The 72,089-nt window shown below is 38.3% G+C and overlaps 1 long non-coding RNA gene and 1 pseudogene across 1 annotated transcript; both read left to right on the forward strand.

Annotated features, from left to right (window-relative positions):
- The first annotated feature begins 9,682 nt into the window (after window positions 1–9,682).
- LOC148117657 (uncharacterized) lies at window positions 9,683–39,159 on the forward strand. Its single transcript, XR_015736800.1, has 3 exons — window positions 9,683–9,779; window positions 38,776–38,902; window positions 39,097–39,159. It is a non-coding gene; the product is annotated as an uncharacterized LOC148117657 (long non-coding RNA).
- A 1,774-nt stretch (window positions 39,160–40,933) lies between these two features.
- LOC148117658 (uncharacterized) lies at window positions 40,934–41,944 on the forward strand (annotated as a pseudogene).
- The last annotated feature ends 30,145 nt before the right edge of the window (window positions 41,945–72,089 follow it).

Below are 72,089 nucleotides of genomic sequence, written 5' to 3' on the forward strand. Positions count from 1 at the left end.
TTATCTCATCAATTTTCTAATCATGGCGTTTACTAGTCCCTCAGCATCCAGTCAAACCACTGGATAAAGTTCATCAATCAGTGCATTGCTAGTTGTAGATTAGGCCATTTCTCCTTCCAAATAAACCACATTAAAATGTTTATTGTTTGAATTTCAGCCCACTGTGAGCACTTCCTTTCACAAGCATTTTTCATGGTTGTCCCAGACAGGGATTGTAATCCTGCAGCTGCCTAATTCTGGGTGGTTCATGCATGATGTATTGAACCAACAGCCAGGGCCTACTCATCTCTTTTTCATTCAACCAATCACAGGGAATAGACTATAAGTGTATGCTTGACAGCAGAAGGCATTGTAACAGGAGCAGAAACTATTGGAAGTTGGCCATTTCTTCATGTAGCTTCCTTTTGTCTTCAGGACCTACATGGTCCTGATCTCTAATATACCACTTCCATTTGATAACAGGTTGCAGCTGTAAATGTTCTACTTTATAACTTGATAAATCCAGTAATACCCAGTTCATAATGGACATTTCACATCACTTGGTAAGGTGGTGACTGTAATGATTTAAGGCACATATGGTTGATACTCCTAGGTTCTAGGGGTCATGCAGGGGCAGACAAACACTCAGGCACCCGGGGATGTTAAAAGCACACTCCTGAATGATCTGTATATGTCTCAGCTAAGGCCTTTTCTGCTTGCATGAGCCCCATCTGCATGTGATGTAGCCATGTCAACCCCTGTGTGCATGCACTAGGCAGCTTTTAAAAGCTTGGTGAACCATCTTCCTCCTTTTCTCTGCACACTGACCTTCCAGGCCTGTGCACACCCCCTCTAATAAACTCCTAAGAGTGTTTGTTGTGTATTCTGTGTTTCTTTCTTGTTAAGAAAAAAAATCCCAAGAATGCGCAGCTCTGTCAGAAAAGAGTCCAATTAGGTGAAATCAAACCAAATCAAAAAAAAAAAAACAAAATTCCCATCATTTTATTAAGTAGAACACTATCTGGTTTCAGATCCCATGTGGGAAGGCTAGAGGACAGCAGAGAGTCCATGCAAATCCAGAACAACCTGTTTCTCCTCTAGGATCCCACCTAAATAAGCTGTGGAGGGGGGTCAGGACCTGGCATGCTAGTATTTGGAGTCCAGGCTAATGCAACTCCCAGGCCCAGGGGACTGGGATGGATGCCAAGGGCTGTAGGCTAAGCTCCAGACTTAACACTTGTCTCTTGTACCAAGTAATTTCAGTGACCCACTGTCAAATCTTCAGTTTTCCCAGTGAATTGAATTAATAGCATGTGCTTGCATTTTTTAATTGATATTTATTGAGCTCTACATTTTTCTCTGCTCCTCTTCCTGCCTCTCCCCACCACCTCCAAGCCTCCACTCAAGGTCCCCATGCTCCCAATTTACACAAAAGATTTTTTCTTTCTATACTTTCTGCTTCCCATGTAGATTATATCTATGTAAGTCTCTTTTAGCATCCATGTTTTTGTCTAAGTTCTCTGGGATTGTGGTTTGTAGGCTGGTTTTCTTTGCTTTATTTTTAAAACCACCTATGAGTGAGTACATGTGAAACTCTTCCTGTGTCTTCCTATGTCTGGGTATGTTATTCAGATTTCTTATTTTCCTGAGTTGTGTGATTTTGTTTTGTTTGTGGACTATGTGGCAGCTGTGGTCTTCTGCCTAGTCAGCCTGCTCAGAGCAAATGCAGCTTGGTCTGAGATTAATAGAGATCATCATAACTGTTCCTCCAGAAGCACTGTATAGAGGGCTGTTGGGTGACTTTTCCTTGAAGTTTTCTGGTTTTGTGTTCTCTATCTTTTGTGTTTGTGAAAATTATGGTGCTGGTAAAGTTATCTTTTAGAATAAGCATCAAGTTTGATAATTGACTTTTCATAGTGTCATCTACTTGATTTTCAAGCAAGACCTATGGTACAATATGAACATGCCAGGGGCATTTCTTTCCAACATTTGTCTAATTTACATTTGTTCCTACATAATTTTGAGGTGAGAATGTCCCTAAATGTCTCTGCTTTTACATTGTCATTATGGTTAGAAGTGAATTTGTTAATTGAGCATGCTTATGGAAAGAGAGAACATGGCATGAGCATGTTCAGACTCCCTATGTAAAATCTCCATGCTTCCATTGTTGAGGTAAAACACTGTTTTGAAAACAACTCCCATGTTTTTTGTATCTCCTGCAGGAAAGAAATTTTTTTCTCATTCTTCTGCCTTGACTGTTGAAATGGCTATTTTTGGTAGTCAAAACTGACTACCTCTGGGATCATCTAGTACACAAAGAATTGTTTATACCTGAGAGAGATTTTACTTAAAGGTTTTGAAATGGGAAAATCCACCATTAATCTCTATAATTTGAGATGATCGGACCCATCTTATACTGCTTGGTGTCTGTGCACACTTATAACACCATCACTAATAAGCAGATGTGAGATTTTTTGAGGTTGAGACCAGTCTGGCCTACAAAATGTGTTCCACAACTACACAGAAAAATTCTGTCTTGAAATCTCCAAAAAAATCTAAATCAAACAATGACTATGAACCAACTTTAATCAGCATCTTGCATTCTGGTAGCAGCAGTCACATATAAAGTATTTTGAAGAAGAAAAGTCTCTTTTTGCTCTAGCTCTGGCTGCCAAGCTCATTCCTTTACCAGCATTAGAGCCTAGTTCTTTGTAATTTTGGTGAATACTTAAAACCAGCCTAGACGTCAAGCCTTGTGGACTGAACAACTACTGGATTCTTCACTTGATTCTTCACTGAGTGATTCTTCACTCAGACAAAAGGCTGAGTAGCAATCTATTGGATTCTTCAATTGCCATTGGTAGGCAGCTGTTCTTAATTTACCTGGACCACAGCTATTCTAATAAATCCCCATATAAACACAGATAGATAAAAAGATCGATAGATAGATAGACAGATAGATAGATAGATAGATAGATAGATAGATAGATAGATAGATAGATAGATAGAGGGATAGAGGGATAGATGCATGGACAAATGGATAGGGATTTAATCCATAATTTCTGTGGACTCTAGAGGACCCTGACTAATATTGTGTGATTTTTCATTCAATCAAAATTTTAAACTTTTAGTTCCTAATTTTTCTATTTATACTGTAACTACACATCTGAATCACTTTTAGCAAATACTTTGATATCACATTATAAACATTTGAAGACAATAATCTTTCATCCTGTAATAAAAAATAATATGGGAAACAGTGAAGCATAGTGTTGAGTGCTATTTCTGATGAAATATTAATAAAGTCTTTAGATTTTATAATAACAGTAAGATTTGGTTATTTGTTTTGTTCAAGTTGATAGGTATTTATTAGTGGAAAGCAATTTTTCTACTAGTTTTATCTTGTAGTCATGTGTTCTTTAGGTGTATTAGAATTCAAAAATTAAGTAAATTGATACTTAAAAGAGAAATACCACCATCAAAGCTCCAACCACCAAGAATGAGAAACTAAACTCTGTTTCCAGTTCTAAAGTCATGTTTTGAATTGTAGTTGAATGATGGGACTGGAGAGATGGTACTGTGGTTTAGAGTACTCACTGCTCTTCTAGGGGACCTTGGTTCAATTCTCAGCACCCGCATGGAAGCTCACAACTGTCTGTAGCTCTAGTTCTAAAGGATATGACACTATCATACAGATATACATGAATGAAAAGCATAAACGCACATAAAAGAAAAATAAATAAATTTAACATACTGAATTAAATTCAACATCACCTTCACAATGGAGGTATCTTGTGCTATTATCATCCTAACTTAATGGATTTTCAGAGGTATTTTTGCATGCTTCAGTTGCTAAACCTAAATGTATAAAATTGGAATTTAAAAGCTCTAAAAGTAAGTGTTAATTATGATGTTAGACTCTAAGAAACAATATACATGAGACTGGAGAGATGGCCCAGTAGTTAAGAGCACTGAGTGCACTTCCAGTGGTCCTGAGTTCAATTCCCAGCAACCACATGATGGCTCACAGCCATCTGTAAAAAGATGCGGTGCCCTCTTTTGGCTTGCAGTCATAACATGCAGGCAGAACACAGTATAAATAATAAATAAATCTCTTAAAAATATAAAATAAAAAATAAAAAGCAATATATGCAAATTTTTGAGATTTTTGTAAGTAAATGAATTAATGAAATTTATTTTACGTATCACTGTACCACAAAGTCTAATTGTTCTTAATTATCAAAAGACAGAGTCAGATATTGGGATAAATGCTGAAAGATCAGAGAAATAAAGGAGTCAAACACTACAAAGATCTTTTATGTCTATCAAATCCTTGGAATAAAATGGGCAAGTTCCTGTCTCCATGAATACTCAGATTAAATGCCATGGGCTTCTGTCCTCTCCCACAATATATTCCTCGCTCTACCAAGTCATATCCCTTCTTGTATCCATGTTCCTTGTGCTGGAATTAAGTGTGTGTGATTGCCAAATCCTGGGATTAAAGGTATGAGAATGTGAGGCATCACCACCTGACTATGTTCTGCTTTTAGACTGGATCAATAACATGTAGCCCAGGGTAGCCTGGAACACACAGAGATCCACCTGCCTCTAACACCCCCATTTCTGGGATTAAAGGTGTGTGCCACCAGTGTCTGGATTCTATGGACAACTAGTAGTTTAGGACCATACTCTGATCTTCAGGCAAGCTTTGCTTGTTAGATCACAAAAAAAAATCCCGAAATTTCCCTTTTTTCCTAAAATAGCAAAAAGGAGTTTATAACTAATATTAAAAAGCTATATAAGTAAAATAACAATGTGTAATATATACAGACAATAAGTAAATCAACAATGTCTGGTCCATTTTTGTTTGACAGATTCAGAGAAAACATTGCACTATCTGTCTTATCTTTGGTGAATCCAAAGTCTTATACCTAATTCACTTTATATCTTAACTAACATTACTATCAAAAACAATCTGTGATGTCTTTAAACCTTATACAATTTATACCACTGTAGTAATTTTCTTTTCTGAGTCTGGTTTTAAAAAAATAGTAAACTATGATAATAACTGTGTAGTCTTCAACTCCCTCAGAGTTCCAGGAAAGAAATAATGTTAATTAAGCAAACAGGATGTGTAAGAATGCAACTTCCAAAACATGTAAGAAATGACGGAAATTGCTGGGTGCATGGACCGTCACCCAAGGTTCCTCAGCACTGTTGGGATGTCCACTTTTGCCTATAGGCCTAGAATATTTGGCAGACATTTTCATGAAGCAAAATTAATGAAGGACTGTCTCATCTTGTCTTGGTAAGCTTTGGCAGTCACTATCTTTTGTGTCCTCCTTGTCCAATTTAGACACTGTCAGCAGTAGAGACAAGAGTACTTTCTTGTCCACTGGCTTACTTTTGTCACAAAGAAAGTAAATTCCCCACGATGTTCTTTCAATAACTATCATCTTCTCCAAAGTAAATTGGAGCTAACATAAACAAACATGTCTCATTGTCATAAAAGAAGAAACTATTATATTAAAACATCTGTCATATTCTCCAGATCTCAGAAGTGTTTGAAGATAACATGTGTATCTAAAATATATCTCAGCTTGACCTTGAAAATATATCTAATATAACTACAAGATGAATTGTAATTGATGACTACTGATTTATATTTCATGATATTCTAATTCGTTGATAATAATAACTTTCAAGGCCTAGAAATTTGCATTAAGTTGTTAAAAAAGCTGTATAGGTACAATGCTTTGATCAAGATTAGAAACATATTTATATGTATTTATATATAATTTTCTAACAAAATAACTAAATTTGTATCAATATACAAAAATTCATATCAATATAAACTGAGATTACCCGAGCACCACCCAAAAATAGACCATCCAAAGGAAATGCTTAACATTCCAACAGTTGTAGATAGGATCACCAGCCAGCACACACTCACCAGCACACCCCTAGGCAAATGTCAGCCAATCAGGGGTCCTGAACCTCAGAAAGCCTTCATCCCCATCTCCGGTTATTCAGGTTATGCTGGACATGCGGAGAGACTCAGGTTACAAACTTGCATAAAATAAAGGCTCTTTGCTTTTATATATAGGACTCGATCTTCTTGTTAGCTTTTTGGAGACTTCGCAGATTTGGGCATGTATTTCAGCATATTTATTTACCCAGACTTAACAAGGATAAAGTTGGAAGGGATTTGTGATAGGGATGGAATAAAGAGATAAAAAAGTGATGTATTGTCTTTTGATTAACAATTTTAAAAGATTAACTATAAATTAAAAAGAGGGGCTAGATAGATGACTCAGCAATTAGAGCACTGGTTGCTTTTACAGAGGATGCTGACTGCATTCCTGGACCCTGCATGCTAACTCACCATCTGTTCTAATTCCAGTCCCAGGTTTCTCATCCCTTCTTCTGCCCTCTGTAGGTACTGTGCGTAGGCACATGAAAGCAAAACACCACATAACTAAAGATTTTTTAAGGTTAGAAAAAGAAAAGAATGAAATTCTCTTCAGTGATGTCCCGAACCTGAGACAGACAGCAAGCCAGGTCTAGTTAAAATGGACTCCTACTTGTCTTTCATGGAAGCAACTGTGGCCTTTTGCCTTGTCACCCTGCTCAGAGCAAAACCAGCTTTGCTCTGAGAGTAATAGAGATCATCATAACTGTTCATCCAGCAGCACTGTATAGAGGGCTGTTAGGTGACTTTTTCTTGAAGTTTTCTGGTTTTGTGTTCTCTATCTTTTGTGTCTGTGAGATATATGGTGTTGGTGCAGTTATCTTTTAGATCAAACATCAAGACTGACAATCAGTTTTTCAGTGTCCTCTACTTGATTTTCAACTAAGACCTTATGGTACAATGTGGACTTGCCAGAGGCATTTCTTTCCATCATTTGTGTAATTTGCATATATTCCTACATGACTTTGAGGTAACTTTGTCCCTAAATATCTTTGTTTTTATATTGTGATCATGATCAGAAGTGGATTTGTTAACTGAGCATGCTTAAGAAAAGGGAAAACATTGCATGCGCATGTTCAGACACCCTAAGTAAAATCCCATTCTTCCTTTGTTTACAGAAAACACTGCTTTGAAAATTTCTTCCATGCATTCCATGCCTCCTGCAAGCAATAATTTTTTCTCATTTCTTTTGTCTTGGCTGTTGAAATGGCTTTTTTTAGTAGTCAGACTGACTACCTCTGGGATTAACTAATACACAAAGCATACCTGAGAGAGATTTCACTTAAAGGTTTTGAAATGGAAAAATCCTCCATTAATCTGGATAGTTTGAGATAATAGGACCCACCTTTAGCTGCACATGCACACTTTTATCACTGTGACTCAACAGCCAGAGGTATGGAATCCTCACCCCTTATTCTCAAAGGGGCAAGAAGAAATTTCTTAGCAGAATGTTTTCCCGGAAGATAGTGGCCTTCCCCTCTCCCACCAAAGAGATTTCGATCGCAAGGTCACTTAGCTCAACCCAGCCAGCCACCTGGTACAGGCTGATAAAGATGGCCTAACTCAAGAACAGAATGGGAGGGAGCAAAAGTCCTTGTACCCATGCCAAAACAGCTTCAAAGATTCTCTTTGTTGTTATGTTTTTAAAGGTTACCCCAAGAGGATGTACAACTCCTCTCTACCTTGCTGTAAGGGGGATGGAGATGAGTTCCAAACATGTTTGTATTATGCTGATTAAACCTTGCTGATTACAGTCTGGGCCTCTCTAGTGGTCTCTCTCTGGGGATCATAATCTGGGCAAAACAAGAGGCACTGGGGTTTTCTGAGTTTGAGACCAGTCTGGCCGACAGAATGAGTTCCACAACTACACAGAATAATCCAGTCTTGAAATCACCAAAACAAGAAAATCTGAATCAAACAAGACTATGATCTAACTTTAATTTTCTTACCTTCTGGCAGCAGCACTTACATATAAAGTATATTGAAGTAGAAAAGTCTCCTTTTTGTCACCTTGCTCTGCCTACCAAGCTCATTCCTTTATGAGTACTAGAGACTACTTCTTTGAAACTTTGGTGAATACTTAAAACCAGCTGAGACATCAAGCCTTGTGAGCTGAAAAACTACTGGATTCTTCTCTTGATCTTTGGGAAAAGGCTGAGAAACAATCTACTGGATTCTTCAATTGTCATTTAAAAGAAGATGTTTTTAGACAACCTGAAACACAGCTTGTGAGACATAATAATAAGCTCACTTTTTACATACATGTTGAGATTCATTCTACCTCTCCTGTTCATGTATAGAATCTTGAATACTGCAGTTGTATGTTTTATTCACCTGACCATGGAGAAAGATGTGCTGGCTAACAATAGTGCTCATGAAGATATTCCTTTTAGCTCCATTATTCACTACATATTCACATTTCCATGAACACTACTATTTTTATTATTATTCATTTTCCTGAAGTTTGCTTCGAATTTCAGTAATAAAACCCACAAAGCAAAGGAGCCATCATCCAGCCTTCTGATGGAGGAAAGACCAATATTCTTGTTTGAGATCTGGCTCCTGCTTTTCTCTTTTCTGTTGTGTGAAATCTCTGTGAAAACCTTGTAAAAAGTACCTTCAGTTCATCTGACCTTAGCATGAAGCCACAGCACAAACATCTTCTTTTGTGACCTCAAAATTGTCTTTAGCTGTTAATATTCTGGGCATTCTTTCCCCTGTGGGACAGGGAATCCCTGCACCCACCTAGGACAGCACAGTGCACAGTACAAGCTAGCTGGCCACGTTGTGTCCTGGAGGAATAAGGGAAAGTTCCTATGGAGTGCAGGATTTTGATGGCTTCTGCTTTGTAGCCAGGGGCAAGTGCTATTGAAATGCATATCTCAGCCAATCAAAAAAAGATCTTTGACTCAGGTGGACGAGTCAAACCTCTGTGCTGTCTCTTTTTTTTAAGTAATTTTATTAAATTATAAAAGTTTCCATTTACGCCCCTCTTCCCAACACCTTCCCACTCCCCCCTCCCCCTCCTCCTCCCTCTTTGTCCCTAAGGTCAGTCAGGGTTTCAAGTCCTGTGGGAAGTTCAAGATCGTCCCCCTCCCTCCAGGTCCAGGAAGGTGAGTATCCAAACAGACTGGATCCCAAAAATCCAGTATATGCAGAGGAAACTAGTCCCAGTGACATTGTCAATGGCTTCTCAGAAAGACTCCGGGCCAGCCACATTCAGAAAATCCGGCGACATTCAGAGAATCTGGTTGGATCACGTGCTCGTTCAGTCGCAGTCCAACTGCCCTTGGTAAACTCTCATTAGATCCGACCCCTTGTATCAGTGGGTGATAGCATCCCTCGCAGTCCTTCGTCATTTTCTTCGTCCTTCTGCTCCTCATTTGGACCTTGGGGGACTCAGTCCGGTGCTCCAATGTGGGTCTCCGTCTGTATCGCCATCCATCGCCAGATGAAGGATCTATGGTGATAAGCAAAATATTCATCAGTATGGTTATGGGCCAAGGCCGGTTCAGGCACCCTCTCCTCTGTCCAGAGAACAATCTGGGGATCTCTCCTTGGACCTGGGATCCCATATATAATCAAGTTGCTGTCTCTTTAACTAGACTTCAGCCCTACGGAGTTGTTCTTGTCACTCAGGCTGCACTAGCCAATCAGGCCCTCCAGGTGATCTGCCAGTCAGAAGTCACACAGGGCTCTTCCGGGCTTCCGCATTCAGACCGGACTTTGTAGAGGAGTTGGCGCCAGTGGTTTCGTGTGCTGCCGTGAAGTTATTGCTGCAGGGAGATGATGAACTGAGAGTTTTGGCAAGATGAGGAACCACAGCTTGGTGAGCGTGGGGAATGCTGTCTCCAGATGGGGAGGAGCAGAGGGTGAGGTGCGGGAGACAGGATTTTGTGTCCTTTTGGGATCCATGTGGGAAGCTGCCGCCAGATTCCCTGCATTGTAAAGTCCCTTGTGGTCCTGTTAATTCCACGACCTAGGGACAGGCCTCTGAATAACTTTGCGCTTTTGGCTTAATCGGCTTAGAGAATTGGGAGCAGGGTGCTGTGTGTACAAACGTCTTTCTTCTCAACTACAATATGCCAAAGTCGCAGAAGTCTAGTTTATACAAGTTTATATACACTTCTCGATATTGAGCACTTTGCATTTAACCTTACGTACAATCTCCATTTATCTTTAACTATGTGGATGATATCAAGGCATCTCACCTGTTGGGTAGCACTGCACTTCTAAGCTGCAACATAGAAGAGTAGAATTGCTGATACAAAGGATTTGCCAATGCCTTGGAAAGAGTTCATTCTCACAAAGTAGAATTTAGCTGAGGGAGGACTGCCTCTAAATCACCCAAAAGTTAAATGTATTTTAATCAGGGCTGTTAGAGTTTAGGATGCTAGGGTACACATTGTTCAACTGGATTGTTCAGATACTTGGCCCCAAACCATTACAAAGAAGCCACCACTGATTTAAAACCAGACACCAGGCACATCCCCGTATCAAAGAACAACCTCAAGCAAGCCTTTCAAGGAGGCATTACAGGTTGGCATCCTAAGTGTGTGAAGTGATTTCTCAATGGAAAGGTATATTAATTCTAGAACAGTTGTATTTCCATCCTGTTAAAAAAATAGTTTCTGAGACAAGTTCTCTTATGTTGACTCAAGTGGCCTTGCTCTGTTGCTGTCCATGGCAATGATCTTGCTGTCCTGTACATTACACTTTCAAAATTCCACAAAAAAATATGATATTACCACCTCACAGTTTTAAAATTATGCATTTGAGTCATGTAGTTAACTATGCAATGCAGTTGCAGGGAAAGGATTTGCATATGGAGAATTCCTTCTATCTTCAGACCACAATAGGAGGAAGACTTTATTGAAGCTGGTGGAGACACAGTGCAGAAAGGAGAGGCTGGACTGAGGATAAAAACTTTTCCCCTTCAACAGTAGTTGAAGTTAGCTATGTGGAATCAGGTAGTTAATTGTAGATGCTCTATCAGTGTCCTGATTGACCATTGTTTGCAGTCCACAGACCAGCGTAACAAGGAATCTGGGAAAGGGACTGACCTTATCTTTAAACCTAATTGTTATATTTATAGTAGTTCATCTTAAATAGAAGTTGTGGCCCTGCTTAACAGGACTTTTCTCTATTAAGACATTGATCTTTAGAGAAAATACATGAGAAATTTTTAATGTGCTCTAATATAAATCTATAGTGTCTGGAATACATGACCATAACGTCTGTCTTAAGTTTTCAAAATACTTTTTGAGATGACAACTACATCATATTTACATTCTCCTTGCTGCCTCCATGCCCTAATATGCCTGGATTGTTTTATAATTCCTGATATGTTTTTCATTAACAACCGTTACAAAGTAACCACAGTTACACAGTAACAGTAGTTACTATATGAATGTGACCTGTGTCTTTAGGATTTCCCATCTCTGAGCCAATGAATGACTGCACTGGAAAGTATGTAACAGAATGTGCACACAGAGGACCCTGTGCTTTAGATGAGGAAGAGGATGTGCTCTAGGAGAGTGGGAAAATATGTACTAAATACAAACTGTCTAAACTGGGGCCCTGTCTGCTGGGCTGGAAGGGCAGACATGGAAGGCCTGTGCTGTCTGAGTCATTTGATCTCTGATCCTCCTGTAGAGGAGCTACTAATATTGAGAGACCCAGCTTGGTGTCCCTTGCCAATGACGGATTCTGGGAAGGGTTAGCAATCAAGAGTACTAGTGGCAGACAGTTTGTGAGTTCTTTTCATAATTCTCTTCTGTCTCTGCTGTAGGGAGTGGTAAGGAAGACCATAAGCTATCCCGTAACGAGTGGGGGGTGTTCAGAGCAGGTCTGTTGAACTGTCATTTCTGGTGGGACTTGGAAGTACCATGAGCTAGACTGTAGTTATGTTGGTCCATGTGGTTCATGTTGGCAGTGGCCCTTATTCTCTGAGCTTCTTTGTGTATGGAAATATTGGGGAAGGGGAGACTCTGAAGGCCTGGAATGGAAGGATATGATGCTGGATGTATCTGTCCAGAGTACACACACAGGCACTGCTTTTGTTGTACAGTGGGAAGAAAGATTAGAAAACTGAGGGTTTAGTTTCTAGAACTTCTGAATACTGCATTCCTATTATTTGTGTTATAAAGATTACAAATAATTTAGGACCTGGTAGAGCGATATTTGAGTAGAATGCTTTTAACCTGGTGCTGCCACTAGCTGCAATGGTGTGATCCAGTGAAGCTCAGTTCCAGCGGACAAAAGGAGTTTCTGATGTACATAGATTTCTCAGGTGTGCATTGTGTTAGAAGGTAGATAGGGCACAATCCACATGTTCTGCTCTATGCCATGTAGCAGGAAGCAGATGTTAAATCATGTTATAGGTTGTTTTGGGATTGAAAAAGATTAATTAGATTAACACTTCATCAGGCATCATAAAATATATGCTCAGTTAGCAAAAAGGGGTATTAAGGCTTGCAGAGATATGTTACAGAATAAATTATTAACTCTTAAATTTTTAAATGCTAATAAAAAGGAAACAACATGTGTGGGTAAACACTAGATAATAAAAAAGCCCTGCTAAATTAAACCAACCTGTATGTCTTAAAGATACATTCCATTCTGAATAAAAATCAAGATATGTATTAAGTTGGGGAATAAAGTTATAGAGACCACTTAAATCCTTAAAGATTAGTTTCAAACAAAAACATCTCTTTAGTAAAAGAGACAATAGTTCATCAGAGAGTATTATCATTCAATCTTTACTAATTCATAAGACTAGCAGATGTTTTCCTTTTGATTAAATATAATTTCCAAAAATAAAATTCCATAAAGTTAGGGTTAATGCAGAGTTTTGTGTTGTCTTTACAAATGTATGAAAACATTGAACTAAGGAATCTAAAAACCACTAGACAACTGAGATATCTAAAAAATAACCCATCATCCAAATAAAATATCCCCATCCAAAAGAATAAATTGGCCTAACTGTTACTTATTATAATCATGCTAGTTGTGTTTTCAAGGTGAAACAGAAAGACATTTTCTTTTCTTTTCTTTTTTTTTAAAAAAGACAGATTTCTCTGTGTTCCTTTGGCTTTCCTGGAACTCACTTTGTAGAACAGGCTGGCCTCAAACACAGTGAGATATATCTGCCTCTGCTATGAAAGTGCTGGGATTAATGGCATGCACCACTACAGCCTGGCAAAATTTATTTTAAGTAGAGAGGTGGTGTTGTTTTTTCATTTTAAATGTTGTTTGCTTTATACTTCCTATTTACTCAGGTAATATTATATCCTTCTGGGTTCTCTGATGGAGCTAAAGATTCGATAATTGTAATTATGCATGTTAACAAATTTAAACAAATGACATAAAATGTATAAAGTATATAAGGCTAAGAGACATAGAAAGATTATTTAAGGTTGGTAAGTTTAGGATAAAAAGTATTTAATGTACAACACCTTGGGCTTACTAAGATAGGATAGATGATCAAACATTTTCTCTAAATTTACCAAATGCAAATGGATTGGACATTGTTAGTATAATTCTTCAATGTATATATTATATATAGTTATTTTATTTAGTGTATATAGCTTTACTGTGTTAGTTAAAGCCTTCACTTTTTAATTAGACAAATAGGGAAATGTGTGATATTTTGATTATATTCTGATAATAAAGCTTGCTTAGAGTCACAGCATAGTTAATTGCTACCTGACCAAAAATTACCATAGAGGTTTGGAGGACTCCGGACAGATAGGAGTCAGGACTACTAAGGCAGGCCTGGGAGGACATTAACACTTTACTAACATGGAGAAATTGAAGAGGCGGTAGTCACTATTTGCTGGTCAACTGCTTCTCTGATCTTTCAGTTTCTCACCCTGCTGTCTGACTCCTGATTTCTCATATTTAATGTCAGTTGTATTAATGCTTCAGCATGAATAGAACTTTCTAAGCCCTTTGAAAATGAAGCCCATGTACCTGAGATAGAGCCACAGGATTTGTCATTTTGCCCTGCTGAATTTTCATCTTTTCTTGATCCAATCTTCCCTCAGATTTTCTCATTTCTCTCTTTCATTTGCCTTTTATTTATTCTTCTTTCATACTGACTGCAGTGTTTCCTCCCAGCTTTGCTCTCTGTCCCAACCTTCCCCCAAATCTCTCTTCTTTGTTTAACTTTAGAGAAGAGCAGGTCTCTCTTACATATCAACCAAACATGGTGTCTTAATTAGGGTTTCTTTTGTTGTGATGAAACACGATGGTCTATATGCAAGATTGGGAGAAAAGGATTAATTTGGCTTATACTGCCACATTGTTGTTCACTATTTAAGGATGTCAGCGAAGGAACTTAAAGAGGGCAGGATCCTTAATAGATTTTTGTATGTTGATCCATCCTTGCATCTATGGGATGAAGCTGGCTTCATCATGGTAGATGATTTTTTTGATGTGTTCTTGGATTTGATTTGCTGGTATTTTATTGAGTATTTTTTCATCTATGTTCATCAGTAAGATGGGTCTGGAATTCTCTTTCTTGGTTGAATCTTTGTATGGTTTGGTATAAGGGTAACTGTAGCTTCATAAAAGGGGTTTAGCAATCTTACTTCTGTTTCCATTATGTGGAACCCTTTGAGGAGTATAGTTATTAGTTCTTAGTTCTGAAAGAATTCTGAACTGAAACTCTTTTGCCATAGGCTTTTTTAGTTGGTAGGCATTTGATGACTTCTTCTCTTTCCTTGCTAAATAAAGCTGATTTGAATTATTCATCTGGTCGTGATTTAATTTTGGTGTTTTATTGACGTCTGCCCTCAATTTGATTATTTCCTGTGCTCTACTTCTCCTGGGTGAGTCAGCTTGTTTTTGTTCTAGAGCTTTCAGGTGTGCTGTTTAAGTCACTGGTGTGAGTTTTCTCCACTTTCTTTATGTAGGCACTTAGTGCTATGAACTTTCATCCTCGCACTGCTTTCATAGTGTCCCATAGATTTGAGTATTCTGTGCCATCATTTTTGTTGAATTCTACAAAGTCTTTAATTTCTTTCTTTATTTCTTCCTTGACCTAGGGGTGGTTTAATAGAGCACTGTTCAATTTCCATGAGTTTTTAGGCTTTCTGTGATTAGTGCTGTTAAATCCTAACTTTAAAACATGGTGACCTGATCAGACACAGGGCGTTATTCCATTTCTTTGTGTGTGTCTAGGTTTACTTTGTTACCATGTGTGTGGTCCATTTTAGAGAAGGTTCCACGAGGTGCTGAGAAGAAGGTATATTCTTCTGTGTTTGGGTGGAATGATCTGTAGATGTCTGTTGAGTCTATTTAAATCAAGACATCTGTTAGTTTTCTCATTTCTCTGTTAAGTTTCTGTCTGGATGACCTGTTCACTGGGGAGAGTGGGACATTGAAGTCTCCTACTATTCTTGTATGGAATTTGATGTGCAATTTAAGCTTTAGTAATGTTTCTTTTACATGTGTGGGTATTCTTATATTATGGGCTTAGATGTTCAGGATTGAGACTTCATCTTGATGTATTGTTTCTGTTATGGGTATGAAGTGTCCTTCTTCATCTATTCTGATTGGTTTTACTTTGAAGTCTATTTTGTTTGCTATTAGGATACCTACACTTGTGTGCTGCTTAGGTCCATTTGATTTGAAAATCTTTTTCCAACACTTTATTCTTCAGCAATGTTTGTCTTTGAGGTTTAGGTGTGTTTCTTTTATAAAGCAAAAGGATGGATCCTGCTTTTGTATCCATTTTCTTAGCTTGTGCCATTTTATAGGTTAATCGAGTCTGTTGATATTAAGAGATGTAAATAACGAGTGATTGCTAGTTCCTGGTATTTTTCAGAAGTGGTGTTTGTGTGTTTCCCTTCTTTAGGGTTTGTGGGTGTGGAGATATCTCTTGCCTGTGTTTACAGTTAGCTTCCTTGGGTTGAAGTTTTCCCTCTAGTACTTTCTGTATGACTGGATTTGTGGATAGGTATTGTTTAAATCTGGTTTTGCCATGAAATATCTTGTTTTCTCCATTGATGGTGGTTGAAAGATTTGGTGGATCTGGTGTCTGTGTCTCTTTTTTGTCTCCAGCACATATGTCCAGGGCATTCTTGGTTTCATGGTTTCCATGGAGAATTGAGGTGTTATTCTGATAGGTCTGCCTTCATATTATACTTGATCATTATCTTTTGCAGCTCTTAATATTCTTTCTTCATTCTCTATGTTTTGCATTTTGATCATTATATTTTGGGGGGGGGGCTTCTTTTTCGTCCAGTCTATTTGGTGTTCTCTAAGCTTCTTGTACCTTCATAAGGATATTCTTTTTTGGTTTGGGAAAGTTTTTTTTTATGATTTTTTAGTTTCTGTGCCTTTGAGTTGGTGTTGTTCTCTTTCTTCTATCCCTGTTATTCTTAGGGTTTAATGGTTTTCATGGTGTCCCAGATTTCCAGGATGTTTTGTGTAATGAATTTGTTGGAGTTATTGTTTTCTTTCACCAATGAATCTCTTTCCTCTATAGTATAATCAGCATCTGAGATCCTCTCTTCTATCTCTTGTATTCTGTTGGTTACACTTCCTGCTGTAGTTCCCGTTTGTTTACCCAGATTTTCCATATACAGAATTCTCTTCATTTGTGTTTGCTTTATTGCCTCTATTTCAGTCAAAATCTGTTTGTATCATCTGTTTGATTGTTTTTTCTTGTTTTCTTTGAGAGATTTATTGATGTCTTCCAATTTTTTGTTTGTCTTTTCCTTGCTTTCATTAAGGGAATTTTTATTTCCTTCATCATCCTCCTATAGTTACATTGGGGACCCCATCATCCTCACAAAGTTACATTGAAAATCATTTTCTTTTGCTTCTCCTGGGTTAGGATGATTAAGTCTTCCTGTTGTTTGATCACTGGGTTCTGGTGTTACCATATTGCTTTCTATGTTGTTGGATGACTTCTTGCATTGACACCTACCCATCTCATCCTTCAATTGGTGACAGCAGTGTCTTTGCCTCTTGGTCCAATCCTTAACATGGTTGTTTGTGTCTTTGTGACCTGTTCTTGACCAACTCTGTGTTTCAGAGAGCCATGCCACTGAGGTCTGTCTTTGCACTCTCTCTTAGTCTGCACTTAGTCCAGTCTGTGAAGTCACCTCTTGTGCTTCAGGGTCCCTGTCTTGGTCCACCCTGTGAAGCTGGATCTTGTGTTTTAATGTTCCTCTGAAGTTGCAAGGGGCTGGGAGGTAGCATGGGAGGTTTTGGTGGTGGAGTGAGGCTTGTTGCTTTCAGGGTCTGATGGATGGTGTGGGAGTGTTTGAGCAGCATACCTGGAGAAAACTTGCCTGTTGGCAGGTAGTGTTTGTGCCCAGAGTTTTGACCCTGTATGGAGGTCCTAGAGAGGTTGTCTTGCTGGGCGGGTCATCACTCACCCCTTGGTCCTTTCTGTGTAATAGCAGGCTGTGTTTCAGAGTTCCATTGAGGTTGTGTCAGGGCTTAGTAGGGGTGTAATAGGAGATTTGGGGCAGAGTAGGTCTTGTAGAATTCAGGGTCCAATGGATCATGAGTATATTTCTTAAATTTCAGTTTTTAAATTTCTTCACTAATTGTTTGCTTTCCAGTTTCTCAAGACAGGGATTTTCTGTATTTTTGAAGTCTTTTTGTTTTGTTGGGTCTTTTTTTGTTTTTTTTTGGGGGGGAGGATTTTCAAAACAGGTTTCAGGTAGTTTTACAGCCTCGCCTGGAATTAGCTCCTGTAGACCAGGTTGGCTTCAAACTCAAAGAGATCCACCTGTCTCTGCCTCCCAAGTGCTGGGATGAAAGGTGTACATCACCCTTCTCTGGCCAACAAGACTTTAGTGTGTTTTTCAAGAGAAGGTTTCTCTGCGTATATCTGGCTCTGCTGGGACTTAAACTATACAGCAGGTTGTTCTCAAACTCACAGAGATCTGCCTGTTTCTTTCTTCCAGGTGCAGGAGTTTAAAGCATGCACCACCACTTCCTGGCCAAACTTGCATTTCTTTATATCTTTTTTATTGTGGGAAAATATGGTAATATTTTATTGTGTGATTTCATACAATAGAAACTGTCTTTACACTTGCATGACCACACAGGAGAAATGGGGCCAGTGTTGTACTAGATATTCTAAGAAATTTATTCTGAATTAAAGGAGGATTGTTTTAACTGACTGAGTTTTCAGATGTAATATTGCATTAATTAGAATCAGTGTGTTCTCTTAAACTTCTGTATGAAACACAAAATCTAGGGAGAGTTGATGCATTGGTACTAGATTTGAAGAAAGTTTACAAACTTCCCATTCATTTCCTGTCTTTGCTGTCTCTGTCCCCTTCTATCACCCTGGTGAATTCCTCTCAGCTGCCATATCATTTTCAAAGGAAATTTCAGGTAAAACTATGTGTCTTCTATGGAAAAGGACATATGGACATTCCCAATTTTTAAAATGTGTTTCTTTTTTTTGGCATAATAGACAAAAATACTAATAAGAGTTTAAACACCAAAATTCTGGTCTCTTTGAATCAAGAACTATGATTAATTTACCAGGTCCCTTCAGGGACTATTATATACTTCTCTTGCTACCTTTTCTTCTAGACTGAAATCAGGTACAAATATTTGATCATGTAATTTTGCTCCTTTTGAACTGTTCCTTACCTATTCTTTTTGATTTTAAACTAGAGGAAGTTTGCTGTGGGAAAATGGTCATGAACTTTTTAAAAGATTTGTCAATTGTATTGTTTTAACAAAATGCTCATTGGCCAGTGGCCATGCGGGAAGTATATGCTGGATGACCAAGCAGGAAGTATAGGCAGGGCTGATCAGAGCAGGAGAATTCTGGGAAGAGGAAAGGTTCAGTTATCACCCAGAGGCAGAGGACATAAATGAGATTGCCTTGCTGATAAAAGGTACCAAGCCATGTGATGGGCACAGACAAGAATTATGGGTGATTGTAGTGTGTAAGGGTTAACAGGAAGCATGAGCTAATAATAGACACACCAGTTTATAATCAATGTAGACCTCTGTTTGTTTTTTTGGGTCTAAATGTCTACTGGGCCAAGTGAAACTGAAACCTCTGTTAACAAATGTTGTCAGCATGGATAATTAAATCCAATTTAAACCTGAGAGAGCTTGGAAATTAATTCGAGACACAAAAGAACAGAGTTAAGCTTGGTTTCTTGGTATCAGCATTTTCCAAGCTGGGCTCTGTTTGATAGAGGCAAGTGTTTCTCAATTAAGAGAAGCTTCCTGAGTCAGTTTTTGCTGTAAAAACCTTGCAGCCCTTTTAAGAAGCACCACACCAAACACTTAAATGGTGTCTATGTACAGTCACCATCATGCTTCTTGGTGGTGCGAAGGACCTTGAAACTCCACAGAATTGTGGCAGTAAACATGGCTCCTGCCAGTACCTCAACCATGAGGCTAGACTCTCAGAAAGCTAAAGAATCAGGTGGATCCAGCTTTCGAAGCCAAGTCTTTATCCATAGCCATATTGCTTAGCAAATTATAGGGGTAAAGAGAAGATTCAATAATCTACACTTTTATCCTATCAATTCTTTGGGTGCCTTTTTTAGGTGGATATTCTGCTCCACCAAAAACTCTCAAATACACAGCAGCCACCTCATAACCAATTGACCCAGAAGCTTAATACAACTTATTAATGCTTGAATCATAGCTTAGGATTATTACTAACTCACTCTTAGACTGAATATTGACATTCATCAAAGCAATTATGCTACCCTTCAAAGCTTATTTTATTCTTTTTTTACTCTCATTCAATGATATGTCCTTTAAAATATATATTTCAGCTGGAATTATAGGTGTATGGCTCTAATCACTGTACACAGGAATGTGGGTGGGGCCAATTTCAGTGAGTTTGAGAGTTTAAGACCAGCTTGTTCCCCATAATAAATTCCTGGCATCCATGTTTATGTAGACATATCCTGTCTCAAAAAAGTCCCAGAAGAAAGTCTACTTCAAATTATGGAACTTTTCCTAATAAAATTTGCCTGGACTTAGACTGAATTCAACCATCCTTTTTTTTATATTTACTCACATAGAGAGAGCTGTTTTAACAATGAAAATAAGAAGGAATATACAAATTCCATTCACATTCTGTCCACTGGATCCTTTGACAACCATCCAGAGATGACTTTATCTTTCTTTCTTTCTTTCTTTCTTTCTTTCTTTCTTTCTTTCTTCCTTCCTTTCTTTCTTTCTTTCTTTCTTTTTTTTATATATATTGGTGTTTTGCCATCAGTGTTGGGTCTCCTGGAACTAGAATTATAGACAGTTGTGAGCTGCCATGTGGGTGCTGGGAATTGAACCCGGGTCCTCTGGAAGATCAGTCAGTGCTCTTAACCACTGAGCCATCTCCCCAGCCCCCGACTTTATCTTTCAAGTGATAAAAGACAGAAGGAAGAGTGGGTCACCTTTACCTTCAGCATTGTAATGACATATGTGGGACCCTGAAAGTTGTCTCACGAGTACTGGTCCTCTTGGGTACCCAAGTTTGATTCCTAGCACACACACCAGATGGGTCAGTCCTCCCTGTATTTGTAGGTTCTGAAGATCTGTTGCATTCTTCTGGCCTTAGGGCACCAGATTGGCAAATGTTGAAGAAAAAGGTATGTAGGTGACTCTATGTTTTAAATAGGTTTTCTTCATGTTTACATATTCTTAATAATATTAAAAATACATAAATATTATTAAATACCCATAACATAGTTTTAATAATGTTTTCTGTCAAAGGCAGATCAGAATCATGTTGCTCAATAACAAGTAAATCTTTACTACAAGTGGGTGAATTAGCTTCAGACATGGATGATCTTCGTATTTGCGTGTTCAAATGAGCATGTTCAGTCCTGAAACCTTAACACACAAGAAACAGAAATGGACCCAGCAGATTCTATTCACATATTTGTCCTTACTTATTAGTACATACTTAACAATGATGGAATTGGAAGAGAAATATTTGGAAAGGGATAGAGAGAGGACATGAGCGGAAAAGAGATGTAATATATTTTAATTAAAATGTGTAAAAATAAATTTTTAATAATGTGGCTTGAGAGATAGCTTAGAAATTAAAAGCAGTGGTTGTTTTTGAAGATGGCAGAGGTTATGTTGCTAGAACAGTACTGTTCATGGAAATTTGGATACATAGAGAATAATAGAGCTAGGAAGAATGTCTTCATGAGTACTATTGTCAGCCAGCACATCCCCTATATACAACTGCAGTATTCAAGATTCTCTACATGAAGAGGACAAGTAGAATAAATCTCATTGTTTATATAAAAAGTGGGCTTAGGGGCTGGAGAAATGGCTCAGTGGTTAAGAGCATTGACTGCTCTTCCAGAGGACCCGGGTTCAATTCCCAGCATCCATATGGCAGCTCACAACTGTCTGAAAATCTGGTTCCAGGGGACATGACACCTTCACACCAATGCACATAAAATAAAAGATAAATAAACCATAAAACTTTTTTAAACAGTGGGCTTATTAGATTGTCTTACAAGCTGTGGTCCAGGTCATCTAAAAATAACAGCCTACCAATGGGAATTGAAGAATCCAATAGATTTCTTCTCAGCCTTTTCCCAAAGATCAAGAGAAGAATCCAGTAGTTGTTCAGCCCATAAGACTCAATGTCTCAGATTGCCGCGCCAGCACAGCCCTAAAGTCCAAGAATCGCGGCGGAGGGTCTCCAGGTTGAATGAATACACAGAGCATGAAGTTGAGGTGTAACAACTTCTTTATTGTTCTGCTGGGTGGGGCTGGCTTTTATACCATGGCCCCAAATGAGGAGGGGGCTGCGAAGGGATTGTAACATGATCCCAGGAGGAATCAAAGAATAGCCATCCTGCACTTAAAATTCCTTCCCCCACTCCAGGAGCAGAGGGTATTCAAACATGTTTTCTTTGCAGATAAGCACCTCAAATGGGAGCAGGGATATTTTAACTCAGGGCTGCTGTTCCCACAGCAGATGGTTTTAAGTATTCACCAAAATTTCAAAGAAGTAGATTCTAATTCTGGTAAAGGAATGAGCTTGGTAGCCAGAGCTAGAGCAACGAGGCAAAAAAAGCAGACTTTTCTTCAATATACTTTCTACATAACTGCTGCTATCAGAATGTAAGATCCTGGTTAAAGTTAGATCATAATTTCCATTTGATTCAGATTTTTTTTCGGGGGGTAGTGATTTCAAGACTGGAGTTATCTGTGTAGTTGTGGAACTCATTCTGTAGGCCAGACTGATCTCAAACTCAGAAAAACCCACTGCTTCTGCCTCTTCAGTCACAATGTTAAAAGTGTGCACTGACAAACAGCTAAAGGTCGTTCCTGTTATCTGAAACTATCCAGATTAATGGAGGGTTTTCCCATTTCAAAACCTTTAAGTAAAATCTCTCTCAGATATAATCAATTCTTTGTGTATTAGTTAATCCTAGAGGTAGTCAGTTTGACTACCAAAAATAGCATCTCAAAAGCCAAGACAAACAAAATGAGAAAAAATTATTGCTTGTAGGAGCTCAACATGCATGGGAGTAATTTTCAAAACAGTGGTTGTTGTCAACAAAGGAAGACTGGGGATTTTACTTGGGATGTCTGAACATGTTCATGTAATGTTTTCCCTTTTCTTAAGCATGCTCAGTTAATAAATCCACTACTGAACATGAGCACAATGTAAAAACAGATATTTAGGGATACTTTTACCTCAAAGTCATGTAGGAACATATGTGAATTAGACAACTGATGGAAAAAATGTCTCTGGCATGTTCATATGATATCATAAGGTCTTAGTTGAAAATCAAGTAGATGACGCTGTGAAAGTTGATTGTCAATCTTGATGTTTGACATAAATGACAACTGTACCAAAACCATAATTTTCACAGACACAAAAGATGGAGAACACAAAACCAGAAAATTTCAAGGAAAAGTCACCTACAGCCCTCTGTACAGTACTTCTGAAAGAATGGTTATGATGATCTCTAGTAATCTCAGAACAAAGCTGCTTTTGCTCTGTGCAGGGTGGCAGTGCAGAAGGCCACAGCTGCTTTCATGGAAGACAAGGAGTCCATTTTAACTAGACCTGCCTTGCTGCCTCTCTCAGGGTTGTGACATTACTATAGAGAATTTCATCCTTTATATTTTCTAACCTTAAAAATATTTAGTTGTATGGTGTTTTGCTTGAATATGCCTGTGCACAGTACCTACAGAGGGCAGAAGAAGGGATGAGATACCTGGGATTGGAATTAGAACAGATGGTGAGCTAGCATGCAGGGTCCAGGAAAGGAATCAGCATCCTCTGTAAAAGCACCCAGTGCTCTAATTGCTGAGTCATCTATCTAGCTGCTCTTTTTAATTTCAAATTAAGCCTCAAAAATGTTAATTGAAAGAAATTACATCACTTTTTGGCTTTATTTGTACATTTCTTCCCTGCCACAAATCCCTTCCAACTCATCCTTGTTAAGTGTGGGTGAATACATATGCTGAAATAATACAATTCACTGCTTCCATTTTAGTTTGTTCTGTATGTAAGACTAATGGAATGATTACTTTCCATTGGATAAACTGTTAGGGAGCTGTTCCCTTCCTAAGACTAATTCTGTCAAATAGAGGAGAAATCTACTTTTTAATCAACATTAAGTTTCTGACCCTGACTAGACATCCTTGGACAGGAAACATAATCAAGAATAGAAAACTTAGAGTGGAAAATACTTCAGCCAGTAAGAGCACTGAATATTTTTTCAGAGCATCCTGTTTCCATTACCAGTACAGATAGAATCTGACTAATAACTGTACCCAGTATCAGGGGTATTGAAATTTTCTCCATGATTCACTAGCCACCATAAGAAGCAAAGACTGGAAACACAAATTTTCTCACAAAATTTCTCATACAATAAAAAGTTAGATCTGATGGGCCAAACAGTGTTTTAATTAATACAGCTTCAGGTCTAAGCTAGGCGGAAAGAACAAGCAGCCCTCTTCTTGCAACAAACATGCCTGAATTCACCCATTTTCCTCATCTAATCTTTTTGGTGAATACCATCTTTGGGGATGCCCAGATTTGTTTGTTAGCAAACGTGGGGCATGCTGCCTTCCTGCTCAGGATCTATGTTCTGTAGAAATTCTATGTCATCTCTTAGTGGGTAGTTTTGTGGGATTGACTCTATGTAAATTTGACTGTTAGAACAAAGAATGAATATTATTGCTCTAAGGCCTTCTGGTGTGGGGAAATGAAGCAAGGTCACCCCATGGTCCTGAAGAAGTCACACTGCTGAGATGTTTTTCGCATAAATCCCATTTCAAAGGGAAGAATCATGGCTTTACAAGGTTTCCACAGAAATGACATTGACTTTTCTGAAGACAAATGTTCCCATAGCTCTACAAAATAGGTTGCTCCATGTGGATTGGGATGTATATTCTTCCCCTGGATATACCTCTTGAACTTTTCTTTCACTGACAGCCATTTTGGACTGCAGTCTTGAAGCTATTCCAATAAATTCCCAGTAAACACACATAGATAAAAAGATCGATCAATTGATTGATCAATAGATAGATAGATAGATAGATAGATAGATAGATAGATAGAGGAATAGATAATAGATAGATAGATAGATAGATAGATAGATAGATAGATAGATAGAGGTATAGATAGATAGATAGATAGATAGATAGATAGATAGATAGATAGATAGAGGGATAAATAGATTGATCAATCGACAGAAAGATCGATAGAAACATAGATAGATAGATAGATAGATAGATAGATAGATAGATAGATAGATAGATAGAAAGAAACATAGATAGATAGAGGGATAGATGCATGGACAAATGGAGAAGGATTTAATCCATAATTTCTGTGGACTCTAGAGGACCCTGACTAATATAGTGTGATTTTTCATTCAATTAAAATTTTAAACTTTTAGTTCCTAATTTTTTCTATTCATACTGCAACTACACATTTGAATCATTTTTAGCAAATACTTTGATATCACATTATATACATTTGAAGACAATAGTCTTTCATAGTATAATAAGAAATAATATGGGAAACAGTGACGCATAGGGTTGAGTACTATTTCTGATGAAATATTTATAAAGTTATTAGATCCATAATAAGATTTGGTTATTTGCTTTGATCAAGATGATAGGTACTTTTTATTGGAAAGTTATTTTTCTACTAGTTTTATCTTGTAGTCATCTGTTCTTTAGGTGTATTAAAATTCAAAAATTAAGTAAATAGAAGCTTAAAAGAGAAATACCACCATCAAAGGTCCACCCACCAAAGAATAAGGAAGTAAACTCTGTTTCCAGTTCTAAAGCCATACTTTGAATTGTAGTTGAATGACGGGACTGGAGAGATGGTACTGTGGTTTAGAGTACTGACTGCTCTTCTAGGGGACCTTGTTTCAATTCTCAGCACCCACATGGAAGCTCACAACTGTCTGTAGCTATAGCTCTAAAGGGTATGACACTATCACACAGATATACACGAATGGAAAGCATAAATGCACATAAAATAAAAATAAATACATTTAACATACTGAATGAAATTCAACATTACCTTCTAAATGGAGATATCTTATGCTATTATCATCCTAACTTAATGGATTTTCAGAGGTATTTTTGCATGCTTCAGTTCATAAACTTGAAGCTATAAAATGGGAATTCAAAAGCTCTAAATGTAAGTGTTAATTATGATGTTAGACTCTAAAAAAACAATATACATGGGGCTGGAGAACACTCAGCAGTTAAGAACACTGGTTGCTCTTTCAGAGGTCCTGAGTTCAATTCCCAGCAATCACATGATGGCGCACAACCATCTGTAAAGTAATATGGTGCCCTCTTCTGGCTTGTAGGCATAACATGCAGGCAGGGCACAGTATACATAATAAATTAATCTCTTAAATATATAAAATAAAAAAATTAAAACTATATACAAAAATGTTTTGTAAGAATTTTGGAAGTAAATGAATTAATGAAATTTATTTTGTGTATCACTGTACCACAATGTCTAATTGTGCTTAATTATAAAAAGACACAGTCAGATATTGGGATAAATACTGAAAGATCAGAGAAATAAAGGAGTCAAACACTATACAGTTCTTTTATGTGAATCAAATCCTCAGAATAAGATGGGCAAGTTCCTGTCTCCATGAATACTCAGATAAAATGCCATGGGCTTCTGTCCTCTCCCACAATATATTCCTTACTCCACCAAGCCATATCCCTTCTTGTATCCATGTTCCTTGTGCTGGAATTAAGTGTGTGTGATTGCCAAATCCTGGGATTAAAGGTATGAGAATGTGAGGCATCACCACCTGACTGTGTTCTGCTTTTAGACTGGATCAATAACATGTAGCCCAGGGTAGCTTAGAACACACAGAGATCCACTTGCCTCTACCACTCCAATTCTGGGATTAAAGGTGTGTGCCACCAATGTCTGGATTCTATGAACAACTAGATGTTTGGAACCATATTCTGATCTTCAGGCAAGCTTTGTTTGTTAGATCACAAAAAAAAATCCCAAAATTTTTCTTTTCTCCTAAAATAGCAAAAAAGAGTTTATAACTAATACAAAAAAAGCTATGTAAGTAAAATCACAATGTATAATATATACAGGCAATAAGTAAATCACAATGCCTAGTCCATTTTTGTTTGAAAATTCAGAGAAAATACACTACTATCTGTCCTATCTTTGGTGAATCCAAAATCTTATACCTCATTCACTTTATATCTTAACTAGCATTACTATCAAAAACAACCTTCGATGTCTTTAAAACTTATAGAATTTATACCACTGTAGTGATTTTCTTTTCTGAGTCTGATTTTAAAAAAATAGTAAACTATGATAATAACTATGTAGTCTTCAACCCCCTCAGAGTTACAGGAACGAAATAATGTTAATTAAGTAAACAGGAAGTGTAAGAATGCAACTTCCTAAAAGGCTGAGAAGAAATCTACTGGATCCTTCAATTGTCATTTATAAGTACCTATTTTTAGACAACCTGAAACACAGCTTGTGAGACATTGTAATAAGCCCACTTTTTAGGTACACGTTGACTTTCATTCTACCTGTCCTGTTCATGCAGAGAATCTTGAATATCGCAGTTGTATATTTTATTCACCTGACCATGGTGAAAGATGTGCTGGCTAACAATAGTGCTCATGAAGACATTCCTTCCAGCTCCATTATTCTCTACGTATACCCATTTCCATGAACATTACTCTTTTTATTATTATTCATTTTCCTGGAGTTTGCTTCAAGTTTCAGTAATAAAACTCATAAAGCAAAGGAGCCATCATCCAGCCTTCTGATGGGGGAAAGACCTACCATCTTGTTTGAGATGTGTCTCCTGATTTTCTCTTTTCTCTTGTGTGAAATATCTGTGAAAACCATGTACGAAGTTCCTTCAGTTCATCTGACCTCAGCCTGAAACCACAGAATAAACATCTCCTTTTGTCACCGCAAAATTCTCTTTAACTGTTCATATTCTGGCCATTCTTCCCCCTGTGGGACAGGGAATCCCTGCACTCACCTAGCACAGCACAGTGCACTGTACAAGCTAGCTGGCCACGTTGTTTCCTGGAGGGAAAAGGGAAAGTTCCTATGGAGTGCAAGATTGTGATGGTGTCTGCTTTTGTAGCCATGGGCAAGTGCTATTGAAATGCCTATCTTGGCCAATCAAGAAAAGATCTTTGACTCAGGTGGATGGAATAGCCAGAAACCTCTGTGTTGTCTCTTTAAGTACATTTCTGCCCTGTGGGAGGTGTTCTTTTCACTCAGGTCACACTAGCCAATCAGGCCCTCCAGGTGACCTGCCAGTCAGAAGTCATGCAGGGCTCTTCCCCTCACGATTTTGCAGAGGAGCTGGCACCAGTGGTTTTCTTTGTTGTGGTGAAGTTGCTGCTGCCCGGAGATGATACTGAGAGCTTTGTCAAGCTGAGAAACCATAACATGGTGAGCGGGGGAAATGCTGTCTCCAGATGGGGAGGAGCAGAGGGTGAGGTGCAGAAGACAGTATTGTGTCCTTCTGGGATCTGTGTGGGAACCTGCCACCATATTCCCATGCAGTCCTGTGAATTCCTAGACCTATAGACAGGCCTCTGAATAACTTTGGCCTTTGGGCTTAATCTGCTTAGAGAATTGGGAGCAGAGTGTTGTGTGTACAAACATCTTTCTTGTCAACTTTAATATGCCAAATTTGGAGAATCCTAGTTTCTCCAGTATCTTCTCAATATTGAGCACTTTGCATTTAACCTTCCGTGCAATCTCCATTTATATTTAACTATGTGGAGTTTATCAAGGCATCTCACCTGTTAGGTAGCACTGCACTTCTAAGATGCAACATAGACGAGTTGAATTGCTGATACAAAGGACTTGCCAATGCCTTGGAAAGAGTTCAGTCTCACAAAGTAGAATTTAGCTGAGGGGGACTGCCTCCAAAACATCCAAAAGATAAATGTGTTTTAATCAGGGCTGTTAGAGATTAGGATGCTAGGGCACACATTGTTCAACTGGATTATCCAGATATTTGGCTACAAACCATTACAAAGAAGCCACCACTGATTTAAAACCAGATACCAGTCATATCACCATATCAAAAAACAACCTCTGTCAAGCTTTTCAAGGAGGCATTACTGGTTGGCACCCTAAGTGTGTGACGTGATTTTTCAATCGAAAGTTATATTAATTCTAGAACAGCTGTATTTCTATCCTGTTAGAAAAATTGTTTCTGAGACAAGTTCTCTTATGTTGACTCAGGTGGCCTTGGTATGCTGCTGTCCAGGGCAATGACCTTGCTGTCCTGTACATTAGGCTTTCAAAATTCCTTTAAAAATGATTGTACCACCTCACAGTTTTAAAATTATGCATTATTGAGTCATGTATTTGACAATGCAATGCAGTTGCAGGGAAAGGATTTGCATATGGAGAATTCCTTCTGTCTTCAGACCACAATAGGAGGAAGACTTTATTGAAACTGATGGAGACACAGTGCAGAAAGGGAGAGGTTGGACTGAGGGTGAGAGCTTTCCTCCTTCAAGATTAGTTGAGATTAGCTATTTGGAATCAGGTAGTCAATTGGATATGTTTTATGAATGTCCTGATTGACTAGGGCTTGCATTTCACAGACCAGGGCAATCAGGAATCTGGGAAAGGGACTGACCTTATCTTTCAACCTAATTTCTATATTTACAGTAGTTCATCTAAAATAGAAGTTGTGGCCCTGCTTAACAGGACTTTTCTCTATTAAGACATTGATCTTTAGAGAAAATACATGAGAAATTTTTAATGTGCTCTAATACAAATTCCTAGTGTCTGGAGTACATGACCATAAAGTCTGTCTTAAGTTTTCAAAATAGTTTTTGAGATGACAACTACATCATATTTACATTCTCCTTGCTGCCTCCAAGCCCTAAGATGTCTGTATTGTTTTATAATTCCTGGTCTGTTTTTCGTTAACAACAGTTACAAAGTAATCATAGTTACTCAGCAACAGTAGTTACTTTATGAATATGACCTCTTTATCTGCAGGATTTCCCATCTCTGAGGCAATGGGATGGCTTCACTGCGAAGTGAATGTGTCATGAAATGTGCACACATAGGACCCTGTGCTTTGGAAGAGGAACTGGATGTGCTTAGGAGAGTGGGAAAATGTGTACTAAATATAAACTGTCTAAACTGGGGCCCTGTCTGCTGGGCTGGGAGGGCAGAACTGGAAGGACTGTGGTGTCTGAGTCATTTGATCTCCGATCCTCCTATAGAAGAACTGCTAATATTGAGAGTCCCAGTGTCTGTAGCCAGTGAGGGATTCTGGGAAGGGTTAGGAATCCAGAGTACTAGTGGCAGATAGTTTGTGAATTCTTTTCATGATTCTCTTCTGTCTCTGCTGTAGGGAGTGGTAAGAAAACCACAAGCTATCCCGTAATGAGTGGGGGTGTTCAGAGCATGTCTATTGAAATGTCATCTCTGCTGGGATTTGGAAGTACCATGATCCAGACTGTAGTTATGGTGCTCTATGTGGTTCATGTTGGCAGTGGCCCTTTTTCTCTGAGCCTCCTTGTGTATGGATTTACTGGGGAAGGGGTGACTCTGCATCCCTGGAATGGAAAGAAATGATACTGGTTGTATCTCTTGTCCACAATGCACACCTGAGCACTGCTTTTGTTGTACAGTGGGAACAGAGATTAGAAAATTGAAGGTTTAGTTTCTAGAAGTTCTGAATATTTCATTCCAATTTCAGTTTGGGTTATAAAGATTACAAATATTTTAGGACCTGGTAGTGCGATCGTTGAGTAGAATGCTTTTAACCTGGTGGTGCCACTTGCTGTAATGATGTTATCCAGTGAAGCTTAGTTCTAGGGGACAAAAGGAGTTTCTGATTTGCAGAGATTTCTCAGGTGTGCATTGTGTTAGACAGGTAGACAGGGCACAATCCACATATTCAGCTCTATGCCATGTAGCAGGAAGCAGATTTTAAATCATGTTATAGGTTGTTTTGGGCTTGAAAAAGATTAATTAGATTAACACTTCATCAGGCATCTTAAAATATATGCTCAGTTAACAAAAAGGGGTAATTAAGGCCCACAGAGATATGTTACAGAATAGATTATTAACTTTTAAATTTTTAAATGCTAATAAAAAGGAAACAACAGGTGTGGGTAAACATTCGGTAATAAAAATCCCTGCTAAATTAAACCAATCTGTATGCTTTAAAGGTTCATTGCATTCAGAATAAAAACCAAGATATGTATTAAATTGGGGAATAAAGTTATAGAGACCACTTAAATCCTTAAAGATTAGTTTCAAAAAAAAATCTCTTGAGTAAAAGAGACAATAGTTCATCAGAGATCATTTTCATTCAATCTTAACTAATTTGTTAGACCAACAGATGTTTTCCTTTTGATTAAATATAATTTCCAAAACTAAAAGTCCATAAAGTTAGGGTTAAGGCAGAGTTTTTTTTCTTTTTGTCTTTACAAGGTCTGCCTTTTTATTGTACTTGACCATTATCCTTTGCAGCTCTTAATATTCTTTCTTCATTCTCTATGTTTTGCATTTTGATCATTATATGTTTGGGGAAATTTTTTTTGGTCCAGTCTATTTGGTGTTCTCTAAGCTTCTTGTACCTTCATAGATTTATTCTTCTTTGGGTTGGGAAAGGTTTTTTTCTATTATTTTTTTGTTGAGTATAGTTTCTGTGCCTTTGAGTTGGTGTTGTTCTCTTTCTTCTATCCCTATTATTCTTAGGTTTTAATTTTTTTCATGGTGTTCCAGATTTCCAGGATGTTTGGTGTAAGGTATTTGTTGGATTATTGTTTTCTTTGACCAATGATTTGATTTCCTCTATAGTATCTTCAGCACCTGAGATCCTCTCTTCTACCTCTTGTATTCTGTTGGTTACACTTCCTGCTGTAGGTCCCTTTTGTTTACCCAGAGTTTCCATATACAGAATTCCCTTCATTTGTTTCCTTTGTAGCCTCTATTTCAGTCAAGTCTTGAGTCATTTGTTTCATGTGTTTGATTGTTTTTTCTTGTTTTCTTTGAGAGATTTATTGATGTCTTCCATTTTTTTGTTTGTCTTTTCCTTGATTTCATTAAGGGAATTTTTATTTCCTTCATCATCCTCCTATACTTACGCTGGGAACCGCATCATCCTCACAAAGTTACATTGAAAATCTTTTTTTTTTTTTTTGCTTCTGCTGGGTTAGTATGATTACATCTTCCTGTAGTATGAGTTCTGGTGTTATGATGTTGGATGAATTCTTGCATTGGCACCTACCCATCTCATCCTTCAGTTGGTACCAGGTACTGTCTTTGCCTCTTGGTTCAAACCTTGAAGTGGTTGTTTTGTCTTTGTGACCTGTTCTTGGCCAACTCGGTGTTTCAGAGAGCCATGCCACTGAGGTCAGTCTTTGCACTCTCTCTTAGCCTGTTCTTTGGTCTGCATGTCTGGGTCATTCTCTTGATCCAGTCTGTCCAGTCACAGCTTGTGCTTCAGGGTCCATGTCTTTGTCCACCCTGTGAAGTTGCATCTTGTGTTTTAATGTTCCTCTGAAGTTGCAAGTGGCTGGGAGGTAGCATGGGGGGTTTTGGTGGTAGAGTTAGACTTGTAGCTTTCAGGGTCTGATGGATGGTGTGGGGGTGTTTGAGCAGCACTCCTGGAGGAAACTTCCCTGTGGCTGTCACATGAACTGAAGCAGGTGGTGTTTGAGCCCAGAGTTTTGCCCCAGTATGGAATTCCTAGGGAAGTTGTCCTCCTGGGCAGGTTATCACTCACCCCTTGGTCTTTTCTGTGTAATAGCAGGCTATGCTTCAGAGTTCCACTTAGGTTGGGGGTGCATGGATAGGAGGGCTTGGGGCAGAGTGGGACTTGTAGCTTTCAAGGTTCAATGGATGGGATGGAGGTGTTGGAGCAGCCTACTTTCAGGAAACTCACATGCTAGCTAGCTAGGGAAACTGAGGCCACTGGGGGGGTGTCCTGGGATTTTGCTCTGGTATGGAGAGCCTAGAGAGTGGTGTGTCCTGCTGCATGGTCCCCTCTGTGTAGTAGCAGGCTGTGTTTCAGAGTTCCATTGAGGTTGTGGCAGGGGTTTGCAGGGGTGTAATGGAATATTTGGGCAGAGTGGGACTTGTAGAATTCAGGGTCCAATGGAACATGAGTATATTTCTTAAACTTCAGTTTTTAAGTTTCTTCACTTATTGCTTGTTTCTTTGCTTTTCATTTTCTCAAGACAGGGGTTTTCTGTATCTTTGAAGTCTTATTGTTTTTTGTTTTTGTTGGGTTTTTTTTTTTTTTTTTTGGTTTTTCAAGACAGGGCTTCAGGGAGTTTTAGAGCCTGGCCTGGAACTTGCTCTTGTAGACCAGGTTGACCTCAAACTCACAGAGCTCCACCTGTCTCTGCCTCCCGAGTGCTGCGATGAAAGGTGTACATCACCCTTCTCTGGCCAACTAGGCTTTCGTGGGTTTTTCAAGAGGAGGTTTCTCTGTGTATGTCAGGCTCTGCTGGGACTCAAACTATATAGCAGGTTGTTCTCAAACTCACAGAGATCTGCCTGTTTCTTCTGCTGAGGTACAGGAGTTTAAAGCATGCATCACCATTTCCTGGCCAAACATACATTTCTTTATATCCTTTTTTGTGTGTGAAAATATGGTAATATTTATTGTTTAATTTCATACAATAGAAACTGTCTTTATACTTGTATAACCGCACAGGAGAAATGGGGCCAGTGTTGTACTAGATAGTCTAAGATATTCATTCTGAATTAAAGGAGGATTGTTTTAACTGACTGAGTTTTCAGATGTAATATTGCATTAATTAGAATCAGTCATTTTCAAAGGAAATTTCAGGTAAAACTATATGTCTTCTATGGAAAGGACATATGGATATTCCCAATCGCCACAAATGTGTTTCCTTTTTTTGGCATAATAGATAAAAATACTAAGAAGAGTTTGAAAACCAAAATTCTGATATCTTTGAATCAAGAACTAGGATCAATTTACCTGTTCCTTTCAGGGACTATTATTTATACTTCTCTTGCTACTTTTTCTCCTAGACTGAAATCAGGTACAAATATTTGATCATGTAATTCGGGTACTTTTGAACTGTTCCTTACCTATTATTTCTGATTGTAAATTAGAGGAAGTTTGCTGTGAGACAAGGGTCATGGACATTTTAAAGACTTGTCACTTGTATTGTTTTAACAAATGTTGTCAACATGGATAATTAAATCCAATTTAAACCTGAGAGAGCTTGGAAATTAATTTGAGACACAAAAGAACAGAGTTAAGCATGATTTCTTGGTATCAACATTTTCCTAGCTGGGCTCTATTTGATAGAGGCAAGCGTTTCTCATTTAAGAGAAGCTTCCTGACTCAGATTTAGCAGTAAAAACCTTGCAGCCCTTTTAAGAAGCACCACACCAAACACTTAAATGGTGTCTATGTACAGTCAGCATCATGCTTCTTGGTGATGCTAAGGAGCTTGAAACTCCATAGAATTGTGGCAATAACCATGGTTCCTGCCAGTACCTCAACCATGAGGCTAGACTCCCAGAAAGCTAAGGAATCAGGTGGATCCAGCTGTCAGAGCCAAGTCTTTATCCATAGCCATATTGCTTAACATATTATAAGGGTAAAGAAAAGATTCAATAATCTACACTTTTATCCTATCATTTCATTGGGTGCCTTTTTTAGATGGATGTTTCTGCCCCCACCAAAAACTCTCAAATACACAGCAGCCACTTCATAAACAATTGACCCAGAAGCTTAATACAACTTATTAATGCTTGTGCTGTGGCTTTGACTTATTACTTACTCACTCTTAGACTGATTATTGACATTCATCAAAGCAATCATGCTACCCTTTCAAACTCATTTTATTCTTTTTTTCTCTCATTCAATGATATGTCTTTTAAAATATATGTTTCAGCTGGAATTAGAGATGTACAGCTGTAATCACTGTACACAGGAGTGTGGGTGGGGCCAATCTCAGTGAGTTGAGAGTTTGAGACCAGCTTGTTCCCCATAATAAATTCCTGGCATACATGTTTATGTAGACATATCCTGTCTCAAAAAAGTCCTAGAAGAAAGCCTACTTCAAATTATGGAACTTTTCCTAATGAAATTTGCCTGGACTTAGACTGAATTCAACCATCCTTTATATCTTTACTCACATAGAAAGAGAGCTGTCTTAACAATGAAAATAAGAAGGAATATATAAATTCCATTCACATTCTTTACAGTGGATCCTTTGCCAACCATCCGGAGGTGACTTTATCTTTCAAGTGATAAGAGACAGAAGGAAGAGTGGGTCACCTTCACCTGCAGCATTGTAATAACATATGTGGGACTCAGAGAGTTGTCTCACGAGTACTGGTCTTCTTGGATACCCATCTTTGATTCCCAGCACACACATCAGATTGGACAGTCCTCCCTGTATTTGTAGGTTCTGAAGATTTGGTCCATTCTTCTGGCCTTAGGGCACCAGATTGGCAAATGTTAAAGAGAAAGGTTTGTGGGTGACTCTATGTTTTAAATAGGTTTTCTTCATGTGCACATATACGTAATAATATTCAAAATATATAAATATTAATAAATAATCATGACATAGTTTTAATAATGTTTTATGTCAAAGACAGATAAGACTCATATTGCTCAAAAACAAGTAAAATTTTACTGCAAGTGGGTAAATTAGCTTCAGACATGGATGAACTCTGTATTTGTGTGTTTAAATGAACATGTTCAGTCCTGAAACCACAACACACAATGAATAGAAATGGACCCAGTAGATTCTATTCACATATTTGTCCAAACTCAATAGTACATACTTAACAATGAAGGAATTGGAAGAGAACTATTTGGAAAGGGATAGAGAGGACACAAGAGGGTAAAGAGATGTAATATATTTTAATTTAAATGTGTAAAAATAGATTTTTAATAAAAATGTGGCTTAAGAGATAGCTTAGAAATTAAGAACAATGGTTGTTTTTGAAGACAGCAGGGTCATGTTGCTAGAACTCCTGTAACTCAGGTTGAGGGGATCTGATTCCCTCTTCTGCCTCTGCAGGTCTTGACACAGACACATTTGGGCAAACATCCATACATATAAAATGAAACTTAAAGAATGCAATCCTGTAGAGTAAATTTCACAACCTTGAAACAGATAGTAGTCAGGCCTAGTTAAAATGAACTATTTTTGGTCCTTCTTAGAAGTATCTCTGGTCTTCTTTTGAACCACCATTTTCAGTGTCAAAAGAAGCCTTATTCTGAAGTTAAGCTATTCTGAAGAATAGCTCTTCTTTTAAGACAATCAATGGTTATCACTGATGACTTACTTAGCTGTACAGTAAAAAAAAAAAAAAAAAACAAGTAGGGCAGAAATAAATGAAAATAAAAAGGTAGTTTCAAAGGGCATTTATGTGTTAATACAGGCAGGATTTTTCAAAGAGTTTTTCATCATTACAGAAACAGCCATTGCTCTGAACTGGAAGCTTATCAAGGTGCCCTAAGGGTAAGACTCCATACACATAAACCTTCAATTTAAAGATGGTTGAGCAAAGTGACTCAGTCTCAGGAAGCTACTTCATTCCAAACCTTCTACACTTGTGGTCCAAGCTCATTACCGTTCTTTGCAGTTAAAAAAAAAAAAACCCTACTTCTAGGATCACCAGTATTGTTGTTGGTCTTGGGAACAAGAAAGAATCAAAATTTAGGATCATGGATATTTAGTTTATGGTTACAGTTTATCATTGTTTCAGGCATCTGTGTTTGGCAGAGTCAGAAGCCCAATGAGGAGACAGTGAGAGTTCACTGCATGAAGCTGTGAATATTTAAGCTGGGTGTGGTGTTGTTGGTTGTTTCTTTTACTCCCTTGTTCCTTTAGGGCCTGCCACCCAGTTCACAATTAAATTTCACATATGAATGTTTTTTTTTTCTTATAAATACTTTACTTTGGCTTGTTTTAAGGCAGGTTGTTTTTAATTTAATTGTTCTCTCTACATTCCCCCCTGGCCTTTATCTTTATTCCTCTCCTTATTTCTTACTCCATGGTTTGCTGTGTAGCTGGATTAAAGGCTCCTGTTGTTCTCTCCTTATGCTGCCTCTTCTTTATTCCTCCCAGATTTTCCCTACCATTTATTCTCTTCTCCTTTGCCCTGCAATTGGTCATTCAATTCTTTTTTAGACCAACTAGGTATTTTAAATAGGCAAAACATTACAATGGCACACAGCTAAACAAATGCAGCACTTCTTTGCGGGATTAAAACAAATGTTCCACAACATAAATAAATATATCAGTTAAATATGTTATTTCACAACATACTGGGTTACATTAAGAGCCCAAAGATGTTAAGATACCTAACTTATGACACAACTTTTATGGAGACCTAGCTGGTTATAGTGAGTGGAAGATACTAAAGAGAAAAATGCATGAGAAGTTGCAAGGATAGGGCCTTTCAAGTCATTTGAAACTGAAGCCCATACATCTGACCAGAGAGCTACAGGATTTGACGTTTGTCTTGCTCTGCTTCAGTCTTGCCTTGGTCCAATCATCCCTTACCGTGTGTTTATTTTTCTCTTTTGGAATGTTAATGTTATTTTGTGCCATTGATGTTAGGAAGAGGTAACGTGTTTTCAGGTTTTATAAGATATTGTTGTCAACAGATTGTCCTGAGTGCCAGAGGGGACATTGCACATTTGGACAGTGTAGGGACCATTGCAGATGAGGATCATTAAATGTCTATTCTTGAAATGATTAAATGCAATTTTTCCATTGTTGACCATGAATCAATAATGGCTGGGGTCAAAATGTACTTATTGAATGAAAAACCTCCCAGAAAAGGTCATGTATTTGAAAAAGTTCCTCTCCTTGGTGACTTTCTTTCAATTTCCTGTGAATCTTTAGTAGGAGAAGCCTGTCTAGATGAAATTCCTCACTGTCTGTGGTGAGTCTCAATACCCTCAATTATTTCCTGACATTTATATTTACTGTCTTGTGTTTGTCATTAATTTGACAATTTCTTACTTATACTGACATGATTTTGCTATCATTATATGCTTGATCTATATATTCTATATCTTACCTATATTCTATAAGTAAAAATGAGATATAGCAGAAACAGTTGCTTTTACAGAGTTTGGCAACCTGCTATTTTAATTATTTTATTTGCTTGTCTAAGTAACCCCTACTGTGTGGCTCCAAATTTCTGAAAGTAAAGGGGGATATCATTTCTGGCTCTATTCATTTTTATATTATAGGGTGATAGCCCTGGAATATAGGTTTTTTATATGTCAAGTATATGCTGCTGTGCTGAGCTTCATGTGTATCTTGAATTTTAAAATTTGAAAGAGGGTTTCACTCTGATTCCCAGGATGTCATGTATTTATGACATTAATACTGCCTGAGCATTCTGAGTCACTTAATTGCAAGTACATGAAATTCGTCTGGCTTGTTATTCTTGACTTGATTTTTCTTACATCAATATGACAATTTTACATGTCTGCATGGATATTCATTACATGTGTACCAGGTTATCAAGGTGATCAAAAGATCTCAGAATTCTTGATCATGGAACAATGGAAATTTGTGATCCCCATGTAAGTACTGAAATATGTGCTCACCGCCACTCAAGACCAGCAAGAACTCTAAATTACTCTGCCCTCTCAACAGCCCTGTGTTGATTATTAATTACCAACATTTATATTTCTAGTGTTTTCATCTGTCCATTTTAACTGCTATATACATGAAGTTTCATTCTACAAAATGTTATTGGAATTACAGTTAAAATTATGGCACTTAGATAGCTGGAAGATGAATACACAACTGGAGTGAATGCAAAATTATTTGCAAGAACTTCAATAAATGTCTTTCAGTTCTTTCTGTTCCATTTGTCCATTTCACAGATTTTGCAATGGAGACCGTGTCTGAATGTGTCCTTCTACCTGTCCTGGACCTGATTGCATTGGCATTGGCATTCAACTTAGAGACAAATATATCCACCTCTGTTTTCTGAGTGTTGTGGTTGAAGACACAATAAACCCAGTGTGTCCATATTTCTTTTTTTGTGTGGTCTGTAACTCTTCATACAATTTTCTCATGCATACTATATACTGTTCATCTTTTTTGTTGTCTGTTCCTATCACTAGACATAGCTCTTCTGAGGTGATAGCCCATATAAAGAGTATAGAAATGACAGAGTTTACTTTGCTTTTCAATTTCCTTCAAAAGTGACTGTCTATGTCATGGAATAAGAGTAAGGAACACCAGAATCATATGTCTATATTCTGAAAGAAGTATGCATTTCCAACTTTATCACTGTCATGCTTTCCATTTTACACTTGTGTGGTATATTTTAGAAGGCAGTGACCTATGATGATGTGTATATCAACTTCACTCAGGAAGAGTGGGATTTGCTGAATCCTTCCCAGAAGAATCTCTATAAAGATGTAATGCTGGAGACCTACAGGAACCTCATTTCTATAGGTAAAATTGAATTTCCTTCATGTTTCAAAGTATGGAAACAACTTTTCCTTGGTTAAGGATGTTGTTCTGCAATTTGATTTAGAAAGAAGAATGAGGTGAATAAAGCAGTCATAGTTCTTAGGTGCACTTAAGATAATAAGCTAAATGTTGAACATTGTTAAATGATATGACATATATTCTGGTCCTGATTTCAGGTTACATTTGGGAAGACCATAACATTGAAGAACATTGGCAATGTTCTAGAAGACAGGAAAGGTAATTTTCATGTGCAAGTTGATAACAATGTTCCTCTGATGAAATTGCATTTTTTCTAGAACTTTTAAATAAAAGCAGCAATGCAAATAAGCACAGCTTTAAGTGCATAGATGGTTATTAAATACTCACAAATCCATATACCTCAATTTCATATCTGTGAATTATTCTTCTTTTCCTATGTGTATATAAGCTTATGAGCATAGGGATATGAAAAGATTTAACATACATCTCCTTGAGGACAAAAAGAAGATCAGCAGTAGTTCCCATGTAGAGTATACTTGTTGAATTTGATTCAAGTATACAATACTGATGGTTTTCTACCATCATTATTAATATATAAACATTACAAAAATGCCACATGAGTTCTAGGTTTGTGCAGATACTTCTGAATGTCCTAGTTCACTTTGCAAATACATATGATTCACAGTATAGTAAAATTTATGAATGCAGCAATCTTGGTAAATCTCTCAGTGTATTCAGTTGTCTTCAAAAATGTGAATAAAATAATATAAAATGTTTTTGTAAATGTGAAAAGGTAAACCATGAAACAGGAATGTATCATTATACTCATATTCCTAGGTGCAACCTGACCATTAATTAAAAAGCAAACATGATTTTAAACACAGTTATGAAATGTTAATACCTAATTCCTTTTAGAATTAGATCAACTTATAAAATTAATTCATATAGATATAAGGTTCAACAGTGTCTTGAATGTGGAAAATCTTTTAAATGTGACATCCTTGCAGGATTGAAAGGAATCAAAATGGAGAGAAGAAACTTTCAGTGTATACTCACTGTTTTAAAGCCTTGTCTTATGGCACCCACCTTCTACAGAATGAAAAAACACGTATAGGGCAAAAATGTTCTAAAAGTAAGCAGTGTGGAAAAGCTTTTGCTTATCACAGTCATATTCAAGTGCTTAAAAGAAAATACACTGGGAAAAACCCTATGAATACAGTCAAGATGACAAAAACTTTGTTCTTTATGAAACTCATCAAAGTCATAAAAGAATACATCCTGGAGAGAAAGCCTATGAATGTAATCAGTGTGGTAAGGCCTTTGCTGAAAACAGTGATCTTCAAAAGCATAAAAGAACACATAATGAACAGAAACACTTTGAAGGTAATCAATGTGCTATGGCCTTTGCCCAGCAAAGTAATCTTCAAAAGCATAAAAGAACACATACTGGAGAGAAACCCTATGAATGTAATCAATGTGGTAAGGACTTTTCAAACCACAGTAATCTTCAAAGTCATCAAAGAACACATACTGGAGAAAAACCCTATGAATGTAATCAATGTGGTAAGGCCTTTGCCCAACACAGTAATCTTCAAAGTCATCAAAGAACACATACCGGAGAAAAACCCTATGAATGTAATCAATGTGGTAAGGCCTTTGCCCAACACAGTAGTCTTCAATATCATAAAAGAACACATACTGGAGAGAAACCCTATGAATGTAATCAATGTGGTAAGGCCTTTGCCCGGAACCGTAATCTTCAATTGCATAAAAGAACACATACTGGAGAGAAACCCTATGAATGTAATAAATGTGGTAAGGCCTTTGCCCACCAGAGTAGTCTTCAAAAGCATAAAAGAACACATACTGGAGAGAAACCCTATGAATGTAATCAATGTGGTAAGGCCTTTCCCCAACACAGTCAACTTCAATTGCATAAAAGAACACACACTGGACAGAAGGAAACACTATGAATGTTATCATTTTTATAAGATTTTAACACCACATACTAATCTTCAATTGCTTTGAAGAACACATACCGGAGAGAAACCCTTTGAATATAATCAGTGTGGGAAGGCCTTTGATAACATAGTAATCTTCGATTGCATAAAAGAACACATACTGGAGAAAAACCCTATGAAAGTAATCAGTTTGGTAAGGCCTTTGCCCACCACAGTAGTCTTCAATTGCATAAAAGAACACATACTGGAGAGAAACCCTATGAATGTAATCTGTGTGGTAAGGCCTTTGCCTAACACAGTCATCTTCAATTGCATAAAAGCACACATACTGGAGAAAAACTCTATGAATGTAATCAATGTGGTAAGGCCTTTGCCCACCACAGTAGTCTTCGATTGCATAAAAGAACACCTACCGGAGAGAAACGCTTTGAATGTAATCAGTGTGATAAGGCCTTTCCCAACACAGTAATCTTCAATTGCATAAAAGAACACACTCTGGAGAGAAACCCTATGAATGTAATCAATGTAGCAAGGTCTTTGCCCATCAAAATATTCTTCAATTGCATAAAAGAACACATACTGGAGAGAAACCTTATGACTGTAATCATTTTGGTATGGCCTTTGTAAAACACAGTCATCTTCAAATATACAAAAGATCACATAGGAGAGAGAACCGCTATGAATGTAGTCAGTGTGGTTAAGCCTTTGGTAACCACGGTGCTATTCATGGTAATAAAATAACACACAGTGTAGGGAATTTTTATGAATGTATATCAGTTTAAGATAGACTTTTTACATCTTACTCATTTTCAAATTCATAAAAGTACACAGACTGGATAGATAACAGTGAATGGAATCTGTGGTAAATCCTTTGTCACAATCATCTTCAAATCCATAAAATAAACCATCTTGCAGAAAAACCCTTTGACTTTAATGTATGTATTCTGCAAAACTATGAGAAAAATCATACTATAGTGAAACTCTATAAGTGAATTTAGTGTTTTAATGTTTTGTACTACTTACAGGAGTATGTAATCAATTTTGTGTGTAATCAATCTAATAAAGTTTATGCATATTACCCTAATCATTTGGGCCTGTGGAAGAAATAGAGGGCTTTTCATAACTTACTTTAAAAGACCTTAAGCCAACACACATATAGTTAGTAAACCAACAGCAGTTATTGTTTAGAAAAAATGGATAGCGTAAAAATCTCTTCAAGCGCTATGATATCTCTTTTTATTTTATTTGAACCAGCAAGCTAATGGGCAAAACCATTTTTTGTGCCTATGGGTGAGAGAAAGGGCAGGTCAAAGAAACACACTTTGGACCTGAAAGCAGAGCCAAAAGAAAGCACTTTTTTTCTGAATCTAGAACTGGATAAAGAAACAATATCTCCCTGAAAACAGCCCAAACATTAAAAAGTGCCAGTGAAAGAAACACACATTCAAAACACAACCAAGTGATAAAGTCCCATATTCTACCCTTCTTGAAGTCAGCACAAATGTAACCAATCCCTCAGTATAAAATCCAGCCCATCTCTTATCTTGTTCAGGATCAGGGATTAAAATCTAACAATTCCCTCCTCAAAATCTCCGTTGATGCACTCTGGTTTTAAAAAGGCCTATATGAGCCATATGCATATTCAGTATGCAGCTGCCCCATTCCACACTGGTAGGGGTACTTATGCTTTTGGTTTCTTCTCTCTCAAATGTGTTGATTGGAGATTTGAGTGAAGACATTCTTTCACTGGAAAGCTTCAAAAACTCTTCGAGTTGTGCCGACACACAATTGTTACTTTCATTTGGATCTGTGCCAATGTGAGCATGAGCATGCACCCCTGCCCCCTGCAGGAACTGCTCACAGGCGGTGGTCCATTCCAGAGTATAATGAAGGATAGTGGTCAGTGTCACACCTCTCCTTAGAGAAGCTTTTCTTTTGGGACCCAAAGTTCTGGAATGATTCAATAAAAATTTCCAGAAGAATAAAGGCAGAGGCTGCCTGCCTCATCTCTTTCAGGATAATAAAGAAGATAAATACACAAAAATATACAGTAATGACAGACAAACAGGTACTGGTACCACTTAACATTTTGGAAACATAGTCACATAAAACAGCAATGTAGTAATGGTCAAAACACAGACCAAGAAAATATGCACTCATTCATTCACATACACTTTTTAAAGCTCTAGATTTTTACTTCATTCTGGAGGAAACTGGGAGCACACATCTTTTATACATTTCAAAAACTGAAGCAATTATTGTTGTCCTTCCTTAGTACCCATGACCTTTAACTATTTCTAAGTAATATACAAACAGCTGTTTGCTATTTTCCTGGCCTATATTTAACTTTTTGAAAATTACATACATATTACTTTTTATTTTACTAGTACTTATTTTACAATCATACTCAAGTTACTCCTTACTTGTTTTTCATGCTGTACAGCTAACTTCTTTTTTATATTTACACTGTGCAACTGCTGATGCTCCCAGGATGTACTTAATGCACCTCAGAGCACCCTTGGAATTTGCAGTGTCCCTATGAAGACACCCCTCCCAGAAAGCTGCACAGCTGGACGTCAGCTATAGGAGTAGCTCCTACAAGGCGAGCTAGGGTTCCTTGATAGGGTATCCTCGAGGCCAAAGAAAAGTCAGAAGAAACAGAAGACAGGATAGAATTGGGAGGTGTGTCCAGTCATGCTGAAGCAGCCAATCAGCCCAGGGTTTATTTCAGAAATTTTTTAAATACAAAAGCAGAAAAAGTACAACACAGATGGTCAGTCAGTATCTGACCACAAGGTCATTCCTGTCCTTGATATAGTAGCCTCCTCTCCACATTTATCTGAACCCAATTCCAATTTTCCATATCCATTTAATTCTCATCTGAGAGAACCCAAAGATTATATAACTTGATAGTTTCAAGACATTTCTAAGTCTGATATAGATACATGGGTGCCATGAGTTTCCAGCAAATTTTTAGGCATAGACAGAAAGAGAAAAGTTATCTTGTCCCATTACCCTGTAATTAATTTTCTTATTATCTGACATTCTTTCAGGGTCCCTGTTTCAGGCACCAATAGTTGGGGTCCCTTCCTAACTACCTCCATTATGGATGACTCTGGGTAGTTCCACAGAAATCAGAACACAAAAGATGCAGGGTAGAAAATACAACTGCATACTTTATTGCAAAGTCAGTGCTCTCTAATTATTCTCAAATCAGAATCCAAGGTAGGTTCTCATAATACTTGAAATAGTTACAGAAACTATCAACTTTGATACAAGTTATTTCAATAGTTTTTTGCCCTAGTTAATCTAATCAAGAAGCCTGTTGTTATGAAAATAACTTTAGCTGTAATATAATATATACAAACACTTCATCAGGAGACAAAGCCCAACCTAATCATAGCGAGTGAACTCTAGAGCACTTCTGTGTACTCAAGGACTGACTATTGGTAGGGCATTCTACTGATAGAGGAGGTATGCTTCCTCCTTACGTGGCCTGGCAAGCCTGCCAGCAAGAGTGCGACCTCAAGTCACCCCTGCACTCAACTGCACTCAACAGTCACCTCAAGTCTAACCCTGCATAGAGTTACTATGAAGTTCAGAGATAGTCCTCCACAGTGGAATTATGTTGCTGCATTTGCATAATCTCTGACTGGACCTACTAAACCTCTGTTTTCTTTCTGTTCTTGAGTTGTTCTCATGGGTATCTTTGTCACAGTCACTGCAATGTAACCACTACAGCTATTTATTGTAAATTCATCTCAAGGTTTTTTTTTTTCATACTTACACACCAAAGGAACAAATGAAAGAGAGGAATTTAAAAGAAAGAGAGAGAGTCAGCAAACCTGAAAGAAGACTAGGTAACTGGAAGAGTGGATAGGTAAGGAGAATCTTCAAATGTTGCCCAATATTGTAGCAATTAATAACATGATCAGTGAAAAGGCAGCTTGATTCAAATGAGATACTTAGAATACTTTATACTTTCTCTACTCCAAAGTTTAGTAATCAAAGTTAATACATGTAGTAAACAATGTATGATTGTGTTCACACATTGAAATTATTCATATTCTTTCTGCATTTCTGTTATGAATGCCAAATTGCTTGAAACATGACTTTAATCGCATTTTTATTTGTGCCCATTTGTTTTCTATTGTTTATATCGATCAAAATGTCCTTAACAGCTTGAGGAGGAAAGGATTTATTTGACTTTCATTTCCCATTTGCCACCAGTCAATGAGGAAGTCACAGCAGTAGCTAAAGAAGAAAAATGTTGACTACTGCTTTGCTCCTCCTTCCTTGTTTAGCCTGCCCAGGGGTATCATAATGCATAGTGGTCTTTGTGCTCCCATTTAAATCATTAATAATAAATCATTCCTTATAGTTCAGATCTGATGGAGACATTTCTCTTTTGAGATTCACTATTTCCAGATGAAAATAATTTATACTACAGTGGTGAGAAAAACTAAATGACACATTATTGAGCAGAACAACTTCTCACTTTTCATTCTTCAAGCTGCATTTTGATTTGGAGCAATCTGAGATGAGTCCAACATTGTCAGTGAAGTCAGAAAGCTGAAAATTCAGGACCAAGATGAGTTGGACAAGAGAAGTCCAGGTGATTTCTGCTGTTGTGAATCACAGTGGCTGCCTTGCTGAAGATATAGTTTGATGCCTTTATATCAGGCATAGACACTTTCCTGGACAACATATTGAAATGTCAGTACTTTTTAACAGTGTTCAAGGATCACAGCTAGAAAGAATCACAGATAATTTTGTATACTATAAAGGTGCAACTATGCAGAAGAAGGTAGACTAGTCCTCTCCTAAGTAACACTGGTTGAGATTCAGGTAGAGGAAAGCTAACACCCTCACTAGTACATTCTATTCATGAATGCTGAATCCTGTTCTACAACCTACACTGAGCTACAAGCTTTTATTTATTTTTGGTAAGGTCAGGAAATTCCCTGGAATTCAAATCATATGAGGCTTCCTATTCCTATGAGAAACACTGACAATTGTCAGAGAGCTTGCTTCTTAGCAGGACATGTGTATGATTATGAAGATCACCAAAAGCAAGCTTTAAATATACTGTCTAATTGAGCTTCTTGAAGGTGGTCTCTGGAGCTCAAAATAAATTGCATAACAGTAGCAATCATCAAGGGTCAGCACCCAGGGAATATAACATGGCCTTCCAGTTGACTCTTTGGGGATAGAGCTGTGGAACCTGATGGTTATGAGCTGGTCATCCTAAAAATTTTGGTTTATCTACTTGGATGTCCTCAAACTCATCAGACCACGGAAAGCCTTGTCTAAAGCACAGGTAAGTGTGTGAGCAATGAGAGGTACAGGAGGAATCACAGAGTGCAAAAAACACATGAAGAAGGACCTAGGAACTCACATCATGGCAATGACAGGAAAGAGAATTGGATTGGGGTCAGGAGTGATCTAAAAATCTAGTGACATGGAGCTCATGAGGTATTTTGAATTTCTTTGTGTGGAAAAGTATGTGGAACTGAGTATAACACCTATGCTTCTGACTGAACCTGCCATTGACGGTTCTACAACAGCAAGGAAAAAGATTGACACAGAAACTAATATAATACAGACTATGAATGAGAAATGCAATATAGTCATAATATGATTCTTTAGAAAATGGTAATCAAATTCTAAACTTTTAGAAACTAAGACTCATCTTTTTTAGAATCAGAAAAGAATGGGAGAAAATACTCCAAATTTGCAGAATAACAATTATAAAGTAATACTGAACATGTTGTAAAACATGAAAACCTAAAAATTCTAACAATGTTTTTAAGCCTGAAGGATACCATGAAGTGAAATATGACAGGCATGAAGAGTCAAATCTTACAAGAGTTCATTTGTATGTTTTCTTTAAAATTTCTGTTATAAGTTGGGGGTATAATTATGGTTACCAGAAGATTGTGAGTGGTCATCAGGATGGAAGATAGAAGGTGGTTATAAGGAATATTTTCTTGAAATAGGGAGATGGCTACAATTAATATATCATAAAACATCACCCTTAAGAATAGCCACAAATAAAATATAATATTGTGGAATAACTCTAAAGAACTGGAAGACCTGTATGACAAGAATTTTACACTCTGGAAGAAAGAAACTGAAGGAGAGACCAGAGAATGGGAACATCTCCCATGCCTTTGGTAGGTTGAAATTAATATAGTAAAAATGAAAATCTTTCCAAAAGATATCAACTGGTTCAATACCATTCCCATGTAAATCTCAGCAAAATTTTTCAAAAACCTTAAAAAAATACTCAACTTCATATAAAAAAGCAATAAGCCCACATCATAAAACCAACCATATTGAATCACAAAAAAGGAGAATGTGGGAAGTATATTTGAGCTCATTTGCACAGGAGACCATTTTCTAAATATAATCCCAGCAGCACAGACACTGAGAGTAATAATAAATGGTACCTCCTGATACTGAGAAATTTCTGTGAACCAAAGGACATGATCAACAATACAAAAAAGATTGCCTATAGTATGGGAAAAAGATCTTCATCTATCCCCCACTGTTCAGAGGACTGATCTCCAAAACATACAAAGAACTGAAAAAATTGGTCATCAAAAGAACAAATAATGCAATAAAAAGTGGGATTTAGACCTAATCAGAGAACTCTCAATACATGAATCTAAATTGCCTGAGAGAATCTTAGGGAAATTTCCAACATCCTTAGCGTTTAGAGAAATGAAAATCAAAACAACTCTGAGATTCCATCTTACATCTGTAACAATAGCCAAGATAAAAAAAAACTGATGAAAACTTAAACTGGAGAGGATGTTGGATTAAGGTAACGCTCCTCCATTGCTGATGGGAGTGCACACTTGTTTAGCCACTTTGGATATCAATATGGTGATTTCTCAGATAATTAGGAGGCAAACCACCTGGTGATGGTACATGCGTTTAATCCCTGCACTTGGGAGGCAAAGACAGGCAGATCTCTGTGATTTTGAGGCTAGATTGGTTAACAATAGCTACTTCAGTACACACTCCAAAGCTATAGAGAAACAATGTCTTAAAAAACCAAAAAATAAAAAAGAAAGAAAATAAGGTAACAAGCTATCTCAAAACATAACCATACAACTTTTGGTTATGTACCCAATGGATGCTAAACCATACTTCAAGGACAAGTGCTCAACTATGCTCACAGCAACATTATTTTTCACAGCCAGAACCTGAAAACAATCCCTCCAGTGAAGAATTGATAAAGAAATTATAGTATATTTGCACAATGGAGTACTACACAGTGGATAAACATAATGAATCTTGAAATTTATGGGCAAATTGCTGGATCTAAAAAACATCACAAAAGAGTGAGTTGACCCAGACCTCGAAAGACAAATATAATATGTACTCACTCCAAAGTGGCTTTTAGATATAAAACAAAGGACGAACATCTTACAATTCACAATGCCAGAGAATATGGACAACAAAATGGAGCCTATAAGAGACATACATAGATCTATTCTACATAGGACATAGAGACAAACAATATCTGAATAAACATGCAGCATGTGAATCATGAGAGAAGGGGAGTGGAGAAGAAAGGAAAGTAGTGGAAAAATATATAGTTGAATAAAAAAACAGTTAAAAAATCCTTGCTACACAGAAGATCATGGCTGAATTATCCAAAGTGATAGTAATAAATGAAAATCTGAAATATAGAACTTTGCTTAATTATGTAGTTGAATAAAATAACTCCTCATGCTAAGGAAAACTGATTTATGGCATCTAATCAGGAATAATCCACATATATTTTGCAACAGAAAATTGAAGATTCTGCTTTTGTTGTCACAGACTTTCCAGGCAAATATTATGTCTTTCTGGGTTCTTTGATTGAGTTCAAAATTCTGTAATTATAGTTTTCCTTAGCTATGATGTGTGTAAGTATAAAAGTTGAGACTTACAAAAGTAGGATAGATGATATACTTTACTTTGCCAAATGTAAGTTGACTAACTATTGTAACTATAATTAAACCAATTTAAATGTCCATGTTTTATTAAGCACAGGGCTCTTGGGTGGCTGAGAACATGGCAGGGGAGACAGAAAACCTGGGAGCACATGCAAAACTCGGACTATGGGTTCCTTTTCTAGAAGCCCACTTAATACCCTGTTGAAGTGGTCTTAACCTTCTCTTGAGAAGGGATCAGGACCCTGCATGCTGGGATTTGGAGTCCAAACCAATGAAACTCCCAGGCTGGGGTCTGGGATGGATGCCAGGGGCTAGGGTGTTCCTCCAAACTTAACATTCCAGACTGTTTGGATATAGGGGTCACAGAAAGTTGAGATGATAATTATGACTGATATTTTAGGCGCTCTTTGGAAAAGAGGTAAACTCAAGTCTGTTTACTTCCTGTGGGCATGGGAAGCCATGGGAGTGGCAGAGTTGAAAGTTGGTGGGTATAGAAGAAGCGGTGGACTGCTTGCCACCCTGCCCGGCTCCTGGCTGCCTAGCTAACTTTACCCGAAATAATTACAGAGAAACTGTTTTCCTTTAAACACTGCCTGGTGCATCTCTCCAGCCCCTTGTTGGCTAACTTTCACATATTGATTCAACCCATTTTTAATAATCTGTGTAGCACCATGACCTCATGGCGTACCGGGAAAGACTCAGCATGTCTGACCTGGCAGCTTCATGGCGGGCAGCTCTCCTGACCCTGCTTTCTTTCTCCCACAATTCTGTTCTGTTTTCCCTGCCTACCTATGTTTTGACCTATCAGGCCAAGCAGTTTCTTTATTATTTAACCTATGAAAGCAACATATAGAAAGAAGACTCTCCTACATCATGTGGGTATAGAAAGGCATTCTGTTCACTATCATCCCAGAAATTAGAGGCACCTGCTTCTTGAGGAAGGTAAGGCAGGTGTCAAGGAGAAAAAATATTGTTATTACTGACTCTATGAAATGGAGCTATCCATGTGATTTGACACAATAGCAGGTGAAACTAGATTTTTGTTGACAGGTGTTCTTAATCCAGAAGAACTGGCAGGTGTCCTTGATCTAAGAGAACTGGTACCAATGGTAAGGTCCCAGGAGCTGGTACCGGTGCTTTTGGCATTGCCCTCAGAGTGCCCTGTAAGTTGATCTTAAGGTTAAGCAGCAGGAATGACCAACAAAATATGCTTAAAACTGGCTGGGGTTAGTGTAACATAAAACAACTAAAAAAATTAAAAACCCTGGATTTTACCAAACATGATTCTGATGTAACAATAGAATCTTTCCAGGAAATTGTAAGAGAACTGGAACAGATTTTATATCTTGGTGTAATAGCAAAAGGCTAGTGCTTCAGGTTAGAAGGCAATTAAAGGAAATTGGGAACTATGAACCTCTGAAGATTGAAACCTGTTAATCCTGGACTCTGAGGCCTGTTAAAGAAGAGTACCTTGAGTTGTCAAATGCCTTTAGACATATCTGGGAGGAATTAAAGAGCAAAAATGAGACAGCATTTGCTAGCAAACAATCCCACATCCTCTCCATGTCCTTGGAGAACATCAGTCTTAGAAGCAGTGCTTGCTATTAACTGCTGTGTGAGAGAGGCCTAAAGATTTTCCTGTAAGGGGGAAGATTTAGTGTAACTGTCTTGCCAAGATGAGGGGATCAATTCCCTGGGTGAAGCATCCAGGAGATGAGTGGTACAGGCCTCTTTTTGCTTCTCTGTGGGTGACTTTGCCAAACCATGAGCAAGTCTGGAGACAGCAGGTCGTCTGTCTTCTTGAAGAAGTCATAGGGTGCTGCAAAATCTGGCATGTCTATGTGTGAGAAATTCTCGTTGTTCAAATGCCATGATCTCAGATCTCTAAAGACTCTCGAGAGCCAGGTACTATTACCTGGTATTTTAAACTGGGCATAAAAGCTAAATTTCTAGAGCTGTGGTAATTTGGAAGCACACATGTACATAAAACTTATGTTTAGAGTCCTTGTTATTCATGCCACAGCCGTGAATGACAAGGCTTGAGTGTCTGGCCTATTCTGTGGCTTAGGGGACAGGGCACATCCGCGTCATGCCAGAGCCCATCTTCTGGGCTTACCGGGTGGCATGAGAGAGCTGTCTGTAAACAAGCAGGAGGGGAGACAGGAAGTTGGGGCTCTTGAGAACCAGGTCCCAACTGCCAGGAGGCAGCCAAGTGGGAGGGAGCTAAATGGAAGTTAGGGCAGACCAAGAGATCTGTTCTTGACTAAGCACACAGAGAAAGATGGAAGTCGAGGCAGGATGAGAGAACTGTTTACAGAGCCTGAGCATCCAAACATAGGACAAGAGAGCTGTCTACTAATGAGCAGACAAGGAAAGGCGGAAATAGGGGTGTGGCCAACCTCTTGGTTGCTTGGTTGCAAATAAACAGAGAGAGAAAAGTAGAGGGTGAGGGTGAGAAGGAGGGTGCACTTAGAAAAGCTTGGATTTTGGAGCATAATTGCTTTAAGTTGGATAGTCTCAATTAAAAAAAATTATAAATTCCTGCTTAAAGGCATTTTGAAATTGGCTAGGAATCACAAGAAACCCACTTTAAATGCAGGCCTGTGACTCAAGGCCTTTGCAGTGCATCCACCGGAATGCCGTTGAGTCAGGAAACTGGGGTACATGAGAAATTGGCCAGGGAGATCTCCTTCCCAAATCACATCTCAGCAAGAGGCCAAGTGCCTGCGTGTGCCAGGCTTTTGGCATGTCTGAGCCTCAGCAAAAGCCTGAAATTAGAGTGGGTCACCTCAAATCCCTACCCGCATGCAGTTTAAAAAGGGGATCTCACCAAGTAAAGCCATCACGCTTGGTGGAGTACGTGCACAGAAAGAACAATTTCTAGCAATGTCCTGGGACCTGAGTCCTCAGGAAAAACTGAACCTCCTTGGTGGTACCTCTATGTTAGGAAAAAATTCTATGACAAGCCACCTTGCGGGCACACAAACGTCCAAATAAAACAGATTAAATCTAATCAAAATGTCCATGATTTATTAAGTACAATGCTCTCAGGTGACTGAAAGCATGGCAGAAGAGACAGAAAATGGGCGAGCACATTTAAACCCAGAACCACTTGTTCCTTGCTGGAAGCCTATTCCACCCGAATCTGCACTTCCGTCCCGGTATGGTCCTGTGCCTCGTGCCTCCCACGAACTAGGACAAGGGCCTGGGGATTGAGTAAGAGACTCACACACAAGAGACCTGGGTCATTCAATAAGAGGTCACCGAATGCCGATTTATTTAACTTTATCCAGAGCTAATATACTTTGGCCTCAGTAAAGGAAATCCCTCCCAGCCAGGGGGGTGGAGGGAACTGGCACCATGTGAGAACTCCATCTCAGGCAGGGAGTAGGGGGTGCAGCTACCCCGACAGACAGTGGAGAGGGAAACTGGCACAGTGAACTCTTCTGGGCAGGTGGGAAATTACCATACCAAAGATAGAACAAAGCCCTACAACTAAGTCACCAGGCTGTAGCAGAGTGGGCCCAGTAATTAGCAGGAAGCTGGTGGCTAACCATAACAGTCCTTGATTTGCACCTCAAGGAGTAAGGGAAGGCCCAGGCCTTACAGAAGCCCACTTAAATACCCTGTGAGAGGGGTCAGAACCTGGCATGCTGGGTTTGGGGTCCAGACCAAAGCAACTTCCAGGCCATGGGTCTGGGATGGATGTCAGAGGTTAGGATGACACTTCCAACTTAATATTGTAGAAATGTAGGATTCGTGATATAAAGGATTTACCAATGCTTAGGAAATAGTTAAATCTCATAAAGTAGAATGGAGCTCAGAAAAGAATGCACCTAAATCCTCAAAAGATAAGAATAGATTACTCAGGGCTGTTAGAGATAAGAATGCTTGGGTACACATGGTTTACCAGGATTGTCCAGTGGCTCCAAACCATTATAAAGAAGCCATCACTGATTTAAAACTAGACACTTTGCCAATCCCCATATCAAAGAACAGACCTCTAACAAGCTGCTCAATGAGGCATTACAGAGTTACAACCAATCTTAAGGCCGATTAGCCATAAAGTTACAATTTTCTTATTGAGAAAAATATAGTTCTGCCAGATGGAATATATGACAGCAGGTGACATGTGTTTGAAATGTAAAACACTGTTGTGTGAAGGACTGGCCTGATTAACCAAAAATTTGATTTTGGACCTCAGTCAGGGAAGAGGTATAATCTTGGGAGACCTAGTATAATTTGGAACCTAAGCCTTATGAGTTTCACTAAGGACCTGATGTATTGATAATAAAACAGAGCTCCTTCAGTAAAACTAGGAATATACTTTGGAGAGCTGGTAATGGCCTGGTGTCAAGGCCTCTGTGGAGGAGTTGCTGCAGATCTTGAGAAAACAGTTCTTTCCCCTATATGGAGCTATGGTTGTCAGCTCAAGGCAACTATGCACTTAGTAAATATTTGAAAAAAACACTGTGTACCTATTGTGTAGAGTTGTTGGACTAGCCTCCCCCTAAACTTGTCTCATTGTGTGATAGTTTCTACTGACTTCTTATAATTCATATATTTCTTCCATTTCCTTCTTGGAAGTATATGGTAATATTTTGTTTCTTTCTTCCTTCCTTCCTTTCTTCTTTGCCTTCTTCTTCTTCTTCTTTTTCTTCTTATTCTTCTACTTCTTCTTCTTCTGCTGCTGCTGCTGCTTCTTCTTCTTCTTCTTCTTCTTTGTTTTTTCAAGATAGATTCAATTCAATCCCCATCAAAATCCCATCAAACTTCTTCACAGACCTTGAGAGAACAATAATCACCTTTATATGGAAAAACAAAAAACCCAGGATAGCCAAAACTATCTTATACAATAAAGGAACCTCTGGAGGCATTACCATCCCTGACTTCCAACTCTATTACAGAGCTACAGTATTGAAAACACCTTGGTATTGTCATAGGAGCAGAGAAGTCGACCTATGAAATTGAATAGAAGACCCAGATATTAACCCACAAACCTATGAACATCTGATTTTCGACAAGGGAGCTAAAGGTATAGAATGGAAGAAGGAAAGCATCTTTAACAAATGGTGCTGGCATAACTGGATTTCAACCTGTAGAAGAATGAAAGTAGATCCATATTGATCACCCTGCACAAATCTCAAATTCAAATGGAGTAAAGACATTAACATTAATCTGACCACTTTGAACCTGATAGAAGAGAAAGTGGGAAGTAGTCTACAAGACATAGGCACAGGAGACAACTTCCTAGGTAGGACCCCAGTAGCACAGACAATAAGAGAAGCAATGAATAAATGGGACCTCCTGAAACTGAGAAGCTTCTGCAAAGCAAAGGGTACTGTCAGTAAAAATAAAAGGCTACCTTCTGACTGGGAGAAGATCTTCACCAACCCCTCATCAGACAGAGGTCTGATCTCCAAAATATACAAAGAACTCAAGAAACTAGACACTAAAACTCTAATTAACCCAATTAAAAAAATGGGGTACTGAACTGAACAGAGAATTCACAACAGATGAACTTCAAATGGCCAAAAGACACTTAAGGTCATGCTCAACCTCCTTAGCGATCAGGGAAATGCAAATCAAAACAACTTTGAGATACCATTTTACACCTGTCAGAATAGCTAAACTTAAAAACAACAATGTTAGCCTATGCTGGAGAGGATGTGGAGTGAGGGGAATACTCATCTATTGTTGGTGGGAATGCAAACTTGTGCAGCCACTGTGGAAATCAGTGTGGCGGTTCCTCAGGAAACTGGAAATCAACCTCCCTCAGGACCCAGCAATTCCACTCTTGGGAATATACCCAAGAGATGCCCTATCATACTACAAAAGCATTTGTTCAACTATGTTCATAGCTGCACTATTTGTAATAGCCAGAACCTGGAAACAACCTAGGTGCTCCTCAATAGAAGAATGGTTAAAGAAGGTGTGGAACATATATACATTAAATTTTTATTCAGCGGTAAAAAACAATGACATCTTGAATTTTGCATACAAATGGATGGAAATAGAAAACGCTTTACTGAGTGAGGTAACCCAGACCCAAAAAGAGGAATATGGTATGTACTCACCCATTAGTGGATTCTAGCCTTAATTAAAGGTCTTTGAGCTTATAATTTGTGTTTCTAGAGAAGCTAAATAAGAAGGTGAACCTGAGGAAAATCATGTAGTTATCCTCCTGAATATTGGAATTAAACAAGATTGCCAGGCAAACTTGGGTGCACAAGGCGTGGAGAGGTGGAAGTAAGGGGAGAGGGGGAGGATTGGTGATGGCTTGGGGGAGTGGGATAGGGGGAGAGAAGAAGGATGGATGTGGGAGCGGGGAGGTGTGCATCACAACTAAGGGAGCTATTTTGAGATTTGCAAGAGACTTGATTCTGGAGGGGTTCTTTGGCCCATGGAGAGGTTCCCAGATTGTTCCCTGGGTAGCAGAGGAGAGGGTACATGAACTGGCCTTAGCCCATGACCATACTGATGAATGTTTTGCATATCACCATATAACCTTCATCTGGCAATGGATGGAGATAGAGACAGAGACTCACATTGGAACATTGGACTTGACTCCCTGGGTCTGGATGGGAAGCGGATGGAGGGAGAGTGCAGGAAGTGTAGGCGGGATGGGAGGGAATCTTTATCAGACGATGGATGGAGATAGAGACGGAGACCCACATTGGAGCACTGGACTGAGCCCCCAAGGTCCAAATGAGGAGTGGGAAGAGGGAGAACAAGAAAGAGGATGACAGGACCGTGAGGGCTGTGTTCACCCACCGATATAAGGGGACTGGTCTGGTGGGAGCTCACCAAGGCCAGCTGGACTGGGACTGAATGAGCGTGTGATCGGGCCGGATTCTATGAATGTGACTGACATAGGGGCTGACTGGGAGGCCATTGACAATGGCACTGGGTCTTGGTCTGCATGTACTGGCTTTCTGGGATCCTGTTCTGATTGGATGCTCACCTTCCTGGACTTGGGGGGAGAGGGGAGGAACTTGGACTTCCTGCAGGGCAGGAGGCCCTGATTGCTCTTGGGACTGTAAAGGGAGGAGGGGAGGAAGTGGGGGGAGTGGGAGGGTATTGGGAGGAGAGGAGGAACTTGGGCTTCCCACAGGGCGGGAGCCCTGATTGCTCTTGGGACTGGAGAGGGAGGAGTAGAGGGAGTGGGGTGAATGGGAGGGTATTGGGAGGAGGGGAGGAAGTGGAAAGTTTTTAAAAATAAATGAATAAATAAATAATTTAATAAAAAGACTAGAGAGGGAGGGGAGGTGGGGAGGAGGAGGAAAAAGAGAAGCGGGAGGAGGTGGAAATTTTAATAAATAAATAAATAAACCAGTCTGTTAAGAATACTATTAAATTATTTTTATTAAATACACAATTATATGTTATTTAGAGAAATTATGTGAGTAAAATCTATCTCAGAAATAATTTCAGATTGTAAATTCAGCACATCCAATACAAAGTCAGTGGTTTTTACTTTGCTGTGATTTCAGGATACTTTAAATTAAACCAGGTTGAAATTTTATTTTTTCACAATAACATAAAGAAAAATAAGGAATGAAATAAATCAAACAGTAGGAACCATGATATCTTTGTAAAAATATTTTTCATTTGTGTACTTCATAATATTTTTCTATCCGATGTAAATTACACAAGTATTACAAAACAATTAGGCAGTAGAGTATGAACTCCTTTTTAATTAAGTACATGTGTACCCCCAAAACCAATCCTTGACATATAAGTTTTCATTCATGAATGCTTACATTTTATTGAAAGACACAATATAAGTTATCCTCCCAGATACTGCACTTAGTAGCAAAAGCATACTGAATACTCTACCTTATTCTAATTAAGTAACTAAAGATACAAGCCAAAATTCCTCAAAGGTCAAATTCATCACACACACTCTGGAAGCCAGCACCATCTCATCTACTGATCATTAATACTCAATAAATCATTTCTGCAGTACATACTGTCCTTGCCACAAGCTATTAAATTTCTACTCAGAAGATATCCACAGTTTTCAGGACACATTCATCTTCACAGAAAAGAATAGAATGCCATCACAATTATTTTTTAAGTTCTATTATTGTTTATCAATCATAGCATTCATTTATAGTTGGCACTTTCTGAGACTCTGATTTACAACTGACTGTATAACATATGTATCTTAACATTGTCAGAGCTCAGTCACTCCAAATTTTACTGAAACCACAGATCTTTCTTATACTACATTATGGATTAATTTATGTTACGTAATATAATTTTTATATGTGTTACATGCATTTATCATGTGGAATATTTGTTTAATGATGAAGACGTGTTATTTTCCTTCATATGTTTAAGTCTATAATGCTCTGTTAATTTGCCTGCCTGAAACGCCTGATTAATCTAATATAGAGCTTATCAGTCAATAGCTATGCAAGAGAGATAAATATGTGGGGAAGGTGGGCAGAGAGAATAAAGAGGAAGAGATATCTAAAAGTTCGGAACAGAGAGAAATGAAGAAGACTCCTTGAGACAGCACCCCAATCATCCAGTCAGCAGCAGATTCAGAAGGAAAGATATATATATATATACATATATATACACATGTATATATATGTATATATATATATATATGAATAATAAAACTCCCAGTGGAAAAAAAAGTTAAAGAGAAATGGAATGTTTTAAGTTAGAAAATCTGCCTAGTAACAAGCAAAGCCAAGACTGGGAATTCACAAATAAATGTAAGTCTCTATGTATTTATTGGGGAGCTGGGAGGTGGGTCCCCAAAGAGTAAATATAAAACAACTACAAATTTATGCACACACAAAAAATCCTGGGAACAGCAAATATTTCAAACATTAAACAAAAGCAAATGTCAGTGACTATCCATTAAATAACAAGCTTTGTGTATGAGAGATATCACAGTACAGATTGTGTGTTGAAGATGTCTAAGTTACTTTATATTTTCAAAGTGAAAATACACGACATGAGATTTTCTTTGTGATCTAAGAAATACAGCTTGCCTGAAGATGAGAATGTGGAAAATAATTAACTATAGAGGCCAGGTATGGGACAAAAGAAAAACAAAACTTTAGGGACTATTTTATTGTGACTGACTTCCTAATCTTCATCTTACTTTGATTCCTAAACTTGGTTCTTAAGGTTTGAATATTATATCAAAATTGTTGAGATTAGTATATACATGTATATATTTTAAATTTTTATCATGATATTAATAGTCATCTTGAGTGCTAACTGACTCTAGAAAAAGGCTTCATCTACCTCCCTGTACATGATTTTGAGTTTGAGTTTCTATCTTTATTCTCTAATGAACCATGTCTATGTCTAATAGCAAACTTTGAAGTCTTCAAAAGAATGATGACTCCCCACAAGGAAGATTCCGCAAGGACTATGATAACAGCACAAAGCTGGAAAAAGCCACCTAAAGATCTTATTTGGAATACAAACTTCTCAGGAAGACTTTGAGCTACCTAGCTGAGATGACCCAGCCTCACAGACTACTTTAGCCAGGGCTTGAGACAAGTCCTGCACTGTCCCATTACACAGAGACTGAACATAAAGTGATATAGCTACCTCTCCCAAAATGTGAAGATTAACCCACATTTTTCTTTTAAGGATCCCATGAAAATGCAATCACCCCCAGGCAGCAGGAAATCAATTTATGAACAAAATCACATTCCCAAGTAGATGAGTGATGTGGAATTTCCTTTTGTATATGTGTTGCTTTAATTAGTTGATGAATAATGCTCTTTTGGCCAGTGGTTTTGCATAGTAAAACCAGGCAGGGAATCTAAACAGAAATATATAAAGAGAGAGTATGTGGAGTCAAGCAGACACCAGTCAGGTGCCAAGGAAAGAAGACATGTAGAAAATGAGGTAATGCCATGGTCAGGTGACAATACATAGTCTAATACAAATGGGTTGATTTAAGATGTGAGAGTTAAGAGAAATCTGCCTGAGCTATTGACCACACAGTGTTGAAATTAATATAGTCAGTGTGATTATTCAGTTGTAGGTGGCCTGAAATTGAAAGTGCAGTGCTGTTCACAGTGGGGCAGGTGGTTTTTGGTTTCCAATGGATTATGTATTATTAAAGTGGGAGGGAAATGGAACCCAAAGCACTCAGTCTGTGGATTCATGAAGACAGGATTTTCCCATTTGTTTCTAAAAATTCTATAGACATAAAAGAGCTTTATAGTGATTGGCTCCTTTATTTCTCTGATGGTTCTCAATATCTATGGCTTTTTATATTTGAGAACACTTGGAATTTGTGCTACAGTGATATGTAAAATAAATTTCATAAATCCATTAATTTCCAAAAAGCAAACAAAACTTTCTTGTTCATTTTGTTTTTTAGAGTCTAATATAATTATTAACCCATCCTTAAAAGCTATTTATTTTAACCTGCCAAGATAGCTTTCTTTATTAAAATGGAAATTGAGACAACTGTTATTGCTAAATTATTTGGATATCTGATTGAATCACAGCCTAAAATCTGATTGGAAGATCTTTGGTAACTCCTATGGTTTACTCTGGATCTAATTTTATATGTTCAGCTTGAGCAACTAAAGCCTACACACATATCATTATAAATCACTTTAGTTGAGGTAACACTAGAATAAGATACTTCCATTTAGCAAGTGATGTTGAATTTCATTCAGTATGTTTATTCAGTTAAGTTGATACACTTTTACTTTATGTGTATTTGTGTTACATGTGCATGTATGTCTGTGAGATCGTGCCATGTCCCCTAGAACTGGAGCTAAACACAGTTGTGAGGTTCCATGTGGGTGCTGACAATTAAACTTGGGTCCTCTAGAAGAACAGTCAGTATACTTACCCACAGTGTCATCTGTCCAGCCCATCAATCAGCTACAATTCTAAATGTGGCTTTAGAAATGGGGCAGAAGTTACTTTCTCATTTCTTGATGGTTGGAACTTTAATGGTGGTATTTCCCTTTTAAGCATCAATTTGCTTAATTTTAAATTTTATTAGATGTGACCAAATGACTGCAAGATTAAATTAATAGATAAATATCTCTCCACTAACAAGTACCAGTTACCTTGATCAAAACTAAATCTTGTCATGGATCTAATGGTTGTTACTGTTTAATAAATTTTTCATCAGAAATAACACTCAACCCTATGCTTCATGGATTCCTGTATTCTTTAACTTATTGCAATACAAAAGGTTATTTTCTGTAAATGTAGATAATCTGGTATTGAAATATTTGCTAAAAGTGTTCAGATGTGTAGTTAGAGTATGAATTGAAAAACTAGGAACTAGCTGTATAGAAATTTAACTGACTGAAAGTCCCAGTGTATTAGTCAGGGTTCTCTAGAGTCACAGAAATTATGGACTAAATTTCTCTCTCTGTGTGTGTCTCTCTCTCTGTTTCTCTCTCTCTGTTTCTCTCTCTCTCTCTCTGCCTCTCTCTCTCTCCCTATCTCTCAGCTATGTATGTGTGTATAGATGGAGATTAATTTGAATAACTTACAGATTTTAGTTCTACAATCAGTGGCACTAAATGGTATGTCTAAGAATCTAGTAGTTTCTCGGTCCCACAAGACTGGGTTTCCCAGCTGTTTTGTGTATATGCTGGAATCTCAGAGAAGTGGACTTCAATGACAATGAAGAACCACATATGTTGAGAAGGTGAGGGAAAGCAGAGAGAGAAATGACAGCCCAACTTTATTTTTCCGTCGCCTTACAGCTGAAGTTATGACACAAATTAAAGTGTGTCTTCTAGCCTCAAGGTCTAGTTTAAAGATATGTGTAATCCATGCTCATTATTTGCATCAAAGTCATGTTGTCTTCTTGCCTTGTGGTTCAGATGAGAACTCTGCCCTCTATTTCTGAATTATAGTTCATTCCGGATGTAGTAAAGTTGACAACCAAGAACAGCTATCACAATGCATCCCTTGTCAACTTGTCATATAATTATGTCAACTTATTAATTTCCAAATGGAAAGCAATAACCAGGTTGTAACTATGTCTAAACATAATGTAAGTATACCAAATTCAATCCCAAATGGATTATCTGTTTAGAATAGTGACAATGTCCCTTGGAGGACATCTTTCTAGTGTTTCAAACTTTCTTCTGATAACGACCGATATTCTCTTAATTGATGTTGCGCATGTGATAAAGAATTGAAATAATATAGAAATAACAGTAAAAATGCATTATCAACAAAATAGAACAGAAGCATTCATTCAGTTAAAGTTCACATTTCTGCAATGGTCACAAAGCCTTGGATAGTATTTAGAATAGTCATTTTCTACTACACATTCTGCATTTCTTTCACCTTCTGCAAGCACATCACATGGTTTTAGGTCTTTTCCTAAAGAAGTGACTCATACCTTCATTTCTGATAGGTATGTGACTTTGTCATCCTTCCTGGATAAGACTGCTGTAGTTTCTCATTAACTTTGATCCCAAGGCACAGTACCACAAAGAGTAGTCCTAAAGGATCTGCTGCACTCCAGACATAATCCATCTTACCTCCATTGTGCGGAGATAACCTAATTTCCCAATGATAATTTGGATATATCACCTTGTTTATGCTATTATTCCTTTTTTTGTCTGTGGACTTAAGGGCATTCAAAGCACTTATTACCAGAGGGAAGTCTGCTTTTAAAGTTTAGTAGAATATTTGCTGAGTCTCTTGACAGGAGCCCTTCCCCTTTGGTACCAAAACCACCAAGCCATCAGAACTTATGGTGGCAGAAATAGGAAGCACAAACTTTCCTCAATGGACACTAGTCATAATATTGAGTATAAATATTCCCCTTTCAGCCCTAGAGTCCTGGACCAATGGATCCTGGCTACAAAAGACACCATATCATATATTGTGTGCTGATTCAGAGCAAATAGGACTTTCTGGAGAAAACTGTCACAGTTCTAAATACGCTGAAACTTAATTGGTTCTGTAATTGTTTATTCAAATGAACAAAGTCCATTTCTATCAGTCCACCTTCTTCAGGATGCTGGATAACATAGTAAAAGCAAAAGATTTCATGATGCAGGACCACTCTCAGGCTTCTCTGGCTGGGAAGTGAGTTCCCTGATCAAAAGCAATACTGTGTGGAATACAATGTTCACTAATAAGACATTTTGTAAACACATCAATCAGGGTTTTATAGAGGTATTACATGTCAGAAAGGTAAATCCATAATCAAAATAAGTGTCCACTCTAATAAGGACAAAAACTTGTTGCTGAGGGGCAATTGTCTTCTACCCTGTAAAGTTTTGTTGCTTGTATCGCTTTAGTAGAATGCTTATTGGCCAGTAACCAGGCAGGAAGTATAGGTGGGGCAACCAGAACAAGAGAGTTCTGGGAAGAGGAAAGGCTGAATCTGCAGTCTCATCCAGATTAAGAGGAAACAAGATGAGAAAGCCTCACTGATGAAAGGTACCAAGCCTCGTGGTTAACACAGCAATATTTGTCGGTTAATGTATGATGTAAGAGTTAATAAAAAGACTGAGCTAACCCTTGCCTTTGCCACTGTGAACACTATATTGTTCCAATTTCCCAGTGATTTGTTTCTTGTATGTTATTCAGTTTCTCTGTCTCTCTGTCTCTCTCTCTCTCTCTCTCTCTCTCTCTCTGTGTCTCTGTCTCTGTCTCTGTCTCTCTCTCTCTCTGTGTGTGTGTGTGTGTGTGTTTATGTGTAGACTATGTAGTACAGGCTTTAAAACCCACAGTGATCTTCCTGTCTTTCTTGTGTTGCATGAAAGCAGCCATGTCCTCCCTAAACAGCTTGATCAGAGTTAAAGCAATGTTGTTCTGAGGTTAAGAGAGATCATCATAGCTCTTCACCTATGAGCACAGTATACAGTGCTATTAGTGACTTTATCTTGAAGTGTTCTCATTTCATGCTCTCTATCTTTTGTGTCTGTGAGAATTATTGTGTTGGTACAGTTACCTTTTAGATCAAACATCAAGGTTGACAATTGACTTTTCACATTGTCATTTACTGAATTTGGAACTAATAACTCATTGTAAAATATGAACATGCCAGAGGCATTTCTTTCCACCATTTTTATAATTTATATATGTTCCAGCATGACTGAGGTAAGAATGTTCCTAAATGTCCCTGCTTTTACATTGTGATCATGTTCAAAACTGGATTGGTTAACTGAGCATGCTTAAGAAGAGGGAGGATATTACATGAGTATGTTCAGACTCCCTACATAATATCTCCATGCTTCCTTTGTTAGGAAAATGACTGCTTTGCAAAAAACTCCCATGGTTTCTACGCCTTCTGCAGGGACAAAAATTTCCTAATTTCTCTTCTTGGCTCTTGAGATGACTATTCTTGGTAGACACACTGACTAATTCTGGGGTTATTGACTACACAAAGAATTGGTTATATCTGAGAGGGATTTTACTTCATTAAAGGTTTTGAAAAAGTAAACCGTTCATTCATGTGGATCGTTTGAGGTGATAAGCTCCACATTTGCTTTTTTGTTTTTTGTTTTGTTTTGTTTTTAAAGACAGGGTTTCACTGTAGATTTGGAGCCTGTTTTGGAAGTTGCTCTTGTAGAGTCAGTTGGCCTTGAACTCAAAGAGATCTGCCTGCCTCTTTACCCAACTGCTGGGATTAAAGGCATGCACCATCACCTCCCAGCCAGCTCCACTTTTAGCTGCTTGGTGGCAGTGCACACCTTTAACACTATCACTCAGGAGGCTGAGGCAGTGGGATTTTCTGAGCTTGAGACCAGTCTGGTCTACAGAATGAGTTTAAGGTCTACATAGACAAATTTGTATTAAAAAGACCAAGGAAAGCAAAACAAAACAAAAACAGTAAAAGCAAACAAACAAAACAAACCAAAGACTATGATCCACTTTTAACCTAGACCTCACCTTCTGGTAGCAGCTGACATATAGAAAGGATATTAAAGAAACAAGCTCTCTTTTTGCTCTTGTATCAAGCTCTGGAGTTCAAGTTCATTTCATTACTAGCAGTAGAGCCAACTTCTTTGGAATTTTGGTCTGTGCTGTAAACCAGTTGAGACATTGAGCCTCATGGACTAAACAACTACTGGGTTCTTCACTTGATCTTAGACCAAAGGATGTGAAGCAATCTACTGCATTCTTCCAGTTTTCATTGGTATGCAGCTATTTTTAAGACTACCTGGACCACAGCTTGTGAGACTTTCTAATAAACCCACTAAAATGGTGAGATTCATTCTACCAGCCCTGTTAATGTAGAGAATCTTGAATAATACAGCTGCATGATTTTTATGCACCAGCCCGTGGAGGAAGATGTGCTGGCTAACAGCAGTGTACATTAAGACATTCTTCCTGACTCCATTATTCTCTACATATTCAATTTTCCACGAACACTACTCTCTTTATTATTTTTTATTTGTCTCGAATTTGCTCTGAATTTCAGGAATAAAACCCAAAAATCAATGGAGCCATCACCCAGCCTTCTAGTGGGGAAAAGATCTTTTTTGAGATCTGGTTCCTTCTTTATTCTCATGGTTGTCTGAAATCCCTGTTAAACCTGGTAAAATGTACCTTCAGTTCATCTGACCTCAGCATGAAATCACACAACAAACATTTCCTTTTGTGATCTTAAAACTCTCTTTAGTTCTTAATATTCTGGGCTTCCTTCTGCATGTAGGACAGGAAATTACTGCACCAGCTAGCAGAGTGTACTGTACAAGCTAGCTACCCATGTTATGTCCTGGAGGAAAAAGGCAAAGTTCCTATGGAGTGCAGGATTGTGGCAGTGTCTGCTACTGGAGACAGGCCAAAGTGCTATTGAGAAGCCTATCTTGACAGATCTAGAAAAGACCTTTGATGCAGGGCAGAAAGGAATGGCCAGGAGCACTTGTGCTGTCTCTTCAAGCACACTTATAGCCCTCTGGGAGGTGTTCTTGCCACCTAGGCCTCAGTAACCAATCAGAACCTCCAGGTGATCTGTCAGTCAGAAGGGGTGCAGGGCTCTTCCTGTGACCCACTTTCATGATTGGTTTTCCACAGGAGCTGGCACCAGTGGTTTCCTGTGCTGTGGTGCATTTGCTGCTACACAGAGATGAGGAACTGAGAGCTTTGGCGAGCTGGGAAACAACAATATGGTGAACAAGGGAATGCAGGCTCCAGATGGGGAGGAGCAGAGGGTGAGGTGTGGGAGACAGTGTGGCGCATTCTCCCTGGATCTGGGTGGGAACCTGCCACGATATTCCCTGTGTTGTGAAGTTCCATGCGGTCTTTGCTAATTTGTGGGCCTGCAGGCAGGCCTCTGAATAACTGCTCTGTGGGCTTAATTTGTTTAGAGAGTTGGGAGCAGGGAGCTGTGTGTACGAACATATTAATAGTCAATTTCTGCAGGGTTGATACATTCATGGAAACAAGTTGACAAACTCGGAGAGGCCTAGTTTCTCCAGTATCTTCCTGACATTCAGTACTTTTCATTTAACCTTCACATATGGTCATCATTAATTTTAAATTTGTAGAGGTTATCAAAGGCTTCTCATGTTTTGGGTAGCACTCCACTGCTATGCTGTAATGTGGAAGAGTAGAATTGGTGATATATAGAGTATTTATCAATGCTTAGGAAATAGGTAAGCTTCACAAAGTAGAATTTAGCTGAGGGACAGCTGCGTCTAAAACACCCAAAATTTAAGTGTATGCTAATCAGTACTGGTAGAGATCAGGATGCTTGGGTATGCATTGTAAACCAGTATTTTGCAGGTATTTTTCTCAAAGCTATTACAAAGAAGCCATCACTGGCTTAAAACCTGTCACTAGGCCTTTCTGCATATCAAAAGAGGCCTCTAACAAGCTGCTCAAGGAGGGATTACAGGGTCACAAACAACCTGAAGGTCTGGTGTGCCTTAAAGTTCCTGTTTTCTTTTTGAGAAAAGCTTAGTTTTGCCAGATGGGCAATATGACATCAGGTGACAAATATTTGAACAGAAGTTTAGGGTTGTGGTAAGAACTGACCTGATCAATCGAGGCTTTCATTTAGGATCTCAGGCAGGGTGAAAGAACATTCTTGGGAGCATCCCCTAAGGGGTCAATGTATTGATAATAAAACACAACTACTTCTCTAAAACCAGGAATATGTTTGAAAGAGCTGTAGTGATCAGGGGCTAATTCTTCCCACCATATTTAGCTATGGTTGTCACCCCAAGGCTACTCTGCACTTAGTAAAGGTCTTGAGATACCCTGTGTTCCCTTTGTGTAGAATTTTTTGAATAGGTTCCTCCTAAATTTGTGCGATTGTTTCTACTGACTTCTGATAATTCTCCCATTTCCTTCCATTTCCCCCCTGGACGTATACAAGATACAGGATGCTTTTCTTCTCTCTATTATTTTTGTTTTTGTTTATTGAACAGAGTTTCTCTGTAGGAGTGACCTGACTATCCTAGACTGTCCTGACTATTCTAGAACTCACTCTTTAGACGAGGCTTCAAACTCACAGAGATTTCTTGGCTCTGCCTCCTGAGTCCTGGGATTGAAGGTGTGTGCCAGCACTGCCTGTCAAGAGGCTATTTTTCTTAAGAAGCCTACAAAGCATAGGGCATATCTTGACAAGACCTCCTCACCATAGCTTCTATCCTTTTTACATTTTAATTTTCCTGTCTTTCTCATCCCTTGTGACCTTCACCTCAGAACCCTGTCAATGAAGAATGCCCTGCTGTTTCAGGTCACCCTGGTACTTAAGAAATTATTCTGAGAATAACTTTGATGTGTAACTCTCCTGTCTGCCCAATTGTCTTGCCTGGAAAGTTGTCTGTTTTTATTTCAATTTTTCAAGGTGTATCCTGGAGCCAGATCCTAAAGGACACTTAAGGATAACAGGATATGTGGAACTCAAAATCTATCTTAGCTTTCTCCTCTTTGAGCATTAACCAGAGATGGATGCATGCCATCATTAAACAGATTTTTCTTTATTCATTTCCTAAATGAGTGAAATGGTTTCTCAATGGAAAGCCATATTGAAAGACCCCAAAAGTCAGAGGGGTCTCACTTGGAGCCCTCTGTCCAAGGACCAGTCCACTGGATGCAAGAGCAAGAGGCAGTCTATTGAGTACACAGGTGCCTGCAGATGCCTCGACAGCTTAGCTGAATGAGCATGCCGGGCTAGAGATACAACATGCATTTATAGGGGGTTCAGGGGTTACATAAGACGCTGCATAGCAACAAGCATTTCATTGGTTCTCGCAAGGCGGGCCGGGGTCAACCTTAGGATAGGGTGATTTATCCATCTGCAGGTTATTGGAAAAACCATAAGATCTAGATAAAGCTAAGTTTGGCACTCTGGCTGTTTTGATAGACTGTCATAGTGAATTGCTGTTCCTGCTGTCTTCCTGTTGGCCTAGTTTCTACATAGCTAGCTGACCACGATGAATTTGCAATTAGGGAACAATCCTATGAAGATATGAATGATCTTGCTTGACATAGTTGTGTCTGCTCAGAGATTTGGAAAACAGGCCATTGACTACAGTGGTGTCCCAACCCTGAGACAGACAGCAAGCCAGGGCTAGTTAAAATGGACTTTTTCTTGTCTTATAAGGGAGCAGCTGTGGCCTTCTGTCTAGCCACCCTCCTCAGATCAAAACCAGCTTTTCTCTGAGAGTAATAGAGATCATCATAACTGTTCATCCAGCAGCACTATATAGAGGGCTGTTAGGTGACTTTTCCTTGAAGTTTTCTGGTTTTGTGTTCTCTATCTTTTGTGTCTTTGAGATATATGGTGTTGGTACAGTTATCTTTTAGATCAAACATCAAGATTGACAATCAACTTTTCACAGTGTCATCTACTTGATTTTCAACTAAGACCTTATGGTACAATGTGGACATTCCAGAGACATTTCTTTGCATCACTTGTCTAATTCACATATGTTCCTACATGACTTTGAGGTAACTTTGTCCCTAAATATCTTTGTTTTCATATTGTGATCATGTTCAGAAGTGTATTTATTAACTGAGCATGCTTAAGAAAAGGGAAAACATTACATGCGCATGTTCAGACACCCTAAGTAAAATCCCCATTCTTCCTTTGTTGACCAAAAACACTGTTTTGAAAATTACTGCCGTGCACTTTGTGCCTGCTGCAAGCAATAATTTTTTCTCATTTTGTTTGCCTTGGCTGTTGAAATGGTTATTTTTGGTAGTCAAACTGAGTAACTCTGGAATTAGCTAATACGCAAAAAATTGATTATATCTGAGAGAGATTTTACTTAAAGGTTTTGAAATGGGAAAATCCTCCATTAATCTGGATAGTTTGAGATAATAGGACCCACCTTTAGCTGCCTGGTGGCCATGCACACTTTTATCACCATGACTCAAGAGCTAGAGGTGTGGAACCCTCACCCCTTTTTCTCAAAGGGGCAAGAAGAAATTTCCTAGCTGAATGCTTTCCCAGGGAGATAGTGGCCTTCCCCTCTCCCACCTGGGCCAGCCAACCACCTGGTACAGGCTGATAAAGATGGCATAACTCAAGAACAGTGGCCGTGCTCTAAGAACAAGGAGAAAGCTGATTTAATAGAATGGAAGGGAGCAAAGTCCTTGTACCCATGTCAAAGTAGCTTCAAACATTCTCTTTGTAGTTATGCCTTTAAAAACTTACCCCACAGAGGAGATACAACTCCTCTCTACCTTATTGTAAGGGGGATGGAGATGAGTTCCAAAGATGTCTGTATTATGCTGATTAAACCTTGCTTATTAGAGTCTGTGCCTCTCTGTGGGTCATAATCTGGGTACAACATTTGGTGCATTGGCCTAGAACCCCAGAGATTCCACCAGGATGATGAAAGTCCGGAGGTTTGTTAGCATCAATCAGTGAGAGAGCACTCTTTGTCTTTTGTCTCTTGTCTCTTTGTCTCTGTCATTTTGTCTTGTGTGTCTGACTATGGCTGCTTTGGTTTTGTACCAGTCAACTGATTTGGGATTTTGGTAATGACAGGTGTTTTCTGAAGTGCATGAGTTTGTATAGAGACCCTGGAGAATCAAGGAATGCCTTGTCTTCCATTTCCCAACAGGGGCCTTTATGGCCCTGGGTCATTTCCAGACAGGGATGGAAATTCTCCTGAGTCCTGGGTAATTTCCAAACAGGGGCCTCTTGGGCCCCTGGTCAATTTTAGAGAGGGAGTTTGGCTCCTGTATGGGAATTCTCCCAGTCCAGTGTCAATAGACAGGGGCCAGCTTTCTCCTGTCCCTGGGTCATTTGCAGCTACCTCAAAGACAGCTCTTTGGGTTTCTCCCACCATGGGAGAAAATGTCATTATGTGTCTTGTCCCAGGAATTTGTCAAAGTTTCTTTGTGTTATGTTATGGTAATTGTTGCTTTGTTTTCTTTCTTTCTCAACTTCTATCCTCCAGGGTCCTTAAACTCCTCTGGAGTCCCAGCCCCCTCCCAGCAGCCCCAGCCCTTAGGGATGGAGAGGAGAGAGGCAAAATCTGGGAGAGCATGCAAAAGGAACTCGGTGAGGAGAGGGTAGGGAGTGCTTGCCTATGACTTGGAATGTCTTTGGGGCCACTATATCGGGTGGATGGTGATCCCCTGGAGTTCTGGAAAACTGTTGTCTCTTTGCTTATTATGTTTAAGACTAGACTGACAAGGACTAAAAAAAATAAGACAAAACTTAAATGTAAAAATGCAGGTGACTTGACAGCCGCCCATCTAGGGTCTGTATCCCTAGCCCTGAGCCAGGTCTGATGGCAGAGAATACACTGCCTGGATGCTGAGAACTAAGCCTTAAGACTGGAAAATGCAACATGGCAGAGGATGTTTGGGGCCTACAGGGCTTTAAGGCCAGGGAGCAGAGGCACCTGGGAGAGAGAAGGGGCCAAAGTCATCATTCACTGGGCTCAGGGCAGGGGAATGCCTCTTCAGAAGGCAGGTGGTGGAGCTAGTGACTGAGAGAGGCTGGCTGCAGCAGAACAGGGCAGCCCCCTCTCCCTTGTTCTCTCTCTGAATCTTGAGGGTCTTTGCCTTAGACAGGAGAGAGGGACATGCATGTGGGTGATATGGATTTGACTGCTTGCAATTACAAAACTGGGTAAATGTAAAACAGAAAATCTGAGATCATGGGCAAAAAAAATGTTAACAAAACCTCTTTTTAAAAAGCTTTGGCAGCCAAGGACACTCTCTGGCCTCTTTTCTTTTCTAAGCCAAGTTCTTCAGTATGATAACACTCAAGGTCTCTTCTGCTGACCAGCAGTTTCCTGTCTTAGCCCTTTCCTGTCCTGATATTGCTTATAAGAAGTTTTAAATTATACTAACCTGTAACTTTAAAAAATGTTGTTTTCAAAATAAATAAATGATACATTATGTCTAAGAATGCTTTTGTTTCCCCAGGGAAAAAAATATGGGTTATAAAAAATTATAAAAGGTATATAAAAAGTCAAAAAAGATATAGAAAAAATATAAAAGGCCAAAAGATGTTTGCTGTAATTTCTTGTAACTAAATGATTAATGGTTAATTCAGTTTTTTTTAAAACTAATTTATTTTGTTAAAATGTCATGTTTATCTCTCAAAAAAATTTGCATGATTGTTTTGTTAAAGAATTAGCCTTTGCATGTTGTGGCTTTTTGGGACCCTAGTCTATAAGGATGCACAGCTCCCTAGACTTGGATGTAGTGGGAGAGGGCCTTGGACTTCCCAAAGTGCAGGGCTCCCTGCCCTCTCTCAAGCCAGGTGGGAGAGGGATGAGGGGTTGTGGGGGAGTGGGAGGGAATTGGGAAGAGGGAAGGAATGTAAATAATTAAATGGAAAAATAAAAATTAAAAAAAAATAATTAGCCTTTGATAATTATAAGTTTAGTACTTGTAATTTTTCTCTGAGCTCTGGTCATTGGATTTGGGTTTGCAAAAATTTAAATGTCTTTTTGATATAGATAATGTTAAAGACTGTTTTATGCTGTTCTTTATTGATATACAAGAATGTCAGTTACAACTCTGAATAGCTGGGAATAGACACCCAAAGAAAAGTTACCAGAAAAAACCACCAATGCCAAGTGATAGTCACCAAAAGCATCAGCTACAATAAATTAGGTTTTAAAATATATATGCTTATAAAATGTTTCATATTGTTAATATTTAAATTTTAGTCTCATTATCTTTGCTAAAATCATTAATTTAAAGGTTCCATCTGACAAAAATTTTGTATATAATCTGGTCTGTTAAAAATACAAGTTAATAATCAGTCATCCTCAAAGTACTAATATAAATGCAGGGAAAAGCTTTATGTAGTGCCCTATATATGTTTCAAAATAACACAAGTAATTTAAAGTGAAGTCTGTCTAATCAGAGATACCTAAACAACCCTACATACTTCAGAGATCTATAAAAAATGGCATTTAAAATAAAATTTGAAAAGCTTGTTTCAGACAGAGACTCTGAGATCCTATCAGTGACCCAAGGTCTCCAAAGAAGACTATGGGACACCACAATGTCTTCACCTGGATAACAATGACCCTGACCACTGGGAAAGATGACCCCTAGTGCAGCACCGGCTGCCAGGAGCCAGCCCAGACTAAACACACAGTAGGACTTGGAGAATTGATTGCACCGCTTTTGCCTAGACAAAATAAGGTCAGACTTTTCCTTGTCCCTCTTCCACAGAAACCAATCACCATATGGGTCTGGTAAAGCCTGCTGTTATGATACTGCTGCCTCCAATGCTATGGAGACCTGTGTATGACTGTCTATGGGCTGGTCTCTGTCATTTTTCTGTTTTGTCTGTACTTAAGTATAATTTTTTATCCTTCTAAGATCTCTGATTGTATTAATGGCTAGGCCAACTATAATATCAATTTAAGAGCAAAAAGGATATCCAGATCCTTACACAAAGCTATAGCCAGCTTGTTAGCTCATTATATATAAAGGTCTGAGGATATAAAAGTTCATAAACAATAAAACAATGACTATATACTATTTGGGTTTCAAGCTCAGGATTTTCTGTGTTTTTGCTGAGACTCAAATGTATAAGTCTATTTTTACTGTTTGATAGATATCTGTTATTTGCTATTTTTACAATATGAATTTTAATATGGGACTATAAGTTTCAAATGTATTAACTCCTGTTCCTGGTTTAAATTTGTCTCAACAGGTTTTGCTTTGGCTGGCAGACACAAACAAGCATCAATTGCTGACTACAACCTGCTCCAAATGACTGTGGACCATGGACTTATTTAAAACTGATGTGGACCAGTCTAGTCTATGTAAATGCTCCATGGCTTTTCAACAAAGTCCACAAACCAAATGTTCCTAAAATTTTCTCTTTTTGACTAGCATTTCACC

This window comes from Myodes glareolus, chromosome 27, assembly GCF_982192425.1.
Source record: "Myodes glareolus chromosome 27, mMyoGla1.1, whole genome shotgun sequence".
Classification (NCBI taxonomy): Eukaryota; Metazoa; Chordata; class Mammalia; order Rodentia; family Cricetidae; genus Myodes; species Myodes glareolus.